The following is a 60,886-nucleotide window of genomic DNA, read 5'->3' as shown; positions in this document are numbered from 1 at the left end:
AACTTAATGATTTTGTATGGAACCACGATAGAGCTTAATGACAGCAGATGATCTGGTTAGAAACCACGATAGGTAGTATGACGGCTGACGATTTAGTTCGGAACTACGATACTGTAATAACAGCTGACAATTTTGTAAGGAACGATACTTGTCAGCGCAGTAAATAGCAACCAATCAACATCGAATTAAATTTGGAATGCCGTTTGACGCCATCTAAGAAACATTTCTACCTTGAAATATGTTGAGGGCACGTATAACATTTGCAGATGACATTTGGTACATGTTGTTGTATGCATATATAGACTAAAATTAGATTTCCATGTTTTCTTTGTGTAATAACAAAGAGTAACATCTACCTGTGGGCAGAGAGTGTAAAATTTGTTTTTGTGTAATGATAGGAACGCATTATTTAACTTTCTGTAGTATTCATACACCGTCACCAGTAAGCGTCGCTATGACTGGCACCCAAACTATCCAACGGTCTACAAAAAGACGTTATGTAGTCTACTTCCGGTCACTTTGTTGTCCCTTAGCTGGTAATAAATTTCTATGATCTCTAACTTCTGAACGTCCGTGCAGCCTTTTAACGTATTTTTGAGCACACGTCTGCAAAATATTTCCGGAATTGTCAAAGTGTTTTGACATTTGTGACGTATACGTTAGTAGGTCATAAGCAATTATGAGTCATTAGAGTCGGTAAAACAAGGACAAGATACGATTGCCTTTCACAAGACGTTAAACTGTCTCGGCATGCAGGGCATTCTGGAGTTGACAACATACAATTTAGGAACTTGACAAAAAGAAAGTAAATTATTATTATTATTAGTTGAGCAGACATCTCATTAGCTTTTCGTTCGGTATGAGCAACCAGTCTGGAATGCGCATATAGAAATAACGAGAGCAAGGTAAAACTACCTTAAAACTTCTAATTAAAAATTGCAAAATGCACCTGTTCTAGAACGTACTAAAATTCAACTCATGTAAGCTTTATTTATCTATCTATCAATTTGTCTGTATATATATATATATATATATATATATATATATATATATATATATATATATATATATATATATATATATATCTGTCTGTGTATCTATCTATCTATCTATCTATCTATCTATCTATCTATCTATATATATATATATATATATATATATATATATATATATATATATATATATATATATATATATATATATATATATATATTATATTTATTTATGTATTTATTTACTTACATTTGACCTATACTTTCACATATATTCAATGTCATGTAGTCAAAGTGCTGCAAAAGTACTATACAGGTACACACCCCAGCTAGGTAGAAAACCAATCGCGGCTATAAAGATGGAAGGATTTGGCAGAACTTTTGGTATAGGTCTCACGTGAACACAAATAAGTGGAACGCTTTTATTTAGAATTCTCTTACACATTACTTGTTCGTTGTTTCTCTGTTTATATGGTGTCTCATTGACTCCGGTTCATAGATGTTGCGCTGTTTAATTGTCACGGGTCTTTAGATTCTGGTCACTGAACGTTACTAAATACCGATATGCGCGCAAGCTCCCATTAATATTACTCGTCGCTTGACTTCCTCCATATATGATTCTTAAGATGAAAACGTACGTAAACATTTTTTAACAAAATCAAAAACAAAAACAAAAATCCCTGGAAAAACAAAATTGAAGACTTAGAGTGAACTAGTTTTTATTTTTTCAAACCTCCAAAGGCTCTAAAGATTTTTAACGAACGCAATATCTAGCAATTATTCTGGCGCCTTTTATGTAAAACGCCGTTTAATAACAGTTGTTTAAGTTAGTATATAGTTAGTATACATTGTAATTTAAACTACGAACAATTCCTTTTGCAAAGCGTTAGTATTGCCCATGTGTTTTAGAGCACAACCGTTGTCAAATAAGCAGCTTCAGGGGTGCTTTAGTTTTGCACATAGTTAAGCTCTTCACTTTCGCAGGTAGGTTAATTTTGCATGTAAGATGCAATCCTGTAATGCATAAATATGCCGGAATCGGTTTTAAAAACACCGGAACTTTTGAAGTTTGACACGAATTCATAAAAAAGCTACAGTTTGAACTCAGACCCAGTCTTCGTATCAATCAGAATGCCCTCGTCTTATTCTGATGTGAACCGAGTAACTTCGATTCAGTGAGATTTGGAGTTAATGGTCATAACACTACTACCCAGATTAGAAGTTAGTTCAAGCAGAACATTTTGCTAGAAGGCGGAAGAATGAATATCATAAAAAAAATTGTGCTGAAAATATCATTCGGCGACGTTTCAGCCATAACAGAAATATCTTCAATTTGAATTTTGATGCTATTCATGCAACTTTTTAACTGAAATAATAAATAAAAAAGGAAAAATAAAAATAAATCGTTTTATTACATACTTAAGTGTTGAGTATAGAATCTTATTGGCGAAACAGTTTTCACGTTATTTTCATTCATATTTTTCACATGTGCAAATATCTTGATCTTTTCATATGTGAAAATATAACGATTTCCCATCAGGCTATGCGAGAGCAAGATTTTGTTTGCCTGCAGAAACAACACTTGCAGCAACAAAAATGAGCTCTTTGTGAGCTACAATATCCATACATTTGTGAGCTTGAACATATAACTTTAAAACGAAACTATTACATTTCAAACACGAAAATTATATTTTGCTGAAGAGATTTGCCTCAACGCGGTTCACGTCCCTGCAGTTATTTCTCTGTACTTCCTTGATAACAGTGATAAACCCCTTGTGATGCATTGCTGAATCGGACTCGCACTGTGGTCAGATATGGCAAAAATGTAATTAAGTTCGCTACATTAGGTCATCCAAATTATACTTCTCTATTAATTCGCCGATGTTTGTATGACCAGCACACATGTGTATGACGCGAGCGTAATGCCGATATAAAAATAACCTGTGGAGTAAAAAAAAACAAACATTCAGAGCAATATAATTAGTTCTGTTTACTTCTATGGCCCGGTATGATAACGGATCTTGTCTACTAACCTATATAAGAGACAAGGCAAGTAACTTCCAGACTCTTCGCTTCATAATTGACCCTCTGTCTAAGGCTGATATTCACACACAGGAAGTCAGTTTGCTATGAACTACTTACTGTTCGTTTGACTCCTGATATATTTTGCTTTTCATCAAGCCGTCTTTGACGTTTCTGCGCTGCACCAAACCATAACGCAATAATTTTGAATGATGAGATAAAAAAATTGAAATCTTATTAAAATCTAAATCTCCCGCCTAACGTAGATCTTACAGCACCGATAGAAGTTCGTGTTCCGCTGACTTTGGGAGTTATTGGTCCAATTATTTTAGTAGGTTATCATTTTTTTGGGCATGAAACTCGAAACTAAGCTGAAGCCTCTACAATTACAAATGACGCAGACATATAGGCCAGCGAAAGTTAGGAGATCAAAAAGGGATTATTTTAAAAAATTCCCAAAGTTATATAACTGTAACAATTTCTTATTCAAATTACAGACATTACGTACTGAAAGCTTGAGCTTAAACTTGCTTTTTGCACTTAAAAGGTTTTGAGAATACGCAGAGTTCAAGAATACACATTTATTTCTGATAGCAACCGCTCCGGTGGTCTAAGTGGTTAGAGTGTCCGCCTCGGATGCGGACGGTTGCGGGTTCGAACCTCTGCCGAAACATACCAAATACTTTTTTTTTAAATGGTACTAGCAACTGGTTCGCTTGACGCTCAGCATTAAGAGATTAGTGTTAGGACTAGTCGGCCAGGTGTCAGGATAAAGTGATTGATGGTACGTAATGCTACATGTCTGTGGCATGAGGTCCCAATTTGAGACATCACTATAAACTGCCACACTGCAGACATCGTAGCGATATGACTGGAATATTGTTAAAATACGTTAAAAATCCAAATCACACACACACAGACAAGAGCAGGCACGCACATACACACACCACACGCGCACGCACAAACACACACACACACGCACACACAAAGAGAGAGAGTTCTGATTGCATGGCTTGCTGCAATTATAGGAAGATTTGACGTACTACCCAGTCGTCACATGACACTATTGCAAATCGAGCTTTTGTATCATGTTATATATATATATATATGGTCATTGCATGGATTCCTGAATCCGCTGTTACTTAATAAGATGGGTCTAAATCAGACACGTGTTGTGCTACAAAAGTACACAATCTATGCTTATTACATTAACGTAATAGGCGTATCGGGTAATCATTTTGTAATTATGTTTTAGGAGTCATTCCATCAGCCAATAAATTAAAGGATAATGGACACACCAGGGTCAGAAAATATTTAAAGTTCAGGAAGACAGAGTTTTGAGTATTACACACTAATTCGGTTTCGATAACATATCAGCGCAATATCTCAGGTACGTGATATGACAGAAATTTCCAAACATAACACCGGGGACCAACTGTCATGTATCCTCATAGTGAAATGGCAAACGTTCAAGGCCCGGTCACTGAATTCTCAAGGTTCCGAAAGTCTCTTTGCGTGCTCACTTCATTTCTTCTTTAAAACGGCAAACGATTCGACTTAATCTGAATAAGCGAATTACATTTCGCGTGTTATTTATATCTTTATTTTTTCTCTATATAGACACGCATTTCCCAGCTTCAATTAAAACAGATTTAACTTTTCATAGTCTTAGAACAAAACAGAATTTAAAAATATACATTACGTGTAGATAGGAATTAGTTTCATTCTTATTTTTAAACGAGTCGTTTTGCTTATATCAAACTTAGGCATATAATATAATGGGAGGCTGAGAATATTGTCACAGCTGCAAAAGGAAGACGTGAAATTATCGCACCATATCAGAAATTGGTCTTCGTTAACGAACAGTTTTGATCGTTTGCTTTCCCGGTATAACTAGCTGGGTATTACAGTCTGCGCCAGTTAATTAAAACAAATATGTTTTTGATCGAAAATGTTTCTTTGTAATGTAAGAGTTCCTGTGAAAAGAAACAACAAATAAACAAACTGGAAATTACATTAACATTTGTGAATACTACGCATAAACCACATTTCAAAAGTATTGACTTTTATTTGCTATATTTCACTTTCTTAATGAGAAAATGTCCTTAAGTTGGAGATCAGTTCGATTCTTCGAATACTTAATAGCTTCTAGTTCCATCGGATGAAAATCTGTAAGTACTGTGTTATTGGTCTAAACATGACTACATTTCAATTGATGAGCATAAAAAAGGGCAAAAGTTTCAAGCATTAATTTGAAAGCAGTTTATTTGCAAACTCTACAAACTGTGACAGCTATTTAAGACGGAAACTACGATGACGAATTACTATTTTGAAATCACGGTACCAATGTATGATAATAAGTGTACAAGCATTTGGGTCGGTTTCCTAACATATACAATTTATTGTCTAACTTTATTTATGAACAGGTAGGAGAAATGCAAATGCTGTTTTCCACGTGTGTGTGTGTGTGTGTGTGTGTGTGATTTGGTCTTTTATGTAGCTTTTACATTTTTTACGAGATATCGTTACGATGTCTGTAGTGTGGCAGTTTAAAATGATGTCTCCATGCACTGGGGCATCTTGCTGTACATTTGTGGAATGATGTCCTACCCAGTCACATTATCCTGACGCCAGGCCGACCAGTCCTAACACTAACCTCTTAATGCTGAGCGCCTAGCGAGTTAGTACCATTTTTACAAGTCTTATTTTTCCACGTGAGCGATGATTATCTCCATTGATTTAATTGTTGCTTTGTATCAAACAATTACAAGTGACGTTTTGAAAATATTAAATAAAAATTTGTCTATGTCAACACATGGCCGGGGTTTCGTTCGTTCTAGAGTTTTTTGATAACGGAAGAGTGTAAATGTCAGACAGTTTTATATTCGTTCATAGCTATCTCTCTATCTATACGTTTGTTTGAATGTTCGTCAAAATAGTACGTAGATAGCTTTCGCGTAATATTAAGTCTGACGTTTTCTTTGAAAGATTAAAGGAGTTAGTCAACCAGTCATTGAAGGGGATGTAATGGTTATATCGTTATTATCAGTAAAGAATAGAAACAGTACTAGAATATAGTCATGACAGCCATTGGACCTGTAAAGCACCAGGTCACATATCAGTTCTGAACATGCCTTAGATACAATGCATAACACAAGTTACAAGCCAGATGAGAGCTGATCACATGCCACTCAACCTTCAAGTGAAATGTCAGAAGTTCAAGGCCGGCTACGTTAGGCTCAACCCTCTCTCTGTATACGAATTATTATCTCCAAATTTCAGAAAGCGACGGGTCCAGCTGGAAAGAATCATATTAAACTTGTTATTTAATGGTAGAAATCTATGATTATTTCAGACAGCTAAAATTCATTTTTGTTTTATTGACATTGTGCATAATTAGCTCAAGGTTTATATAGAACAAAAGAACAAGAGGCTTAAGTGAGACGAAGGGCGATCAGCAGATTGACATCTACTCCACCCCAACTTTATGGCCAACAACTCTCGGCAAGACATTTTGCCATTGGAAATATTTTTATTCTTTGGAAATAAAACAGTTATAATGGATGGCAGATTGGAATCATTTGTGCATGTAACAAGATAACCGGGTGGGATTTCGGATTTACAACAGAACACTTGATGGTGATACAAATACAATGTTTAAAAACGAACGACTTGAAGGAGCAATTAATTATGATTAATATGTGCGTGAATATGATCCACATATTGGATCAGTTAACATAAAACGCACGGACTTAAGAACGAAAATATAAATAAATGACTTTACACAGTACAAGCACAGGGGTGAATGATTCACAGTGATTTCACAATGAAAGAACAATATGTTTCACTCAAATAGAAAAACAAATGTAGTATTTTACTCATATAGTAAAATGCATTCACTCAGATAGTGAAATTATGTAAACAAAAGAGACAGATATACAAATTATCTGTAGAGTCCCAAAAACACACTGGGTCTTACAACACACCACCCAAAAGAAATTAAAAAAATTAGCCCACGGCTAAAAGATTTCATGCATGGAGTTACACACTCCGTCACTAGCACACTCGACTACCAGTCACACTGGCCAATCAAGCCGTCAGTATTCCAGGTCGGTCAATCAAGCAATCAGCGCCAACCAATCTCGGTCAGCAACGCCCGATCACCTCCTACTCGACCAGCTCTACGGCTGCTATAGTTCAGCTTCATAGCCGCTATGGTCGACTTCTATGGTTAGCTCTGCAGCTGGCATCACGTTGACTCCGATCACTCCGATAACTCGGATCGCTACGGTCACTCGGGTCAGTCCGACCACTCCGATCGCTCTGGTCATTCTGTGATCACTCGGGTCAGCTGAAAACATATCTAACACCGTGTACTATGCATGACACAGGCATATACCATAAAACGTTATAACGTTATTTACGGTGTTCTACAGATTACATTATCGGCACAACAATTACAAAACAAAAAACCGGTTCAGGAAGAAACCTAACCCTGCCCGACAAGAATCCTACGGTACTAAACTTTTCTTAAAAATGCAGCTTTTATATTGCTAATATAAATCTCTTGCTAAGTCATAAACCAGAATATAAAATATTTGCATTACACTACATAAACCGAAGCTACATACCAAACATACAAAAATAAACGTGGTAGTACAATAAGTATAACTTATACACAATAAATTAATAATTCACATACCTCTACAGCTGAAGATGCGCGAGTCCATAAAGTGTATATGTGTGGTCCCTCTCAGACCCCCTAGTGTCTTAAATTACAGAGTTTTCATGTGGTTTTGTACTTATTCCCCATATGTCTTTTATTGTATAATTAGTTTTATAAATTTCGTTTTTATTTAATTTGGTTCTAGGGTTTATACACCTCCCCAACTAGTGTAAAGCTACTCCTTGACCTTGGCTGGTCTTAAGAGTTATTTACATAAGTGCTCCGTGCCAGAGATCAATATTGTCCGGTGATTGCTATGTGATTTGTGCTATATTGTTCTATATGGTATCCGTTGTATTTCTGTTCGAACTGGGTGTAAAGATCAAATTTCTTTTGAGTTATTTAGTTATACTAAATTTAATATTTTGGAAGCAGTTTAGTGTAAGTACAGAGTATTAAGCACATGTATTTGAGCAGCAGCGAAGTTGAACAGACCAGTGCGTCCAGCCAAAATAAACCTTCCTACGAGAACTTTCTCCGTAGAAACCTCGGATTTCATTTTTACGGCCTTCTACGGAAGCTAATTTTCATGCATTTCAGACCGGATGCATCGGGTGGTCGCGCCGTGTGTGTTAGTAAATATAGCGTCCAGGACAGGAAAAATAAATGTCAGGGAATAATTTTTTGTTTTTTGTTGCATGGTGGGGCTGCTTTGGTCCATTTTACGTCGCATTAAAATAATATACTTGAAAATAATATGAGTCGGAAAACTAGCACAGTTGGAGAGCCTCATTCTGCTAGATTAGCGCGAGAACAATTAGCGGCAGTAAGGAAACTTATTCCAGCAAAAGAATTATTCAAGAAAAAGGTCCGAGCACACGAAGACACAGAATTTGGAATTACCGAGATATCGTCGAAATGGTTAAAGCCAGTTACCGAAACAACCGAAAAAGTCTTACTTGGTGACATAAAAGATCCAGATATCAAGAAACGTGGAATTCTTCCTGTGTTGAGAGATATTGAGGAACATACTCGAATATTACCGGATTTGCCAGCACAAATACAACCGCGTGCACAAAGTCCAGTAGCTACCATAAAAAGAATTGTTCTCGAGGAAATTAAAAATTTTTTTACCGATGATGGCTGGAATACAATAACAAAAATGCCAATTAAAAATACCGATGACCTTGTTAAATTTGGCGCGTTTGCCGAAGATTCTTTCCGTGAGAAAAAATCTTTTTTATCATCGGAAGGATTAAAAAAAATTAAATCGCGTGATACCTGGTATAATACGATATACAGAATTAAATTTGAAAAATCACGGGTAAGTAAGGATGACCCGATTTATAATACATTTTTAGCAGGTGCGGTTGAAACATCGCGGTTTAATAAAGAACAAGCGAAAGAACTAAGAACAACACCTAAATCCTTACAAAAAAGAAAAGCGAAACCAAAAGAAAAAGTTCAACCACAGGAGTTTGAAGAAGAAATTCAACCACAGGAAGAAGATTATCAACCACAGGTATTGAAAGAATATTATCAACCACAGGAGTTTGGATTTCGACCACGGGAATTGAAAGAAGATATTCAACCACAGGAATATATTCAACCACAGGAATTAGGAGCCAGACCAAAAGAAAGAAGTCAACCTCAGGAAAAAAAGAAAAAACCAACAAAGAAAAAAGATAAGAGCGACCAGGAACCAATATTTCAACCAAGCGATTACAAACGACCTGCGGACGAGAGAGTTCGAGCATTAACTGAGGAGGAAATTGAATCTCGTTCAAGAGAGAAAGTTGATTATAGTAAACCTGCTGATATTTATTTGAGAAAAGACAAAATCGATATGCTCGATGATAAATTTGCAAGATTAGTTGTCGCTGCGGATTATTCTCCAGAAAATAAAAGATTATTCTTGAAAGAAAAGTACTTTGATTTATTCGGACCAGGAACATGGCCGCAGTTAATTTATTTTGGTAGTTTAAGAAAACCGATGGATTTACGCGATCTCGGATATTCAGATTTTAAAAAGGAGGTCGATGAACATAAAGAAAGGCAAATGAAACGATTATCATTATCACCACCACAATATCCTAGAAAAAGCGCGACACCATTTGGAGATCCTAGACCAGGTACGCCACCACCACAAGATCCTAAAATAGGAAGCGGATATACCATTTGTCCTGACAGCGTTGTCAACGATGTATCTCGCCTTGAAATATTAATAGGAGGAAAACGAGCCAGAAATAACTCTTCTGAAATAATCAACGAGGCCTCAGATATTTGTCGGCGATTATTTCGCGGTGGCGTCATTGATTCTCACATTTACAAAGAGCTCGTTGACGAACTCATCGACTAAAACAATCACATTTAGATAACATGATAGTTCACAAACATCAACGCAGACCTAGACAGGTCCGCATAGCTAACTCTCGATTGCCTGTATATAAATATATTCACGGCAATGGATTAGGCGACATTTTCAAAAGCCTCGTCACGCGAGTAGTCCCTAAAATCGGACCAGCAGCTAAGCAAATTGCATCAAAGGCAATAGGAAAGATCGGCGAGACTGTCATTTCTGGTATTGGTAATTTGGCCAGTAAAGGCTTCGATGTTGTCAAAGGTAAAATATCAAATTTAATGCGTAAAAAAAGCAGCCCGTCAAATTACCTAGCACCAGTGAAATGCCCGCCGAGGTCAGTAAAGCTATAAACGACGCAGCAAATAAAAAAATAAATGACCTAGCACAGGAAGTTGCTAACACAAATTTCGCAAATAACCTAGCAAAGGAAGTAGCGAACACAAGCTTCATATCAGGCAGCGGTCTTCGTTTTAGATGAAATTCATAATAATAAATGTTCGCACAAGTGTCAAACGAAGTGTTCGACATGGACGAGCCTGTAGGTAGAGACACATCCGTGCGTGATTTCCAGTATTTCTCGTACGACACAGTGACACCAAATGCAACTAATCGCGTTGAAATTCAAGTTCACGATACAACGAGATATTTTCTTCCATCTGAGGCGTATATCGAATTTGTTGGTACACTTACAAGAGATAATAATACCAACTACGGAGCAGATTTTAAGGTCGGATTTGTCAACAATGGCATCATGGCATTATTCAAGAGCGCCACTTATATGATCGACGGAAGAGAAATCGAATCAATCACGGGCAACGTTGATTTAGCAACGACGATAATAGGCCTAGCTAGATACTCGGATGATTTTACCAGATCAGCCGGTCCTAGTATGATGTTCGCCAAGGATAATTCTGATCACGCTGATCATACCCAGTATGACGTCAGAAGACCGAGAAATCACGCTAATAATGCTGACGCTGACGTCGAAGATATGATTATTGATACCAATGACAATTACAACCTCGGATTTGCCACGCGAAGAGCTATGTTAACAGGAGGTGAACGAAATTTCTCCTGTGCAATTCCGTTATCTCACATTTTTGGATTTTGCAGGCATTTCAGGAAAGTCATTTACGGAGCAAAACACACGATTTCTTTTGTTCGAGACGACATAGGCAATAACAGAGCCATCTGGAGAGAAGCAGGTGCGGGTGTAGGTGATCAAGGTAAGGTGGTCCTAACCAAATTTACCTTGTGGATGCCAGCGATAGTTCCATCGATGCTTGAGGAAGAAAAATTATTGTCATTCATGAATCAGGGTGGTAAGCCTGTCATGTCCTGGCTAACAACCACGACCGACTCTATCGACGTTAATATCAACGGAATATTTACCTGGCGAATTGCGTCACAGCAAGGTGTCTCGGCGCCCAGACACATCTTTGTTGCTCTTCATGCCGCAGATAGATATGATCAAACTCACAATCATATGATATTCGATAATTTCGCAGCAACAAACGTGTCGTTAAGGATAAACGGGCAACAGGAGCCATCCGAGGAAATATCGATTGATTTTGAACATTATTCGACGGCCCGCGCATATCATCGCTTGTTAAGTTTCATGGGTCGCGATCAAAATATCGATACCGGATTGCAAATATCACAGTTGGATTTTAATACTCGCTATCCTATCTATTACTTTTCTCTGGAACATCTCGATTTGGTAAAACAATCTGTCGTTGATATCCATTTCAAGGCCAGAATTGACACAGGTGGACCAGCTAGGGCAATTGCGGTGATCCTCAGCGATAGAACAATGATCCTGGAAGGCATCAGTGGTAGAATGAGAATCATCGACGCTCCTGTCGAGAAAATGTAACAAAAATCTAGATTTTAAGATTTCTAAATTTAGATTAAACGATTATTAATATGCCATACGAACACGTCAGCGTAACTCTGACCCCGGGTCAGATGAAAAAACTCCAAACAGCAACAGCAAAGCGATGCGGTGTGAAATTAACCCTGAAAAATGATCAAATTCAAGGCGGGCCTAACAATCTGTCGCTAACTAAAAATCAACGTGAACGTTTCACCAAAGCCAAATCAGCGAATTCCGGCGTTCATGTGAATCTTAGTATAGGTGCCATCAGAGACATGCTCAAAACGGGCGGAATTTTCCCTTTCCTAGCTGCTATTCCTGGATTATTATCCGGGGCTCTTCCGGCAATTGCAAAAGCGATAGGATTAGGTGCGGCCGGAGCTGTAGGCGACAAACTAGTACACAAAGTAATGGGAGGGCGATACGGTAAAAAAAAGGGAAGCGGCCTTTATCTAAGACGCCCTTCGTACGGATCCGGCCTAAGATTAGCACGCCCTATTCAAATTTAGATTTATTCAACGAAGCAAAGAAAAAAAAAAAAAATTTTTCAGAGGCGTATTTATGCGGGATCAACTACCAGAAAAACCAAACCCCACCGAGACAGGAATAATAAATCTCGATTCAAATACTGGCCCTGGCACACACTGGGTCGCCTACGCGATTAATCCTCGCGAAGTTGTTTATTTTGACTCGTACGGACTAGCGCCACCAAAAGAATTTATCAATTACGTATCAAAGTTAAATATTCCGATTTGGTATTCGACACTTCCAACGCAGACGTTAATGGATCCACCGATATGCGGCCCAGAATCAATTAACGTCCTCGACGCAATTTCAAAATAATCCGACCCGTATCATAGGATCGTATTTAAATACGCCGTAGATAAATATCATGGTTGATATTTACGGAAGATTCCTCTACAGGAAGAAGGAAGTAGCCGACGTCGATCTATCAAAGTTCGCCACGAGGGAGGATATTAATAATCTTCTGTCGTTGTCAGAAGTAGATCCTGGCGAAGTTGCTATTTTTCAGAACAGCGAAGGAAGATTACAAACAAGCAACGTGAAAATAACTGATATAATCAAGCGGGACGAATATAACGATCGCATTGATCAATTTACTCGCCTATCAGAATCGGTATCAAAATCCATCGCTGATATCGCCGATATTGTAGCGAAGTTGCCACTGAAGGCCAATATCGCGGATGTGGAAAAAAAAAGACAACGAGCTATCAGCAACGTTGCTTCTGAAGGCCGATAAAGCATTACACGACGATCTTCAGGACAGATTGACAAAGAGACTTAACAGGCTAAATAACGATCTTAAAAAACTTGACGATACCTTAGGTAAACTTAGTAAAAAAATTGACGAGGATATAAAAACATCCGTCGATAATATCTCCACCACCGCAAACGAGCTAGCAAAGAAAAAAGTCGATCAAGCATCGCACGATGTTCTCAGCGATAAAGTGAGAAAAATCAACGAGGATATTACTAATATTCTCGCCGATATTACCGAAATAAATATCGTAATGAGTCAGAAAAGCGATAAAACATTACACGACGATCTTAGCGAGAAAACAAAAAAAATCAACGAGGATATTACTAAAATCAACGAGGAAATTTCCATAATACGTGATTTGGCGCGTCAAAAGGTCGATAAAACATCACACGACGATCGCAGCGAGAATGTGAGAAAAATCAACGAGGATATTGCTAAAATTAACGAGGAAATTTCCACGACGCCTGATTTGGCGCGTCAAAAGGTCGATATGTTATTGTACGACGGAGAGATTCGAGATTTGAACACGAAACTTCTCGACGCAACTACAAAAATTAACGATATTAGCGCAAAAATATCGTCAGCTAATCTTGAAAAATTAGCGCGTATTAATATACCATCCGAGGTAGAAACAAAAAATCTTCCCTGCCATGTACCATTTGTGTTAAAAACACACAAAGGTACATGGACACCCGAGAATAACACATTTAGCTTTACCATGCCAATTACTGGCATATATCGAATATATTTTATCTCCGTGATAAAATTCAAAATAATAACCAGATATTTTAATATCTACGACGAATTTTTAAATATTTTGATGCTTGCAAATGACACGGAAACATTTACGCTAGAACCACCAGATAGAACCACGACAGAACCAACCCCTTATTTTGCAGTTTTCGAATATTTATCCGGAACATACCACACAATTGGTTAGATAACCTAACTAATAAATGACTGCATCGGATTACCGATACAATCAGGCGCGTTCATGGCAGGATTCGTTAAAAAAGCTCCTCGACAAATATCAGATAAAAATAAAAAAATATCAACGCAGATTAATTGCCATCGATGTCGCCGTGTACGCGGTAAGTGCAATAATCGCCGGCGCGGGAATAATCTTATCCGCGGTGACAACAATCGCACCAATCGTAGCAACGATAATAATCTCATCGACAACAACAATCGCTGGTGTTCTCAATATCATCGCAAAAAAAATATCCTCATGCACGAGTGAAAAATTATCTCTGTACACGAGTAAACTATCCCAGGTCAACGAGGCGTATTCGAAATTATCATCGCTGCTTTCTGAGAGTCTCAACGACGGTGTTATATCCGATCTAGAATTTTCCATGATGGTAAATATCTACTCTGAGATTGAACAAATGAATATTAATAATGTCGGAACTAGCTCAAATCGTGACAAACACGACACCACCGATAACAACGCTGATATCGGCAAGCTCAACCAGGCCAGAATTTAGTATCGATTTTCCAATACCAATTAGCGTCAAGGAAATTGCGCTGTCACAGTTACGCGTCCATAACAGCTGGCCCAATGTTAGATCGAAATCATTCGGTAGATTATCATCGAATAATTCGCTTGTTTTTGCCAATAAAAACCGTCCCGATGGAACTCCCGATTGGATCGTCGTTGGCATACCAACAGGCAGTTACGAAATTGAGCAAATCGACAAGGAACTTACCAGTAGAATATCGAATATAACCGGCGATGCTAAGCCAGGAATAAAAATATTAGCACACGAACCAACGCTGTCATCGATAATCGAGGTAAAATCGCCATATGTCGTCGATATTTACCAGTCATCGATTAGGACAGTTCTAGGTTGGCCCGAAATCGCACCTCTGGCAAAACCAGAAAAATCTGATTTTATTATTCCAGGTTGGCACGAAGAAGCTCCTCCAGAACTACCGGAGCCAAAAAAATCAGATTTTACCACCGACGAAGGATGGTACGGACATGTTGGACACAGGATTACGATCCACAATGCCATCAACCTCATGAATAACCACAAATTTAACCTGGTAACGTTCGCTTTTACTTTCAGGGACAACAAAATTCTCTCATGGTTGCCTCTTCCTAAAATTCCCCCTGGTGTGGAAATCTTCGACGCTACCAACATTAACAGGATAATAGCCCCCATAGACGGTATCTTGATAAGAAGAACCATCGACGATTTTAATCAAGAACATAAAATACATTTAAATTTATTGCGGGGATTCTTTCATGAATGTATCTTAAATAAATCAGGCTCATGCAGCGAAATTATCGAACGCGTGAAGTTTTTAAATCAACTCGCGAATGATGTTGAATATTATCATGGTATGTTCATTCGGGCGATAATTGATGATATATCAAGTGCCGATTATGTTCTTCCTATTAGCAGCTTCACGTTGATCAGAAATTCAGGAGAAAAACAAAAATTCATGAGAGTATTTGGATTAACCGAGGAAACGCTACCAAATTTCAAATTTCCTGATTATGACGTTGATAAAATGAGAAAATCCGTCACTGATACCATCGATGATTTATTTCCGAAATTACATGCCGCGTGGACTAAAAAAATACAATCAGAATCGATTCTCAAACATAATAATGATCCTGCCGGGCAAGGGCGGCATATCTCGCCAGGTATCGTTAACATAACGGAGGTTATCGCGATTTATCTTCACGCGGATGTCGTCGAAGGTAGCTACAACGCAGATGCGTCTGTGTCAGAGCAGGCACAGCAGGGATTTATCTTATATTCGTTTTCACCTAGCGCCTCTCCTGGTTTTTTGATAATAAAAGAGCCAGTAAATCCGTTTTACCTGCGATGTCACAATCGATTATTATCAAGGATAAATTTCAAACTGACGGATCAAAACGGAAATTTACTTGATATACGCGGAGAAACGTTGAGTATCAATTTACTTGTGAGATCGTGAAAATCTGTCCGCCAGAAAAAAATGGCCAAAAAAAAAAATAAATAAAAACCAGGAAATTTTTCAAAATTAGTAGATTTTTCAATTTTTGTTTTTTTTTGTGATAGAATCTTCGATTTTAATTTTGAGATTCTTCGATTTTAATTCAAGAATCTTAAGAATCTTCGATTCTAATTCTACTTTCATCGACCAGCTTTTTTAGTTGTCTGACGCGCGAGCTGGTAATTTTTCTTGACTCATATTCGTCGGACAAACTCGACCTAACTTTTTCTACCAGTGTCGATAATTTAACAAAATTCTCGATTTGATCATCGCTGACAGTCGCGAGCGATTGGTACATCGCAATCTGGATTTTCTTTATAAACTTGTATTCAGATGGTAGCGTGTACCTGTATTCGAGCTTTCCTTGGACGATCGTCTCAAATTCGGACCGGATTTTACCTGCGTCCAAATCAGAAGATAAATTTACATTTTTATTTTTTAAATCCTCGATGGCTTCGATGATGTTATTTATATTCTCCTCGTTCATTTATATTTATATTTGTAATCTTCAATTTAATTTTAGAAAATCCTGAGATTTTTAATCGGATATTATCGGAATATAGTAAAATTCGAACCATTCGCCGAATTTGTAGGAAAACGTCGCGTTGATTATTTTTTCTGTCGCACGTTGCACCGATGCTGGATTAATACTAAAATATCTTGCAGCGGCACTCATCGACGTGAATACAATTTCCTCGCTTGTTTCTCGATTTACTGATTTAACCGCCTTAGATGGTCGCCGTACGCCACCGGTATTACCAAATTTGGAATTTTCACTCGGAGTTACCGCGCGAAGATTGAATATCTTTTTGTTAAGCTTATCTCCGTCGATGTGGTCGATAACAAGACCGACTTTTATTGGTCCGTGAAAACATTCAAATACAAACTTATGACAAAAATAACTTGCGCATCTTCGTTTTTTGTTTTTGTTAATGGTAAAAATAAGATAACCTGAATTACAAACCTTACCGACCCGATTCTTTGTTCTAATATTTCTAACGATACCATCGGACGACGCCTCGTATCCAGTGATCGTTGGGTGAGATTTAAACTCGTGTGTCATTGTTGATTCAGGAATCTCTGATTTCAGGCTCATATATGATAATCTATATGTCTAAATCGTTATTAGCTTGAAATCGATTAATATAATCTTCTTCGCATGTTATCACGGACGAGGATTTTTTTTCGTAATACCGACGCAATTCCCGATAATTTTTTCCTCCACAAGCCAGACACAATCGAGTTTTTCCTCGCCTGCCAACTTGGCAAACTAAACATCGCTGTGGTCCTTTACTGCCACGCCGAATCGCATGTATGTGAGCGCCGCAATAATCGCCTCTGCAAGATTTGTCACAATTATTTGTTGAGCCGATTAGTATCCATTTGCAATGCATATAATTTAAACATATGTCTAAAATATAATCATGGACGCATTTGATCTTGATGAGGCAGAATATATTATTCCTGAGGTTGATCGAGCCAAGAAAGAGTTCTTCGATGATGGAGCTGTTCACACTTGGTCGACTTGGAAAACAAATTCTATCGATGCTACGATGAACCTGGAGCGAGCTAAGAAAATAATCGAGCACATAAAAACCGAACACAAAGAAGAGCGATTTATCTTTGGGATAAAATGTGTCGCACAAATGCCCGACGATACCTGGATTATTCGCGATAGGCGAGATCCTGTGCGTGGTGGTAAGAAAAACGTTGTTTTTGATAAAAACTCTAAACCTGGATTGTTATTGGGAATCGATGGCCCTTATTATGCTAGATCCTATCCAGCCAGCGCTGTTGTTTATGGAATTTATCGGCTGAATAACAATCCGGACGTAAAAAACCTACCTGCGATGAAAGAATCACCGATGATAAACTGCGTGGCCGAGCGTGTTATCGAACACATGAAAAACGCTCGACGTGGATCTGGTTTGACACAATTAAAGTTGGATAAAATTAACGCGTGGGCGAAGACTGTCGCTGATGGTGCATCGGTGGACGATGTAGCTGTGTTGAGTAAATAACTTAAATTTCCAATCACGGTGAAAACGTTATCGGGAGAAATATTATACTCGTCGCCGTACAGATCCCGAGGAGCGCCAATCGAGATTATCGATCACAATTCCCACGCGTGGTCGCAGTCGGTAATGATATTTCCGCGGGATCGTGTGGTTAAATTTTATCCTGTAGATGTTGAGAATTTCGCGGAGAATAATTCCTATGATATGTTCAGATTTATCAAAAAATTAAGCGCATCTGATCCAATATCGATATGGTTATTCTCGAGCGAGGAAAGATACGATCAATTTATCCTACCATGCGGTGATATTTACAGAGACGAAATATTACACGAGTCAATGAAAAAACTTGCGGTAAAATATTCGTCGAACCCCGACCAGTTGCTAACGAATTGCTTTACAGTTCCGTCTGTGGCCGCTCATGCCGCTAGAGAGAAAAACTCGTGGAAGCCTACAAGGAACGAATTTCTCGCTGATATTCAACTTAGTTGTATCGAATACGGCCATGGTGGTTTGTGGAATACCAAGTACGATTTCGAAGATATGATCTCCGTTGACATGAGCGCGTGTTATCCTGGAAGTTTCCTTGGATATGGCGATTGTGCAGATTATTTTGCTAAATTCGGTCATCCTACCAGCGAGATGACAAGAGTAGCAATTAACGGACCATTGCCTGATTTTGTCATGACCGGATTTGCTTGCGTCACGTCGTTCGAATTTGCTGAAAATTTACATAAAATTTGTTATATTTGGTTCGGCAGGCATTTATCGCAGCGCCGTTGGGTTTCTACAGTGTTATTGAGATATATGCTAGATTCGTCGATGTTAGTGTCGTTGACGGTGAGTGAGGCGATTATATCCTACAGAAAACAAACCAACGTATGGTTGCCGACGGACTGTGACAACGCGAAAGATATCGGAAGAAAAATAATTGGCAAATTTACTCAGGGCGGATCTGTTGATCACAAACATCGACACGCTAGGTTGTTTATCAACGATGCGGAGATGGATTTTATAATCGCCGATACGGTATCAAGAGGAATATTTTGTAACAGAGAGAATATTATCATTGATGGAACAAAGTTAGGTACCGTGATTAGCTACCTTGACGGAGAATCAGCGCAATATACGCATTTACGATCGTCGATGCTAGCTTATGTTAGTATAAATTTGCTCTCGATGATAAACAAATTTTCTGATATCGCAGTAAGAGTTGCGACGGATTCGTTCTATATCGATAAAAAATATCAATACAGGCTAGAAAATTTAATCACCGATGGTAGCTCCTGGGGAACTTGGAGGATAAAAAACGAGGATATCCTAGATTATTGTCAGGACGCCGATGATGAAGATCGCGATGAATTTCATCAAGGTAAATTTGGAGAATCTTCGACAGCCGCATCTGCGTTTGACCCAATTTCACGCAGCAAATTCGTTTACCTAAATGGGCCTGGCGGTAGCGGTAAAACAACGCGAGTAATAAATTTATTTGCGAACTCCGATATGATCGTGTTGACTCCGACTCACAGATTAGCGCGAGAAATAAAGCAGCGTGGCGTTAATTCTTGCACGTATCACAGTTATTTCAAATATAGCGGTGGATCATGGGACTCGGCTCGTATGGGCGATAAATATATCAACAAGATCATAATATTTGATGAGATTTGCACGGTGAATTTAGATATATTAAAATCGATATTAGCTTGGCTGGAAGGGAAAAATACCGCTGTGATAATGTGCGGTGATCACGGCCAACCTAATCCTATTGATGGCGAATCACCTCACGAATGGCTCAGAAGCTTCGTTGATTATTATGAGGAAATCGACGCTGATTATAGATCGACGGATATTTTGTTGACCGAATTTAAAAAATTGATTCGATTACAACCGAATAAGATTCAGTGTGACGTCATGAGGAAAATAATCGACGAGACTCCGATGAGCGATTTTCTAAATTTGTGGCGTCCCGATCATCTGATCGTTGCTAGCAGAAAAATTGTTCGTGATATTATTCAGGAAATGTTATTCAAGCTGCATTGTGAGAAATTTCCAACATTGCAGGTACCATTGTGCTACAGGCCCGCTAATACTAGGCGACAAAATATTAATATTATTTTGCCATGCGGGGGGGGGGGAAAGATTTTGGTCCTAAATGATATTATCTTCGTTGATATTAATCTTGTTAATGACGCGATAAATGCAGAAAAATCACCGTGGAAATTAGGCTACGCAACAACGATACACTCGTCTCAGGGATTGACCGTAGATGGACAAGTTTGGATCGTCGATGACAGAATTTCTTGGTCAAATTTGGTATATTTGGCCGTGTCGAGAGTAAGAAAATTATCCCAGTTAGGACGAATTCGAGTAAACTACATTAGTGACGCTGGCGGTAGTTGAGTATCTTCGGGTACTATTTGTAATTCTTCTTTGGTAAATCCGCGTTGTGGCGCTAACGAATCTAGGATATAAATCGCTGGTCTTCCTGACGATCTTGTTACGGTGGATATTTTGTGAGTTGTGACGCTCCAGGTTGGGTCGGTCGCTCTTTTTCTGCCTCCTTCAGCCTCGCCTTCTTTATATAAATATCTGACTGTGACGCTACCTAGTACAGGTTGAATTGTGGAATTTCGCTTTAGGGGTATATTCGATTTTGTGATTGCAATTGCGGGTTTCATTGCTATTGTTCGAGTCGTCTCGTTATTCAGCGCGTTGATTACATGAGGCAATCTTGATACCCAATCGTGAGATCGATTATCTTGAATAAATTCACGCGCGTATTGGTGTCCAAATAATCGTTCTGCGAGCGTTTTGTTGAATCTTTCGACGATAGCTTGATTGTGATGAACACCTACAATACCGCGACGGATTTTAACATTATTCTTCTTCATCACTGAAGTAACCGCGCCAAGAAATTCTCGACCTGGATCAACCTGGAGAAGATTCGGCCATGTTAACGGCGATCGGGAATAAATTTCGCTAAACGCCTTAGCGATCTCCGTTGCTGTTTTATTCGATAATGGCTCTGCTTCTTTATATCTGCTAGCGATATCAACGATTGTCAAAACGTATTTATATGTGACTCCGTCGACGGTATCGTGAGGAAGAAACATAAGATCCGCTTGATGGACCTCATTAGGGACACTGACGGTGAAACTCGCGTATGGTATTTTTTTAGGTGGAGGAAGATATATTTGCCAAATTGCCTGTTTTGATAGCCACGATTCAGCGACGGATTGTTTTACTTTAGCGGCTTTAGCGAGTTTGGCAATTGCTGATTTTCCTCGCCAGAATCCTCGCGGAGAATAATATATCTGTTCCATATTATTTACCAGCACAGAATACTAATTTGCCTTTCATCGCGCCTTTTATCAACCAGGATGCCAATTTCTCTTTGAAACTTTTATCGGGAATCGCGTCTAGTGCGTGAATTAGCTTGATATCAGCGAGATGCCTCTGTTGTAAATCTCCGCTGCGATATGCAAGATCGTGGTAGTAACAAGCTTTATCGATAGCGTTTACCGGATTTTCACCCTGAAATGGTTGGTTATTATCGTCGAGTCTGATATCGAGTCTCGTTCCGGGTCCACAATAATTATATCCTGGTAGATGCTTCTCTCCAGGATATTTCGCCCAGGGCAGCCCAGGTAGATTTTTCATGGAGGCGGCAATGTCTCCTCCGGTTCTAGTTTTTTTTTTACGAATCTAAACTTGCGCGTCTTACAAACTTCACATTCCCCTGAGATCGCATTCCTGTTGTTGCGTGTAATGATTTCGGTTGGATTTATCGTAGCTGTGTGCGTGCGGCACTTAACACAATATAGATCCATGTATTCTAGTAACATGAATGTAATTGATTTTTCAGCCACGAAACGACGCGAGCAGGTGAAACATCACGCGGTATTACCGAATTCGATCAGAATGATAATCATCGGTCCATCTGGATCTGGTAAGACGCAATTGTTATTGAATTTGATCATGCGATGGCTAAAATGGGACAAATTGTACTTGGTTGCACCATCCGTTGACGATCAACGTTGTTATCAAGTGTTAAAAGAATTTAGCGACAATACCGATGAAGGCACAATCGAATTCATCACAGACATCAATGAAGCTCCAACCGTGGAGAATTTGGACGGCGATATTAATAATCTTGTTGTTTTCGATGACGTTATGCTGGACAAGCAGACCAACCCGGCTAGGATATTCTCGCGTGGCAGACACAAGAACACCGATGTTATTTACGTAACACAGAGATATACGCAGATTCCAAAGGTAATTAGGGACAATTGCAATATTTTATCGGTGTTCAATGGCGTAGACACGCACACACTGAGAAATATCCATCAGACCTGGTGTAACGGTGACATGGATATAAACAAATTTAAAAATTTGTTCAGCCGCGCTCAGGCAACGCCGCATAGTTTCATCACGATAAATCTTCATGATCCACGAAGTCGGTATCGAATTGGTCTTGATCAAATTTATTCATGAAAAAGCAGCCCAACCATGCAACAAAAAAAATAACACAAAAAATTATTCCCTAACTTTTATTTTTCCTGTCTCGAACGCTATATTTACTAACACACACGGCGCGACCACCCGATGCATCCGGTCTGAAATGCATGAAAATTAGCTTCCGTAGAAGGCCGTAAAAATGAAATCCGAGGCTTCTACGGAGAAAGTTCTCGTAGGAAGGTTTATTTTGGCTGGACGCACTGGTCTGTTCAACTTCCCTGCTGCTTGTATTTGTTTTGTATAGAGAGAAGTAAGGAAATACTTAACTGAGTTCATATTATGGGCACCTGGGATTGCATAGCGCACGCGTTCAGCTTAGAGTTGATTAGTTCATGCACGTGCAGCACTTGCGTCCAGCATGAGCTAATAGCTGCTTATGCTAGCACGTGTTGCAAGTTTGATGTCCATTAATAATTCAAGTTTCAAATTATAACATTGGCAATTATATATAAATATCAATTCAAGAAGTTCAAATTATAACATTGATAATAAATGGTTAAATATATTCAAGAAGTTCAAATTATAGCATTCCGCGACAGTGTTTCATTTTGAAAGCATTTCTTAAGTACAAATAAGTAAATAAGTAAAGAATGTTTGTAGTGTATAAGTTTGTTTGTTGTTTGTATGTTTGTGGTTAGTATAAAATTAGTGAAAATTCGAGCAAATTGCCTCGTTGTGGTGTAGTCCATTTGTTAAATTCAAGTTACAAGCTATGGCAATTTCGTAGCAGATCTTTTCTGTTGAGTACATTTAAGAAACTTTGAAATAATTATAATGCTAACGTACGATATCTTGAAGTAGTTATTCTATATGGTGTTTGCATGTTTGCAAATATACAAGAAAAGTTGTGAGTGGTTCAGTAATTAGTATAGAAGTAGAGAAGCTTGTAAGTCTGTCTGTTCGTCCATCAAGAATTTTTGCGGTCCGTTATCTGAATATTGTTATATACATCAGAATATATTGCTAATTGTGTTTTCGAGTTGTATCCTCAACTGGTATTCATTTCTAGTATTATAGTATACTAATTGTATACATCAGAATATATTGTTAATTTTGTTTTCGAGTTGTATCCTCAACTGGTATTCATTTCTAGTATTATAGTATACTTATTGTACACATCAGAATATATTGTTAATTGTGTTTTCGAGTTGTATCCTCAACTCGTATTCATTTCTAGTATAATAGTATACTTATTGCATACATCCTTTTATATTGTTAGTTTTTATATCGAATTGTATCCCTCGATTTGTTATTCAGTTCTACATCTTGTAACCCGTTATTGAATCACATTCAGTCATTTCCATAGTAGTATACCTTTACATATCTTTCCTTAGAAATATGAAACGTTCTTTATCCTTTATCCTGAATTCTAGTCCATGTTCGTTCCAAGTAGTTTCATGTTTCGATATTTATATCGAGTTTTATTCATACATACATTGTAATATACTGTTTAATTAGTATGATTCATTCTATGTGTCAAGGTTAAGTAGTGCATATCGCAAAAGTAATTGCGAGAGTTTAATCTATCGCGAGAATAGTCGTAAGACTCCACCCCAGTGTAGTGTTAATTATATTTCCATCGTCTTATATCCTAGTCCATGTCCGTTCAGAGTCGTTTCCTTTGTAGTACACTTGTTTCATATGCTACCACGTGCTTGCTTAGGTGGCAGTGTACTGCGCTGTACTAAAAAAAATGTACAAGTCCTTAAAATAATTGTTGACACATATTAGTCCCATCTCAGCCTATATAGCTGGTTAGGACTTAGAAGTGACACCCTGGTTTTCCAAAAGAGTTATGTTGTGAGTGTCTCCCTGTCCACCCTTTCGATGTTATAAGTGTAAGTGTCATAAAAAGAAAATTAATAATAAAATAAGTGTAATTTAGTCAGAATTGTTCTCTGTTTTGTTCGTCAAATAATAGAGTTTTACGTTGTCCCAGTAATGCGTAGGGAGTTATTCTTTCTTCCCTGGACCGCTCCGGTGGCCTTGTGGGTAGAGCGTCCGCCTCGGATGCGGGAGGTAGTGAGTTTTATCCCCAGCCGAGTCATACCAAAGACTTGTAAAAATGGTAATAACAGCTGCCTCGCTTGGCGCTCAGCATTAAGAGGTTAGTGTTAGGACTGGTCGGCCTGGTGTCAGGCACCCGATACGTCCTTCTATCATAAGTTTGGGAATGAAGCCATACTCATGATATACATGCCATGAACAAAGAGAAATTCAATGGCACATACAACCCGGATGTTTTAGTTTTAAAAAGTGCGCACATGCGCAACAGAGAAAATATTCCAACAACATTGTTAAGGCTTGGTAGCGACATAACGTATACTGCATCGTACGAAAATATACGTTGTTGATGGTTGAAGGCCTTAACAATATCAACAGTTCCAGGCTTGTAGGCTGAAACAATAGACGTATCGGGTGTGTCAGGATAAAGTGGCTGGGTGGGACGTCACGTTACATGTCTGCGGCATGATGCCCCAGTGCTAGACATCAGTATAAACTGCCATACTGCAGACATCGTAGCGATATGACTGAAAAATTGTTAAAAGCTACGTTTCAAATCCAAATCACACACACACACACACACACACATGCGCGCGCGCGCGCGCACGCACACACTTTCTTCCTTGTGGATATACTATGGTAATGGAATATAAACATGGATATACTATGGTAATGAAATATAAACATGGATATACTATGGTAATGAAATATAAACATGGATATACTATGGTAATGAAATATAAACATGGATATACTATGGTAATGGAGTATACACATGTATACACTATGGTAATGAAGTATAAATATGGATATAATATGGTAATGGAGCTAAAAGCTACGTTACAAATCCAAATCACACACACACACGCACACGCACACTTTCTTTCTTGTGGATATACTATGGTAATGGAATATAAACATGGATATACTATGGTAATGAAGTATAAACATGGATATACTATTTTAATGAAGTATAAACATGGATATACTATGGTAATGGAGTATACACATGTATACATTATGGTAATAAAGTATAAACATGGATATAATATGGCAATGGAGTATACAAATGTATACACTATGGTAATGAAGTATAAACATGGATATACTATGGTAATAGATTATAATAATAATAATGATAATAATAATAATAATAATAATAATAATAATAATAATAATGAGGGCTTAGTATAGCGCCTAATCTTTAGAAGCTCTAAGCGCTTTACAACATTAGAAAAACCTATAAGATAAAAAAAAAATCATATAATTATATTATTACAAAACAAACACCATGAAATTAGGGAAAACATTAAAAAATAAAATACATGCTGAGAATATTTCAGGTAGGAAACATTATTAGATCTTTAAATTTGTTCTTGCAATCGAAATAAGTGAGTTTTGAGAGCACTCTTGAATGTGATCACCGTGTCCTTGTGTCTGATTTCAGTGGGCAATTCATTCCACGTTGCTGGGCCTTGGTATGCAAAAGAACGCTGTCCACATGACTTTGTTTTCATAGTGGGTATAATGAGTATACGATTGTCAGAAGAGGAGCGTAAGTATTCTTGCTGGTGTGTACACTTGGGAGATATCAGATAGATATGTTGGACTAGAGTCCGACAGTGAAACGTAGCACAGAGAACAAATTTTGCGTTTGATTCTGGATCGAATGGATAGCCAGTGTAGGGTACAGAGCAGCGGGGAGGTGTACTCTGATCGTGGTACTCTAAGTATGATCCGAGCAGCGGTGTTTTGAACTTTTTGAAGTTTCTGGAGTAGATATTGAGATAAACCAGACAGAACTGAGTTACAATAGTCCAGTCTTGCAAGTACTAATGAACACACAAGTGTTTTAGTGGAATCAACTGAAAGATATTTGCGAATTGATCTGATGCGTCTCAGCTCAAGATATGCAGCCTTGCATATGTTCATGACATGTTGGTACAATGTGAGAGTACTGTCCAGAGTAACACCTAGGTTTCGTACTGATTGTGTGAATTTAATGTTGGCGTTGCTGATATTTATTGTTTAAGGTAAAGGATGTGAATGAGAAAGTCTTTGTGTTGTGATCAGAATGGCCTCAGTTTTATCATCATTTATCTGCAGCTTGTCACATGTCATTCATGATTTCACATCAGAAATGCACCTCTCTACACCTTGGATGGTAGCATCAACTTCAGTTGGGTGGCTCGATTTGTATATTTGGGTGTCATCAGCGTACAATTGGTGAGACACTGGATGATGATCTATGACACTTGAGAGCGGCTGAGTGTACAGAATGAAGAGAACAGGTCTAAGAACAGATCCCTGTGGAACATCACAACATAGATCAACTGGGCTGGAGTGTATTCCATTTGCAGATACAATTTGTGTCCTGTTGACCAAATAGGACTTGAACCACATTAAGGCTGTATCGTGAATGCGAAATACATGCTGGAGACAGTAAAGTAATATATCATGGTCTATTGTGTCAAATGCTGCAGATAGATGCTAGAGGGTGAGAACTGTAATCTTTCCGCTATCCAACGCAGAGAGAATGTCATTAACTACTTTTAGAAGTGCAGTTTTAGTACTGTGGTAAAGGCGATATGCAGATTGTACATTGCTAAAAAGACTGTTTGAATTCAGGTGAGATACAAGCTGGGATAGAACAACCTTTTTTATATGAATGGTAGATTAGAAACTGGGCGGTAGTTCTTTAAATCGTTATGGTCTAGTGTTGGTTTGTTTAGCAGAGGCTTTACAATGGCAGTTTTGAAAAATGATGGGAATTCCCCAGATGAGAGAGAGGTATTAATAACATCAGTTAGTGAAGGCAATATTGGATCTAAGCACTCATGCAGCAGTGATGTTGGAATTGGATCAAGTTCACGTGACTTTTGTGCACTCTTCATCAGGATTGTAAGTACAAAATCCATAGAAACAGGTTCAAATGCTGCTAATAGTTGCCCCTGAAATTCTGTATCCCAACTGTATGGTGACGATGAGTCAATTGCCATTGTATGTACACATGGATATACTATGGTAATGGAGTATACACATGGACATACTATGGTAATGGAGTACACACACACACACACACACACACACACACACACACACACACTTTCTTCCTTGTGGATACACTATGGTAATGTAACATACACATGGATATACTATGGTAATGAAGTATAAACATGGATATAATATGGTAATGAAGTATAAACATGGATATACTATGGTAATGGAATATAAACATGGATATACTATGGTAATGGAATATAAACATGGATATACTATGGTAATGAAGTAAACATGGATATACTATGGTAATGGAATATAAACATGGATATACTATGGTAATGGAATATAAACATGGATATACTATGGCAATGGAGTATACACATGGATATACTATGGCAATGGAGTATAAACATGGATATACTATGGTAATGGAATATAAACATGGATATACTATGGCAATGGAGTATACACATGGATATACTATGGCAATGGAGTATAAACATGGATATACTATGGTAATGGAATATAAACATGGATATACTATGGTAATGGAATATAAACATGGATATACTATGGTAATGAAGTAAACATGGATATACTATGGTAATGGAATATAGACATGGATATACTATGGTAATGGAGTATAAACATGGATATACTATGGTAATGAAGTAAACATGGATATACTATGGTAATGGAATATAAACATGGATATACTATGGTAATGGAATATAAACATGGATATACTATGGCAATGGAGTATACACATGGATATACTATGGCAATGGAGTATAAACATGGATATACTATGGCAATGGAATATAAACATGGATATACTATGGTAATGGAATATAAACATGGATATACTATGGCAATGGAGTATACACATGGATATACTATGGGAATGGAGTATAAACATGGATATACTATGGCAATGGAGTATACACATGGATATACTATGGCAATGGAGTATAAACATGGATATACTATGGTAATGAAGTAAACATGGATATACTATGGTAATGGAATATAAACATGGATATACTATGGTAATGAAGTGTACGCATGGACATACTAAGGTAATGGAGTATAAACATGGATATACTATGGTAATGAAGTATAAACATGGATATAATATGGTAATGAAGTATAAACATGGATATAGTATGGTACTGAAGTATAAACATGGATATAATATAGCAATGAAGTATAAACATGGATAGAATATGGTAATGGAGCATAAACATGGCTATAATATGGAAATGGAGTATACACATGTATACACTCTGGTAAAGAAGTATAAACATGGATATACTATGGCAATGAAGTATAAACATGGCTATAATATGGAAATGGAGTATACACATGTATACACTCTGGTAAAGAAGTATAAACATGGATATATTATGGCAATGAAGTATAAACATGGATATACTATGGTAATGGAGTATAAACATGGATATAATATGGTAATGGAGTATACACTTAGATATACTATGGTCATCAAGTATAAACATGGATATACTATGGTAATGAAGTATACACATGGATATACTATGGTAATGGAGTATAAACATGGATATACTATGGTAATGGAGTATAAACATGAATATACTATTGGTATTGGAGTATAAACATGGATATACTATGGTAATGAAGTATACACATGGATATACTGTGGTAATGGAGTACAAACATGGATATACTATGGTAATGGAGTATAAAAATTGATATACTATGGTAATGGAGTACAAACATGGATATACTATGGTAATGGAATATAGACATGGATATATTATGGTAATGGAATATAAACATGGATAAACTACGGTAATGGAATATAAACACACAAAACAGTGTAAGCTAATGCGATTGTCAAATTAAACTTCGATAAAAAGTAATTACCTTTTGTTCTGACCCGTCATTGATTTTACGCCCATGCATTTTATGGGTACCATCAACTCGACCATGATTCCTAAAATGGTTAACTAGGCTTATCGTCGCTTCTTTTATTTCTTGCCCGTAATGAAGTAAATAATGGCTGAATCACGTGTGTTTTAGCTAATAAGGTTATCGATTGCTTTGTTGTTTTATATCAAAATTGGCATTGTTACCTTTTTTATTTTCTGCACGATAAACACGATTAAATAACAGACAAAGCAACTCGGCTGTAGGGCCCGTGAAGAAGTCAGACACCGACTGACATATTGTGAACACGAACTAATTTTCGAAAACGTTTGAGGTAATAAGTACGACATATGAACGTTTTAGGAGAGGGTGAAAGTATTAATATTTTAACTATTATAAAAAGAATTAGTCTTAAAACCAAAAAAAAAAATCATGATGGAAATCTGATGTTTTTTTGGGGGGTCGGGTGTGTGTATATATACATATGTGTGTGTGCGTGTGTGTGCGTGTGTGTGTGTGTGTGTGTGTGTGTGGTCGTCAAGCCGTTAAGCATCTAGTCATGAGCTAATTTTGTGATGCTGACAACAAGACGAGATCTAGTGCTAGAAACCGAATTCCTTTAATAATTATAATTTTGTTATATACCAGTAAATGTTTAGATAAATTAATAAAAATCCCAATCCGTTAATAAAAATCAAAAGACATTGCTTAACATTTCAACCCTTTAATTAATAACTTCATAAGTGTTTTAGTTCGTAATATTTGCATTTTCGATGGTGCATAATTATCATATATCTATAAGATAATATACAGTCTACAGAAACTACTATATCTTAGAGAATATAGCTATAATTCCCACCACCACCACCCAAAACTATTAAAATAAATTACAAAAATGTAATTATAGTCAACATGACATAGATGATATACATACATATTTTTTTCAAAAGAAAAATAAACTTTAAATTTTTTGTGTGATGTTGTGCAGCCATTTAATGATGCATATTACACTGTTACTATTGCATTACGCGAGGATCGATATCAATGAATTGAATTATATTGGATTAATATAAATTGACCCATATTATTGAACTAATGGACGACGATTTCTTTGCTGATAATAAATTGCATTAAAAATTCTTAGACATGCGTTATTTCAATAAATATCTATTACATTCTTGTTAATGAAATCTAAAGTATTTCTAGTTGTAATTGCCTTAGCATAGATCAATACTGGTGGAGATGTGTAGCTAACAACGCTATACTTCTGGCCTGTTTATACTCTCCTGAAGGGAGGGTACAGGGCATATTCTAACCAGTCATTGCCTATTCTGCACGCCGAACAGATACTCTGCCAGCAGCTACACGAAATTTTGGTGTTGGTGGGTGTATAATGGAATTTAATCAGTATTACTTGTCTTTTGACACACAAGCCGTAAGAAATAAAGAAACATTTTTCATTATCTATTTTCCTCTTACCATAAGAACCTTTTGTGGTGTACGTTGTGAAATAGCAAGATATTTTTCCCAAAGAAAACTGGTAATAATACCACCCCTTGCCGTACGCTATTATCAGAATCAAAATATTCTGTCAATTAATATATATGTAAAACATAAGAATTGACTTTAGAATAGAGAGAACTGGATGTTTGGCAAATTTTGCCTGTTACATATTTTTTAAATACATTTTTGTACTGTAATCCATTTCGACAAAAAATATAAAAAAATAAAAAAATAAAAAAGCGTAGTTAAAGTCAACAAAAACTGCATACATGTTTACATACGTATGTGTAACATTAATTAATATGAATATTACAAGAATTGTACCTACTACATACATTGAATCAAATGAAGCATCTGATCGTTTAAACATATTTTTTTGATCGCTCACAAATTGTATTATTCATTACACTTGTAAACTAGCTTTACGTACAGCTGACTCAATTGATACCTCTGTAATTATTCAGAATTGTGACAACAAATGGAAATGGAAAAAAAATATATAATTTTCGTATAAAATTATTTATTGTTCAAGACACTATCCCCTGGCTGTTCCGATTTAAATCCGAAATATCCTTTGAAGTACATTAAACGATATGTCGAAGTCTAACTCTTCGATAATGTATGTTTATTACCAAAATAATTATTGATATCATAAATACAACTTTCAACCTTCTCATTTAGAACATTTAGCTCTTTAATGATTCAAAATAGGTATCGAAACACACAACAAGAACACAAAGTGTTCAGTTACGCTGACCTTTTAAAGAAACACTGCAAGTACTGTCTTCTCATTCTGTGTTTTGACGAAACATTTGTTTAGAAATATTTATACTGTATTCAAATTTGTGGGGCTTTTTGGTGGTAAATTGAGACATTTTCTTATAATCTTTCATAGAGTGCTAGTAAAATTCAAATCATTTTCACTCAGGGATTATTGGTAGACTTTTCTTCATGTGATTTGTGTTTTTCATCATATTCTTTGGAATACCGTTGTACATTTGATAGCAGTATTTAAAATGAGTGACATATGCACTATTTTAGACAAATATGTTGTTGTTGTTGTTTCTCAAGGAACCGATTACGTATATTATTTTTAATATTTATAAAATCAGTCTTGTTTTTTTTTTAAAATCACTGTCAATGCATTTAAACGTGACTCGTCCCATCTCAGTGAAGTTTTGCTAATTGAGGTCGTTAAAGGATTATTTTTAAATAAAGTTTTGATAATTGAGGTCGTTAAAGTATTACATTTGGGTAAAGTTTTGGTAATTGGGGTCGTTACTTATTTGAATACAATTTTGATAATTGGGTTCGTTAAAGTATTATGTCTCCAGAATGAATTGGTAATTGGGGTTGCTGAAGTATTATGTCGGAATAAAGATGTGATAATTTGGGTTGATAAGTATTACATTTGAGTAAAGTTTTGATAATTGTGGTCGCTACGTGTTAGACTTGCACACAATTTGATGCTTGGGTTTGCTGCAGGGACGTCATGGGGGGGGGGGGGGCAGGGCTGTAAAATGTAAAATTGCTGTTGCCTATATACGGAAATTAACAAGCCCGTCAAGTTTTGCCCCCTCCCCCCCCAAAAAAAAATCGAAGTTGACATCCCTAGTTTGCTGAAGTATTATATTTTAATAACGTTTTGCTAATTTGGGTAACTAAAGTATTACATTTGAGTACAGTTTTTTTCATTGGGGTTGTTCAAGTATTGTATTTGAGTAAAGCTAATTATGAGCATAGGGCGAATTCTAAATTTGAAAACCCAGAAAATCCGTCATAATCACGGTAATAGAAGTTGCACAAAATTCTTCACCCCTCGAAAATAATAAAAGCCAGATAAAATTATACTCTTATCATTCACGAGCCAAACAAGAAAATTAGTTAGACCATATATACAACTGCTTATATTTTTTATATCAGCGCAACAAACCACATCCTATCCGTTTACCTGTAGGTTTGCACAAATCAAATAAATACTGCTCATACGCGTAAAGACTCTTGTTCATCGACTTGGCATCTTTATACACAGCCATCTCTTTGAAACGGCAAATGGGGATCATATATTTCTCTGTCTGAATTACAACTGTCTTCTAGAGTTAAAATCACCAATATAAATCAAATCACAACTAATATCTTTAAAAACATATGCATCCTTTCAAGTGCACTGGATCCAGCAAGGGACCACGTGTGTCAGGGATTGATTAAGATAAATGCAATAAACTGAAAACGAACAGTGCGAAACTAGTATTTAGCTGGCCTGAGCGTTTTCGACTCATAATGAGTCTTTTTCAAAGGCAAATACAAAACATGGACAAGACAAACAAATAAAACAGAAAAACGGTTATGTTTGCAAAACTTTACATGGCTGTTTCTACAGGAATTCAACCTTTTAACTATATTATGTGTCAGCTAGGTTATTTCAGCTTGTTGCTGACACTAGAAAATATTTGTATTGACCATGAAATTGATGATCCATAACGACATCTGTTATACTGAAAGTGTGGCATAGAGAGGAGAAGTGTTCTGCGAACGGGCTTCTGTTCAGCGTCCTTGTCATCCAATCATATCTATGAAGGTTGATCCTTTTGTGTAGCTCTTCAGTTTCTCCGACATACTCCGACAAACATATATAAAACCATCTTTATACATAATGATTATGAAAACATGTTTTAAAGTATCTTTGCAATACAAAGCCACACATCCGTTATCGTGTTTTTCCTATAATTTACTGTATTTTATGTAATTATCATTGTGTTTGAATCTAAACATATATATAAAAATAAATGTTCATATGTCCATGTTTCAGAGAAGCAGACAGTGTTTGACTTTTACTCGCTTTAAGTCCATTACATTCCAATAAAGAATCTTGATTCCATCCACAAAAATGTTCCCATTATTTCCATCTGAAATAACACTCCTTTGCTGCAGTCCAATGGCTGTTAACGCCACTAATAGGGATAAAAGTGTTGATGATCATACACTGAGATTGGGCCTTGATTCTGTTGTAGTGGCGTATGCAGCTGTTCCACCAACCGCGGAGGAGTAACCTTAGTGCCATCAACATAAAGCAATTTGTACTTCTACATTTACATGTCTACCAACGCCCTTGTGCTGGCTTATACTCGGGTGAATTTCGATGGGGTGGGGGAGGGGGTGGGGTGGGGGTGGGGATGCACTATATACATAGCCGAAGAGTTCTTTTGACGCACATTTTATGAGTAGTTCTTCAGTTTGGCAATACCATTTTTATGACTTTTCTCGATCTGGATATTAATTGAATTTAGCAACAATCGCTTGCGTTTTCCAATTGTATTTCATCTACGTTTTGAGGGGCCCCGAGTGGCCGAGTGGTCTAAACCGCTCACCGGTCCGGATCACTGCCATCTCACCTCTGTCTGTGTGGGTTAGAGTCCAAGGCTCGGCTAGCGTGGGTACGTGGGAAAGCCTGCCAATAGCTCATCGTGGGTCGGTGGTTCTTCCCTGGGTTTTCCAGGGTTCTTCCTCCACCAGTTATACTGGCCGCCATGTATAGCATATCTTGTGCTGAAAAATGGCGTTAAACCCTAGAACAACAACAACAACAACATCTACGTTTGGCGCGATACTGCTTGATATCCTACTTCATGCGCTCAATTCTCAGGATAAAGAAATCCATCTTTTGTGCAGTTTAGAGGGCTGGTATGAAAGATGAAAATGGGATATAAGTGGTACAGAGCCTGAATTAGCGTTAGCCATGATTCTAATGGGGGAAGCTGTAACTTTGGGAACAGGACTATTCACAGTCTCCATCGTTTATGATCACCTTCTTTATAATTCTGTCAAACTAAAACTTCAACTTTCTTTTCAAATTTTTAAGTTGCCGGTAAAGTTATTAGGCGTTATTTAACTATAAGCAACTTATCATTTAATGTCATTTGACACATATTACACAGTGAATCTACGATTTTGTCAAGTCAGTGAGGAATGTTCAGCCACCTTGACTAAAGGGTGCAACTCTAAATAATTCAAGTGATACTGAATTCCTGTTGCTTTTGCTTTTTTAAAATATTCTTTTGTTTGTTGCTGTTGTTTATTTATGCAGCTAAAAAATTGCACGCTTCTGTTGTTATAGTATATGCTCTCCGCCTGGCCGTTTCAGCCAATGGCAGTTAAACATCTATATTCAGCCATTCTTTGTTTGCGTATAGCGAACTAATACGGGTATTTGAAGGACACACGGTACTATTTATATGGAAAAATGGGAAGCAGCCTGGAAATGTGTGAACATAAAGTAGAGCATATATGGATTAGGCTGGTTATAATTGGTTAATGATGTAAGTTATGTTTCAGGAAAAATAATCTTTTGAGAGCTTATCCTAGTTGTAAGTGAAAAAACGGAGACATTGTTTTATTGCTGAAATTGCAGTCCTTTAACAGTCGTGAGTTTGGAACACTCGCTACTAAAATTAGCACTTGACTCTTTGGTGCGGAATTGAAAGCACAATGTTTCAAACACATGCAGGTCCAGAAAAATGTCACGGCTCATATCGTTTCATCACCACAAAAGCTGACATACAGGTTTCCTGTAGGCTGATAAATATAGGTTCGATCATGAGCACTCAGAACTTTTAAGTTATTGAATTTTTAATATCATGGTGTTTGCATAGGTTTACTATGGGAAATGAATTAGTACCGTGAGTCCTGAAGTGGATAATAATAATAATAATAATAATAATAACATTTTGCAGTTCAACTTTTTGTAGGAAATTTTAGAAAAATAATTTTAAAAATCACGCTTCGTGCTTCTGTCTTAAACGCGTAAAAGAGAACAAAAAAAAAAGAAGAAAAAGAAAAAAACCCACATTTCACAGATAATCTTATTTAACAAATGGAATTCATACAGACATAACCGCGGTGTTCGTGTCTCTGGGGTGTACTCCTTATAGTATGTAAGCATAGCCCATATATGACGACGTCGCATGATGGGAAGGAACTCTGGCACCTTTTACACAAAACTCATTAGCTTGAGTGTTTGCTCAAATGTTGATAGCATTAAAAATAAACAAAAAAAAAAAAAAAAAACCAACACAATCCTTGTTCATTTCTTCTACAATAGTCTCTAGATTGAATTATGTTCTTTAACTAAGAAATTTGCAGCTATCATATCCCTTGTAGGTACATTTGATATAAATGACTGAATATTTCACACAACCGGATTGTAAATTAGCTATAAGGATACGGGCCTTTCTATCGAGGTAGGATTTGAAGAGAGGAGTTCCAACCTTGATTTAGCGGCGCGTTATGCGATGACAGACTTGTCTCCAAGCTGTTTGTCACCGCACTGTAGACAGGTAGATAAGGTACTATATACAGGCCGATAAGGTACTATAGACAGGCCGATAAGGTACTATAGACAGGCTGATAAGGTACTAGGATCAATACTTAGCATATTTTACCATAATGAGTAAAGTATTATCTGCCTTATTACAAGCCAAGTAGAACATAATCACATCAGCCGAATGTCTGATAATGAGACGGATGATTCTATTGCCTGATGCTGAGACTATTTATTTCACCTTATGATACAGCAGAGTTGGTAAGGACCACTATAGCGCCAAATGTTATTCCCTTCTTTTTCTTGTTTTTTTAAATCTGCAAATGTGGCTTCTAAAGAAACAAGATGGACACATTTCGCCTTTTAGACCTCAGGCAACATTAATGAACGAAGAACATACAATGCAGATACCCATAATCCAAGTATCAAACAAAACAGGTAACGTATACTGAAATTTAGCCAAATTTATAATCAAAACACAACAAGACAAACACACAATACCGACTGATTATGAGAGAGAGAGAGAGAGAGAGAGAGAGAGAGAGAGAGACAGAGAGAGAGAGAGAGAGAGAGAGACAGAGACAGACAGAGAGAGGATACATTCACATAACTATAATCCACTTGATAAAGAGATAGACCCAACTTTAGCATTGTCACACTATAACTTTATTGTTTGCTGCAATTTCAGTACTGATGTATGAAGAGTTGAAAGTTATAATATTAAATAAATGTAAGGATTATAGTTAATTTGTCATGTTGAATTCGGAGCGTTGCAATAAACAATAGTTGTGTAGTACCTCTGTCTGTCTGTCTCTCTCTCTCTCTCTCTCTCTCTCTCTCTCTCTATATATATATATATATATATATATATATATATATATATATATATATATATATATATATATATATATATATATATATTTTTGTGTGTGTGTGTTTGTGTGTCAAGCAACTTTTCATGTAACTTGTCTTATTTTCCATTTGAAATAGCTATATCATCTATAATCTGCATACAATTATTACAACAAAGTAGTAATTGACCAAATGTGCATTTCAAAATCATGTTCTACAAAAATGAATTTCAGCCATAAGGATTAAATGATCGATACATGTATCATCATCATTGATACCCAATATAATATTTTCAGATAAGTCAATAAAAATAAACCCGAACCTGCGTATTCAAGTAGAACAAAAAACAACATCTTTTTAAACTCACGTGACTATGCTTTCATAGAAGCAAATGTAATATAGACTCGTGTTCGCCCTTAATGAAAAGTAAAATACCATACAAACAGCATGCTTATTAACTAATTCATCTATATGCAGGTATTCTTGTTGCCATGATGGTGTAACGTTCTGTATAAATTCGAATTCTCATAATGTGGCCTCTGTGTTGCACAGGATATTGGCAATGTAAATACCAGACCAAAACCTTACATTCATCTTCGCTTTTGAGCCCTATCGTCCATTTCGTTTCATTCTATAAAACTCGATTTAACCCCCCCCCCCCCTCTCTCTCTCTCTCTCTCTCTCTCTCTCTCTCTCTCTCTCTCTCTCTCTCTATATATATATATATATATATATATATATATATATATATATATATATATATATATATATATATATATATATATATATATATGTTGTGAGTTTGTGTGTGTGTGTGTGTATGTATGTGTGTGTGTGTGTGTGTTTGTGTGTGTGTATGTCATCTTAGTTTTTTATTGATTTTTTAAGAGCAAGTATTATTACTCTACTTGTTTAGTAACCTTCTAATGCTAGTGTCCAATGTGTCGGAACTGCTTGTATTTTGTACTAGTCTATTATCATCCTTATACGTTCCTTTACGTTTTATATATTTCTAACGAATTTTTGCTTCATACATTTCCATTTTTTAAAGTAATCACGCTATACAAGTATACTCCTTTCTTATCCCAATCTTCCATAATTTTGTTTCGTGATTTAATTGTACGATGTATACTGCTTTTATGTCATTTTCCAAGTGAAGATTGCCAGTCATCATTAGACTGAAACTGATCTATAATTCTCAGACCTTCCTTAGTGGTTCTTTGAGTAGTCCGTCTTTTATAAGTGTACGTATCCGTTTCTTTGTCTATTACTAACTTCTTATGTCCTATCATTTTTAAAGAGTCTATATCTCACTTAAAATATATATTTTAATAAATATATAATATAGTTACCGCGATGTTCCTAACATAGTAACGGGTGTTAGTGGCATATAAGCGCCATGCGTGGATTACAGCAAAGCTGATTTCAACAGATTCAGCAATCTCATGAGCAGAATCTAACAGGATTGACTTCATGGTGACTTCTAGTGATATTGACGGAACAAACGATAAAATTATAACCAAATTATTAGAATTCTCATGTTTTGCATCCCTTCTAGAACTGTAACACTTTCACCAACTGATGAATCGTAGTTCATCCTCAGTTAAGAATACGGAGTCAGAAAAGGACGAGAAGAAACATACTTGCCGTCAATCATGGTAGGCCAAAACTTTTGGAATAAATACCGACAAAAAAGGAATAAACTACATGACATGAAAATGTATACAATGAGCAATATACAAATAACCTTCATGCGTATCATTAAAATTCTGAGAAAGACTTTCCAACACATTTTGGAAAATTACGCTTCGAAAAACACAAATTATTTAAAGTATATCACAAACTCAAAGTTTGAAGCAATAATGTTTCTTTTTGCATTTACAATACAAAAGAAAGAAATGACTTATTAAACGAGAATCTTTACTTCAATTTCATCTATTGATGATTGTAATGTTTCCTGACCTATATTCAAAACAAAAAATGCTGTAATTTCCAAATTGAAATTACAATTTCTGATTTTCATTTTACAGATATTAGTAAATAAATTTCTGTCAGCAAATTTACTGAGGCTGGTGGTATAAGTCACAGAATGTACAAAGATGCCAGACCAGCAATCGGAGCACCATTAATGTGGTTACAGGATATAAACTTTCCGGATAGGTGGAAATCGACACATATTCATCCCATTCTTAACCAAAAATGTGATTTACATGAAATTTCTAATTATGCACTTATATCTCTACCTAGCTATGCAGATACGGTATAGGAATATGCATTCTGAAACGCGTGTATACATTTTGTTTGTTTTTTGTGTTTTTTCTCCTTAAAAACGGTAGCTTGAACAAATATCAACATGGATTCATTTGAAGTCACTGCACTGTTTTTTCAACTTACTGAACCGAAGTCAATTAAACGTGTTTATTGCAGTAAAACTTGCAAACCAGTACCTAGAAGCAGCATGAATAGTGACAGAACTTCCAAACTACATGTGCAAGCACTCTATTTTGAAACAGCATGGTAATGCCCTGCAGTCTAGACGAATGAGACAAAAAATATTAACACTATATAAACTTGCAAATTGCCAAACCTGGACTATCTTTTAGAATTACTCTTCCCTCCGTGTCTGAACAAACACATTATAATCTTCGACGCTCAAATCATTTTGCCATTTGCAAATTCACGCTTTGATCTGCCAAATCGTTTTGTATACCCTCAGCAGTGGCCTTTTGATAAAGTTTTTAACACGATACCCAAATGTAGCATGTTAGATGGTGCTTTCAAAACATGGTAGCATGTTATATGGTGCTTTCAAAACATGGTAGCATGTTATATGGTGCTTTCAAAACATGGTCAGCGATATTAATATTTTACTATGGTCTACTCAATATCCTAACACTGATCCTTGTAATAAATGGCAAAATGTGAACGGTGGCAATTGTATAATCGCACTTCATTGGTCTTGTTTTTCAAGTAAAACATTGTTGATTTTCACGGAAAGACCGCTTGTCATCGCTAAGTTTAACTTTATTTATAATAGCCCAGACGTCTTTAGCGGTTCTTAAATTGGTCTGTCTTCAGTACGTAATTATTTCTCGGTTTCAAAGTAAATCATGATGTCCCACGCTATCACAGTCTGAATCTATATTATAGAATTTCTAAAGCATATAGACTTATCTGTATTTGATGGATACAAATTAACTAAAACAATTACATTACATTGCTGAATTTTAACCACAAAACCAGTTTTTGTAGCTAATACATCTACATTTAAATATTTTGTTTTCTTTTACTCATTGGCCACTCACTCGCTTATAACTGCTATGAAATTAATTACTATTAGGGATATAATTTATGGTACACCAATTTACATAAAAAGCAGATGGTGATATCGCTCATCTATTTATAGGTTGAAAAAAAAAGATACACATCATCATCACTGAAGCTGAAGCCAACACATAAAACATTTTCAAACTTTGATTACAGTAGAAATAATTATGAAATTTAAAATTTTGATAAGTAATTGCTTCTAAATCGCTTCTGAGGTTATTCAGCTCTCATCAGAAAGTGTCGAGGATTTTCCGATTGATCTTGCATGTGTTAGTAGCAGAGACTGAGTCGAGGCCAGCAGTGCGGCAATACGATGCTGCTGCTAGGTTGCTAATACAAATTACTCTCATTGTGAAAAATTCACATGTACATACACATACGCACATACAAACAAATACATCGAAGGAGGTCATAAATGTGTCCGTAATTATGTTTCCTTGTAGGTTCCTTCATTCCATTCGGTGATCAATATCGACATGACTGAAAAACGAAATGGAACACATAAGTCAATTGATCCTTCCCATTGTCCATTCACTGTTCGATACTGCCCTGCCCAATTAAGGCGTTCAGACGAAAATAAATTGTTAATGGATTGATGATTATTATATAGAGTCAGTCTTTGCATATTGAAGCTGCATCGGAAAAATATCGAGCATGGAAAATTGAGCAACTCTATTGTGGCGAGAGTGTGTTTATAATTTTTTTTCTGTTTATGTAGGAATAATTGTTTTGATAACACTGTCCAGTCTTCTAAGATGTATCTGATGAGTTCGTAAAACTTTTACGTCCGAATCTATTAATAGAAAATATGTCTTCTTCCGAAATGTTTGACACGGAATCGTTCTAAAATCATGAGTTCGTAAAACGTTTACGTCAGAATTTATTGATGGAAATTATATCCTCTTCCAAAATGTTTGATACAGAACCTTTCTAAATCACATCGACCGTATTTAATATGTCTTTAATGTTGCTAAACATGTTGCCAAGATTAAAAGTCTGTATTAAATGTTTTTAAATAAAAATAAAAAATAACGCACTCGTGCACTGTACTCGTGTACTGTATTGGTAATGCCTGGTCTGAGATTTTAAAAGAATGATTTTTTAAAAATAAATTGTTCAAATTATTTAGCATTGCACGCTAGAAACCATTTTTTAAATGCATGCCTCACTCTTTGAGTTATAGGCTTTGGGCAAATCACGTATGTATGGTATGACACATCCTGGTTGCGTTTTAAAGTTTAGTTGCTGTTGCTGCTCCCTCAAGTCTGAAAAATGAACGAAGAAAGGATGGCAGAAAACTTGCTACACTGTCCGTCTTAGGTTTCACTAACAAATATGGTATATATGTAGTAAGGCTTTGAAAAAAATATAGTGAAGTACAAATTCTCCCATCAAAACGAAGAAATCACTTTGTTTTCCGATGACCTATCTGAGCTAGGGTTATCTTTGAACCCAGATCACAAGCGTACCCCTGAAATATAGTTACCTTTAACCCTTGTTCACATGTTATGAATACCTTGCCCTTGAGATATGGTGACCTTTAAACCTCATAGCACAATATTTGTCATAAAGTATGTTAACGCTCATTAGAAACTTCTTTGAACTGTTATTTATAGCCCATCCCTGTGGCCTCATTGGCGGGAAGTTGCGAGTTCGAAACCCGGCTCCAGTCATACAAAAGACTTATAAACATGGTACTGAAGTCTGCCTCGCCTGGCGCTCAGCGTTAAGAGATTATTGTTAGGACTGAACAGCCTGGTGTCAGGGTAATGTGACTGGGTGGGACATGATGCTACATCTCTGTGGCATAATGCCCCAGTGGTAGACATCACTATAAACTGCCACTATGGAACGCCAGAGCTGTCTTAAGATGAGAATTTTTATTATATGATGTGCATTTGTACTTATATGATGTGCAAACTTCTTTATATGCTGTGCTTTTGTACTTATATGATGTGCAAACTTCATTATATGCTTTGCTTTCGTCCTTATATGATGTGCAAACATCTTTATATGCTGTGCTTTTGTGTTTATATGAAACTTCATTATAATGAGAAGCAAAACAGAACTTGCGCATGCGCATGCGCGTGAAGTTGCCATCGAACGCTTGTGAAATAGGCTAAAATGACAGACTCGATGTCTAATGTTCTTAAACAATTGAATTTAGATTCTTACATTGGGATATTTGAAGAACAGAAAATCTCGCCCGATATTGTGTGCAAGCTATCATTGTATCAACTGATTGAAATAACTACGCAAAAGTAAACACGATTGGCAGTTGAAAATTTCGGTTCGTCCTCTTACTTCGTGGTATCAGTTTTGTAAAACCAAATTTGATCGGTAGTTGAAGTAAGATTTCACGACAATGTAACCGGTAAGTACAGAAACCTTGCATACAATGAGTGCAGTTTTAATTACAGATAGCCAAATCATCTAACACACTTTATCCACATTTTGTCGGTCTCCGAGTTTTATCTGTTTGATATCGTGTCTATTCGGCAGTAAAATGTTTCTGGCGATTTCAATGTACTGGACTTTTTGAGATATCCGGAAGTAGACTGTGCAAATGTCAGATATAAACAACTGTCAGATGGTAACATTGACATAAAACGGGCCCTGTTCCGGATTCATGCTAATTAACGTTGACCAACAATCTGTTCTCAGTCATCTTTTAATTAAACCTGTAAATGTTTCTCTTTAAAACTTAACCGACACCATGAAGAAGAGAGCAATCGGGTGAGGAGGAACATTTTGGTATGTGAGAAGTGTTGGTGGGATCGTGGCCGTCTGGAAAGAATATCCCGTATCCGACTTCATTTCCTTGGTATCCCATTGTAGACATTTTGAATTAAGCCACAGAAAAAAACAAAAATGGTTTTAAAATCGTAACACCCAATTCTAAATTAAATCTGAATAAAGTGTTTGTTGTGCAGAATCACTGAATAATGTGCATCCGTGTAGCTCGGAGCAAAGCTAGTGGCTATTGGAATGAGAATATGTGCTGTTCCTTTTTTCACTCTACCATCTGCATAATAGTCGTTATGTTGCGTTCTTGTAATGATAACACACACACACACACGCCCACACGCACACGCACACACACACACACACATATATTGTTACGTGTTTAGGCTCTTATAAAATGTAACAAGAAAAAAGTGAAGACAAAAAGATTTATCAAATTTACCAAATAATTTTTTCACTTGAAAAACAAGACAAAAAGGAGAAAAAGAATATACGGTTTTACGAATTAATCCAAAAATAATCCAAGAATTAAAAATAGAAATCCTAGAAACAAAAAATCCTAATGAACTGAGTTAGAATCCCGATAAACTCCCAAATGGAATGCAATGACGTATTTTTGGTCAGCGTCGTCCTGATGTGTCAACAGTTCTTTGTTGAATCACATAAAATAATATTCCAATTTGAATTCTAAATACATTTCGATAAATGTCATTGTCCAAGAATTAATACAGAACACTAGTATTTCCAGGAAAAAGAATCACTTTACTTTTAAAATTAAATAATTAGCCCAAAAACTTGTCACAACATAAAACACTTGGACGCCTCCAATGTTAAGATAAGTATGACTAGTATTTCTCAAAACATCAACAAAAAATCTAGCTAAAACACAAAACAGATGCCTGGATGTGGATCAATCCTCTGGAAAACCTAACTGATACAAGTTATTTAACATGTAGTCCAAGTATGGCTTTGATTCTAATTTATAAATCTTACTCTGAGAAAGAATAAAACAAAATTTGAAAAGTTGTTTACTACAAACTATCACTGGTTCTGAATCAAGGTCAGGAACTAGGTCAGCATTAGATACAATGTTTCTATAAAGTTATTTACGTCAAAATTATTTTCAAAAATCAGTCAGAACTGAAGTTTATTCAAGTAAATAAAGGTACACTACAATATCAAAATAAAAAATGTAAAACTTAACAAATAACAAAATGAAATTAAATAAATATATATATATACATATGTCTGTGTGTGTGTGTCTTTAGATTTGAGGTCATTTCTTAAATTATTAAAATGTGATGCAAATAACCTAAGATTCGTTATCCAATGTGATCATCAACAACGTCGTCATCGTCATCATCATCGTCTGAGTGGTCTTCGTTACATATCTAATATACAAGTGGACATATCACCATATTCAATATGTGTTCAGTACAATCGCTATAAAACAAGATGATAGTGTGGGTAGTTCATTTCTGTTCTTCATTTTAATGTCTTACCCTGCTTTCAAGTGTATACGGTCTCTTTGCCTATAATGATTATATTTTTCACTGCAGTGCGCTGCTTTCTTCGGTATAGCTGTAATATAGTTTTCACTCTGGTACATTACATCGGTAACGTTAGGGTCATACATTGCCAACCACAGTGTACAACAATGTTCATTGTAGTGCACCGCCTTGTTCATTATTTGAGCACTGTATTGTTCACCACTCTGTACAACATTGTTCATTGTAATGCACCACCTTGTTCAATTTCATGCCCTTTACGCTATAGTGCTATGATATTGCAATATTTAGCACGAATAGGGCAACTAATCTTTTGCCAGAGAGAGAGAGAGAGAGAGAGAGAGAGAGAGAGATTTCTAACGTTAGCTGTCTTTTTTGTCAACTATACTTGAAATTTAATAATAAAAAAGAAATAACTATTTCATTTGCAATTTATTAACATGAAAATATCATGTACAAAAATAAAAATAATAGAAAAAGAAAGTGTATAAATTATTTTTTAAATGGTGAAGGGTACATCATGTGCGGCATTAGCACGTTATTGATAACGTGAATTACACCGTTGGTACAGGCAACGTCAGCAATCATGACCTCAGCGTTGTTTATCATAACTTTCACTATAAAACAAAAATCATTCCTGATTTAGATATTTATGAAAAATTAGGTCAGGATAGATGTCAAGACTTAATATTACAAACATGTTTATATACTTAAACCTACATTGAATATATAATGAACTAATTTAATTCAGACTTAAATTCTGCCGACTAAATTGATTGATTCGAAGTTCAGGATTAAATTGAAACATGGTTCTGTTTCCAGATTTATATTTAAGAGATAATGTTCATATATAACCGGGACTTAAAATATGCCAACTCAAATTGTTTAAATGTGTTTAAATATAAAACTTGGATTTGTTGAATTAATACAAGCAAGGCGGGGGTTACACCAATGAAACTGAAATTTAGATTTAAACTTTATTGTGCAACCTCTTGTTTGATTGGTTGACATATGATGTAAAATTTTCCAATCAAATGTTTTAAGTCCATAATTAGCTTTAGGTTGGAAAAACTTGAACCAAAAATTGTACCGCCTCTAGGTGCTGAATTCTATATCTAGAATTCAGTTTAGACTTAAGGTCTCTAGTGGAAACCAGATAAATGTTTTCAAGGTGCCTTCGCATTCTTCAAAATTTAGAGGGTAGTGATAGACTTGTAACTAACACTTTATAATTTTGTGACGTATGTATGTATGTATGTATGTATGTATGTATGTATGTATGTATGTATGAATGAATGAGTGAATGAATGAATGTATCTACAAAGGGTGGAAATAAGCAGGAAAGTAGGTAATCGCTTTTTTTTAACTTAAGTGCAGTCACAAGAGTTTCTTACTTCCATCGGTAGTGATCATCAGATTTTGCCCCTCAAAGGTAGGAATCGACATTCCATTGTGGAAGGATGCGCTCCAGAATGTTCCCTCGACCACGTGATAAGTGAGAACATCTAAATCAAGAACAGCATTAGTAACAAATAACATTTAAGACTGACATTTCCCTCACATATAGTTTATAGTCATCGTATTCATTTGGCAGGGCATTTCTTTCCAAGATTTGTTTTGTTCCGTATCATTACTAGTACGAAGGAAGCATAATTAAAAAAATTCTAAACATTTATATCGCAAATATACTTTCCGACATAAAATAAAATGTAGTGCAGTATTAGTAACATTATCAGCTGTAACATCAGTAGCTATAGTATTTATGGTAGAGTTATTGCCAGTAGTAATACAGTAGTAGGGTTTAATGTCACCTCAACCTAAGTTTGGTTTTAAAACGCAGAAGAGAATTAACATTCTGAAAATATGGCAAATAAGTGTAAATGCGAAATAAATTCATAAATCATCCTGTACAATACACTTTCAGTAAAAGTAGATATTGTATTTCCTAGTACAAGATAAAAGGCAAAATAAAAAAGTGTTTTCATTTTATTTAAAATAAACCTAAAAGGTTAATAGCGTAAAGTCAATAAAATATAGGATCAAAAGTTGTTTTAAATACCGGATTCTTATTTTAAATCAAACAGGTGGGTGATGAATTTAATATACAGAAGAAGAATTTTGGTGACTTAGAATCATTACGTCGATGTGCATAGTTATTATTCATACACTACCTGTTAAAGCGGTCTTATTTGCCATGAGTTTTTGAAGTTCGCCTGGAGGAAGTTTCATGAAAGCTTCGTTTGGTGGAGCAAAGATGGTGAATGGTCCACCTAAATTTAATAAACACGTTGGATTGAAATTACCACAAGACAATGAAATGTAAGTCAAGACATAACTAAACCAGATTTTATAATCGCATTACATTGTTTGATCCCTTCAAAGATGAATTAATCTCCCTCGCTCGTCTTCGGTAGCTATCAACGATGTTTTTTGTTTTTTAAAAAACCGTTTTAAAGGCCCAATTAAATTCAGGCTACAAAGCATAATTACGGAAGATAGGAATAGCGCTATGGCACTGCATAATATAAAAAAAGTCGGAATGTATCAAAATATACAATTGAGGCAGCGAGGATTAAAATATGGGGCAAGATCAAATAGAATACAGACTTTCTCAAAGTGTCCATTGTAAAAAGATATCTTTCAGTTCTTGCTTTGCACATTTGGATGAAGTCGATGCAAATGCTGAATTGTTTTTGTTGCTGTAAGGCCTCTCTAGACAATAAATTAAAAATTATTGCGATCAGTAAATTACGTAACAATAACAGCTTTTGTTTGCTCGCTGTGTGGCCGTTATTCCATTGCTTTTATGTTTAATATCTTCTGCATTTATGACGAGTTATCGGTTGTGTCCAAGTCAAACTCTTCGACAAAGTGTCTGCATATCATATCATTTCTTCCAAAATTGCTTTGCCAAGATTCCAAGCAAGTCAAACTAAATCAAGTACCTCGAGGTTTTAAAATTATATCTGAGTAAAAAGCTAGTTATGTTTCTTATAATTAAAAGGTATTCTTACACAAAACATTTTTCACAACGCATACTTGGACGGTGAAGCGGTTTGAGAAAAGGCTACAGAAAGTACAAAACTTAATAGATTATATTAAATATCGAAATATTAATATTAATTTGAAATAGTACAATAATGAATAATAATTTCATCCTCTTCCCGTTAACAGTCCCTAGATTGTAAATTTCTCTAATTGTAAATAGAAAATATGCCAGAACTGATGTGGAAAGCATTTTAATGGACTGAAGTACGATTTATTCCTGTACATCGGGCACCTTTATATAACATATTCTGCTCAAATGCGAATGTAGGTTTCTCATGTCCCCTTCTGTTAGACTTGCCTTATTTTGTTCCTAAAATGATAAAGAACTGGTTAATTCATTGAACGACTACTGAACAATACATTGATTAACTGATTGATCGATGTTTAAGAATTTCGACCAATGATTGATTAATTGGTTAAATGATCAACCTTGTCTGATTTATTGTAAGATATAATATGATGATTGATCAATATTATGATTAAATGATTGCTATTTTATTATTTTACCTGTTAGGGATGACGCAAAACCTGCTGTTTTGATTGCTGTCATTAAATAGCTGAATTCCGGTTCCATGAATTCCTCCGGAATGCTTTTCATTGGCATGGGGAAGAGAACTCGGTCCACCATGTGGATAACACCATTACTGGCCATCTGATCGGCTTTAATTATAGGACTTCCATCAGCTGTCATAAGCTGCAATAAATGGCATGATGTCTGTTTAAAGTCCAAGATAAATTTTAGGTACAAGTTTCTACCTGCCGATAGGTTACGATAAGGTAGGTACCATATGTGTGTTGATCATATGTTTTTGTTAGACAGATACGTGTGGATTTTTCACTTACCGTATGCAACAACCTATTGCAAGTAATACCTACTGCTGACCTGATCTTCCAAATGTTTATGCTCATTTGTCACCCGCCCGCCACCAGTCTATCAACATTGATAGGTGATCAAGCACATGTAAACAGCGTTAAAGATTCATCTGCTGATCACTTATCTGTATTCTATACCAAACACAGTCAAACTCCCATTAGAACTACTTTCAGACAATTATATATATATATATATATATATATATATATATATATATATATATATATATATATATATATATATATATATATATATAATTCCAATTTGTATAAATGAAACTGATTTTCCGCAATATGATTGGCTGTACATGGTCACGTGATACTGATCTGAATTTTTTTACACATCGATAAATTCTGGGACTACTTTCGGTTTTTGTACTGTTTGCAATACAAAAAAAAATGATCTGCAGATAATGTTGGTAAATAACGTTAACGCTCAGACCAAATGGTTCCTGTTACGTTCGTTTTCAGAAGTGGTTTAGGCCATCCTCACGTTTCATTTTAACGAAATAAACTTGCACAAATATATTTACAACGCTAGATTTGCTGATTCAAGCATTCCAAATTTCATTTTTTTTTGTTGTTCTTTTATCTTGTTTTGTTAATTTGTTTATTTTTGTTTTGCTTTATTACAATTCGTTTGAAGGTGAGATAAACACAAAAACAGACGGTTCTGAGATGATGTTTTCAAGTACAACGATAGACCTCGCAAGGGATAAGCTTAAACTTTACTCTTTTGAATTAGACTAAAGAACACATTTTGGTACGTGGTAGCCATTATATACCGTCTCCTTTAAACATGAATGCCTACATGGGCTCTATGAGAAAACGACATTGTCCATCATTTGTTTTATAATTTACAACAAAGAAAGGAATAATTGTATTATTTTGTTCAATCATGCATTCATATGTACGTGTTACATTTAAAGCGCACAAACACGTTGAATAAACGTAGACCAGTACGTTACATTACGAAATTGTTTTCATTCCATTTCATTCCCTTAAACTTAACTCAGTGACTGTTACAAGGATATATAATGAAATTAACATAACTTCATTAGAATGAAATATGTCCGGCTTTCTTGAAGTCTTGAACAACTGTCTTATATTTGCTTTTTGTTAACCGCATTACGCAATGATCTGACACACAAAATTGCATATTAATGCTGTATTTTCTTTGATAAGGCGTTTTGTAGCAATATAAAATCACAGAGACAGCCAAATGAACGCTTGTATTCGTAAATCAGGGACCTAAAGTTCATGACGTCAGTAATTCTGAAGCTATAAGCCAAATAAAGAGCTACTTTGAAATTTTGTGATGCACAAACTATTGCTCGAAGAAATGCAAACAAAATGACCCAATGAAAACTCCTTACCATTCCATTCATGTACATATTGATACGGATTCCAACAGGTATGCCGTCCATCATCATCATACTGTCAGCCATCATCTCGTTTGTAAGGTGAGACGACATCATCATGCCGCTGGTTAGATGGTACTTCATGATATCCATCAGCATAAGTTTGTCTGTCTTCATTCTTTCCATGACATCTCCAGGAAGATTTTCAAAAGCCTCATTGGTTGGGCAAAATATTGTGAACGGACCTATATGATAAAAAGTTCACATTATATGAGTATTATATTTTGCTGTAATTGCATAACCTAGCATAGTTTTAGCTAAATAAATGGTTAATGGTAATCTAGAATACGCTACATTTACAAATTTCTTCATTATATTGTTTGTTTTGTAACTAAGTTATCCAAGTTAATAAAATTATTAATATTGTATACTCACCAATCATGCTACAGTGCTTCAGATCAAACATCTTCGCAGTGCAAGGTTCCGATATGATAACCCTACCTACACCATGACAAATCGAACAGATATATTGGTGCTTTGTCCTAACGTCTTCTATTGAATGTCATGTGTTGGCTCCCTTAGTGTCTAATGCCAACTTGCCAACAGCGTGATGCATTGTACATTGACTGAAAATGGTGATCGCAATTAACCTAAAAAGGATACTTTGGAAGTTTAACATCGAAAGTATATATATATATATATATATATATATATATATATATATATATATACCAGAGGGAAGGCATAATAGGTGTATTTGTGCAAACACGGACGGGCACTGGAAAAGTGCTTATTTTTCAGTCCATTCAAGATGCGTGCTTCCCTTGTCTATATCACATAGGAACAGTGTTCAAATTTGAACAACTTAATTTTGACTGGATACGGTGGCTTGCCGCCGCATCCAATACAATTCACATACCCGAAGCACATAAATATCTGCTCGATACTCCAAGGTGTAGATAGGGTTATCACATCGGAACCTTGGCTAGCGAAGATGCAGCGTAAACAGAGCATCTAAACCTGGATCTGATATAATTCGGAAAGACTCTGCTGTAACTCTGGTCATCTGGGAATTACTCTCCATTCAAGAGCTCCGGTTCCGGGAAAATCAGTGCATTTATATTTAGTTACAAGTAATTGTTTAAATTCATTTCGTATTTTCCTGGGGAAAAAATTGCGTCGTTGCTAACAGTATCACAGGACTTAATTATAACATGCAAAGATTAAACGAATTCATGGCAATCTAACAAGCACGAATGAAAAATAGTCGTTGCAGTGATTTGTGCTTAGAATATAAGTATTTGTGTACGAACAAGTTTCAAAGTGTTTCGCTGAATCTGGTCGGTTTCATCATGAAGCAAATGGACACGGTGAGAAATTCTGATCAAATATTGTCGACGTTTACGTGCAGTTGCAGCGCACAAGGCGCAAAATTTATGCGACTCAAGAATGTTTCAGTTACCTTAACTCATAAATATATCCATGTATGGAACAATCACACAGCTGTCGCCCATGGTGCATCGGAACGTTTTTTGTTATTTGGCAGAAAGCTCGAAATTATATGACACAAGATTTCTTAAATTATCTTCAGATCTTGTTTCTAATTTCTAATATATCGATCAAACATGCCGCTCATCGATTCGAAGGGCATAGTAACGCCGATCTTAGTACTACATCGCGAAATGTGCAAACATTATATGAGAAATACATTTCTTAACCCTTACCTCCCGTCATTAGTATGTCAGCCATCCCTGCCTCTGTCGCCAATTCAATAAAGGTGGTTGCACCGAGACCCTGAGCCAGCTCTGCCAAGTTGTGCTGTTGCCCGAAGGTAACAGTTAAAAGGCAAAGACAAATACATACGACCTGCATAGCTAAGCACTTCTGAAGAACCGAAGGAGAATGTGTAGGGATTTAGAAAAGGCACCTTATATATAGGGTTCAAGCTGTTGTAGCCACGTGTGTGGTCGTGGGATTTGTGGCACGTGCAATGACGTGTTATGCAAGATTTTGTTATTAATTTGGTGGTTAAAGATAGCACTCGTCGACGACTTTTGACCCCTTTCTAACTCGGGACACCTCAACTGATAAAGGTCGATGAAATGTGATGGGGTCGGGTAATGAGAAAATATCTAATAACTTCAAAAACCAGCTTGATTTGCTGTTTAAAAGGGTAACATAGCGGGGTGGGTGGGGGGAGGTTCATCGTAATGATTTCATCTCTGTTTTGATACAACTCATATATTATTAATTATTTGTTTGACGCTATATATAGTCAGAACTTAGTTGTATCAATTAGTTGGGTCGTCATTATATAGACCGTTATCGAAAGATATTTTTGAGGGTTTTATGTTCATCAATCTTATTTCATTTAAGAACATATTATGACTACATAGAAACGCCGCAATTAAATTAAGAAAAATATTTAAACACCAGAGTTATACTATCAATTAGTGATATTAATCGAACCTCATGCTCTTCAGTACAACTAACCGTTTAAGCAGAGATTCTCAGCAATTCTTCGCTGACGATGCGATTGATATCCAATACAATAAGAGAAAGCTTACCAACAATTGAACATCATTGAATTGAATCTTTGGATGAATTAAAATATGCACAGATTGCAAGAAACGTACAAAGATTTCATATCAGTAATTTAAAAAATTCCTCAAATTTGGAAATATCAAACTGGATATAAAAAAGTTACAACTCAGGTAGATGTATATAAAAAGCAATTTGTAGCAATGTACAGTGTGTATGTATTGTATATATTGAAGTAGTGTGCGGAATTGCATTTTTGATATTATTGCTGAAGGAACACATAAATGGAATCGAAAGTTTCAAAGTATAGATTCAGATAAAGTGTTGCATTATGTTTCATTACCTGGTAACATTACTAATACGAAATTTTGTTAGTAAAAGACCACAAATATTGGAAGTGAGTTATTTTTACAAAAAGTCATAATAATTTATAATGACGGGCCCATTTTTTTGTAATTTGGAGATGGGATCGATTAAACATTTACTATTTGAGAAAAATAATGTAAATCTTTAATAGATTAAGTCCGGCTCTTGATTGAAAGACAACTTTAAATTAATTTTGTTTTCACTAAATCAGATGATTCTCTAAATTTCTATTAATTTCTAAATGTCACAACAAAACATTTGATCTATAAATCAAACCTTTCGAAATCATCTTTGAATTTTGAAATTCTGGTCCAGGCTTTGCGAAGTACTTTAAAGATGAGAAACATATTTCACATGTATAATAGCTGATCACCCAAAAAAATGGTGGTTAAAATGGATATAGATATCTACGGCTTTAGAGGCTTTTATTACAGAACTCTTGTAATAAAATGGCATGACTTGATTATAACATTTCTGTTTGCAAATTACAAATGCACTTTATAATTAGTTGTAATCACATTATACGTGTCATTTACTGACTATATATATATATATATATATATATATATATATATATATATATATATATATACATAGATACATGCATACATACATACATACGAGAAATACATATGCATATACACATAAAGAAAAAAAAAACGATGGATTTTCTAATAACTACGTTGAATCATCCATATCAAATTGGACCAAAAATGCATCAAAATATCATATTTTCGAGACTTTTTGAAACCCTTGAAGTTTGTTTTATTGGCATTTTTTATTCTGAAGTATCTGTACAAATACAAACTGCACGTTTTTACATTCTTGATGTTTGTTTTTAATCGGCAGATGGTTCTGGGCGACGTTAGTCATGAAATAATGGTTTTTCCTAATTTTGTCCGCAATGATTTTAGTTCCATTTCTTGCCATCTTTAATTAATTCATAACCTATCAGAGAGGCTGGCTAATTGCTCGACCACTGTCCTGCAAGATATTATATTTTTTAAGTCAGTTGTTTTCGTTTTCTCGGGAATGAAATCAAATTTGTATCCCAATACTATGAATAGAAATGCAAACAATTTCTGCCCATATCAAAATTGATCTCCTTTTTATCCCAGCAGAAATATGAAATACAAGTCCTGACGTGAACTCGTCGTGCCGCGTGTATCGAACGTCTTTATACGGTAGTTCAGTTATTTTTCCCCGTCTGTCCGTTTGTCTGTATTCCACTATTCTAACTGCCAGTAGCAGTACTTGTACTATTAGTATTACTACTAATTGCTATACCAGTAGAAACCTTTCTACATCTATCAATGCAACAATTTATGCCATAACTAAAAACGCACGAATAGCATTTAATTGGGAAAAATACAGAGAGAGAGAGAGAGAGAGAGAGGGAGAGATTGGTAAGAGGATCAATTATTGATACAGTCAAGCAATTAAATGCAGAAAACTATATCATTTTCATACAACTAGATAAACAATCAACATAGTTTCAAAGAAACATATACGCAAGAAGCCACAACATAGCGTCCAAAAACTGATAAATGCAGAACGAAACCGGATTGACGGACGGACGGAAGGACGAGCAAAGGAATGGGCAAATATATTCCAATTCTTCTATAAACATGTGTCAGATTGGCTTATACTTGGAACCACGAACAAGCAAGCTCACAAACTTCCGGAGGGTCCTAATTTGACACCTTGACCTATACCCTACAGAGACCCTTCGGTACACATGAGATAATCACGTTCCTGTTGATTTACCTTTCATGGCCATCCTGTAATCAGACACATGCTTACGGTGGATATTTAGAAGAGTAACTTTGCTCTTCACTTTGAGCATTTAACTATCAATGTAAGACATGTCTTTGCGCAGTAAACGTCCTAATTATATTAAAATGTATGAATTATTAATTAATTATATATTTCATACAGTAATAATGATTTAGATAAGAGGAAATAAATATATCGCCAGTGGGGTTACAACTTTATTATCGCAGTGGCGATATCACTTTTGAAAATACGTTTTCCATTTAGGAATTAAATATGCCCTTATTTGTGTAATTCAGACGAATATTTCCATATTTGGGCCTAATTCATTTTCTTCTGCTGCTGCTCATTCTCTCTCTCTCTCTCTCTCTCTCTCTCTCTCTCTCAGAATGTGCATATATCAAAACGTGTAAACTGTAGACACTCTAGTAACATGGCCGGCCTTAGGCCCATTGAGAGAGAGAGAGAGAGAGTAATTTTAAAGCGATGGAACAAACTGTTAAGTTCAAGATGATACAAAAACTTGTTTGAACGTTTATTTCCAAATTCCGTGTTCACTTGGGGCCCCCGCCAATATGATCCCAATCGGGCCCCACGTTTGCTAAGGCCATTTCTACCCTCCAGTGATTACAGTCAATGAGGTGCAGTCAAGAAATTCATATAAACGAACCCCTAACAGTAAAAATTCGACTTAGTTATCACATTGTTTTTATAATTACATTTATGCATGAGTAAAAAAAAAACCGTTTTGACTGAACTTACATGACCTGCTACTACTATATGTCGCCATACAGTACTGTACACCTGCAATACTCTACGACAAAGCTACACATTTTTCAGACTAAAATCTAAAACCTCGTGAAGAAATATAGTAGTACAATATTTGAGTAGCAACTGTAGCTTGCATCTCATTCTGTTTGAAAACAAAGGATAAATCAGTGTCGATTGCAAACCGAAATTAAGTGACAAACGAAAATTGAATACAGCGCATGCTACCGAACTTAATTTAACTACAAGCTTGCCATGGTCACACACACACACACACGCACACACACACACACACACACACACACACATGTTAAATTATTTGTCATTCTAAGTAGGCAAGCTGCCTGGGCAAGCGACGTACAGAAAGCCACATAGATACATACATAAGTAGATTTAAAATATCCTCAAAACGAAAACTGTTGGTGTAGCCGACTGTCCTGCTAAGGGTAAATTAGGTACCTTAGGCCAGTTGGTTTTGTTTTCCCTATCCTTGAATCTAAACAGTAGCAATGCCGATATTTTGTTCAGGACTCTGTATACCACTTTTTACCCTGTATATTATCTTCATTTGATTTTTGGTACTTTTCAATGTGATCAAATCTGAATAAATCATGTATTAGTTTAAAAGTATCCTCCTGGACAAATTTAGCTAATCTAAGCACAGACAAATACATCATAATGTTCATATTCTAAAGAATACATAATCCCTTAAAATAAATGCAACGAGTCCTACATCCTGGTCACCGTTCCCCAAGGAAAATAAGTCAAAAATACTATCAAAATAGACACGGACTGCATTTGTGGATACAGACTCTGAAGTCATAATTGTGATCTGATTTCGTTTCATACAATCTGCATAATTATCGTTTATTTGTCCGATGTATGGGGACTATTTTAAGGCGGCTAAATTTGATTTACATCTATAAATATATCAAAAAGATACCAAACTTTTAGTGGGTGGGATCGTATGTATGTATGTATGTATGTATGTATGTATGTGTGTGTGTGTGAGTGTGTGTGCATGTGTATGTGTATGTATGCATGTATGTATGTATGTATGTGTGTAGGTAGGTATGTATGTATGTATGTATGCATGTATGTATGTATGTATGTATGTATGTATGTATGTATGTATGTATGTATGATGTATGTATGTATGTATGTGTGTGTGAGTGTGTGTGTATGTGTATGTATGTATGTATGTAGGTAGGTAGGTAGGTAGGTAGGTAAGTATGTATGTATGTATGTATGTATGATGTATGTATGTATCATGTATGTATGTATGTAGGTAGGTAGGTATGATGTATGTATGTATGTATGTATGTATGTATGTATCTGAGCCAACAATTACGACCTGCTCATGGTAGTCAAAGTAACAGAACTATTCAATTGACATTTAGTATTTACAGTGAAGCATACAAGTAGGAATGTTCTTTCATCTACAAGTATGAATGTTCTTTAATCTACAAGAATGAATGTTCTTTCATCTACAAGTACGAATGTTCCTTCATCTACAAGTATTAGTGTTCTTTCATCCACACGTATGAATGTTCCTTCATCTACAAGTATGAATGTTCCTTCATCTACAAGCACGAATCTTCTTTCATCTACAAGTATGAATGTTCCTTCAGCTACAATAATGAATATTCTTTCATCTAAAAGAATTAATGTTCTTTCATATGTTGAAGTATTCATGAAATATACGCTAACAAATCTGATGCTAACAGAATACACTTGTCGTGCCACAGTGATTTTAAACTGACGCAAAGAGTAACCAGGTTGAAGGAGAAATGGAAAGACAATGGGTAAAGCCATATGCCACACTTCACGCAGTAGGTTCAACTAACAATGGAAACCAAAAACTTGACCGCGACCTTAACTTGATACTTTGACTCAGACCATACAAAAGGGGACTGACCCTTCAGCAACTAGAAGATAAGCGAGACCCATCGAATCACTTGACCATTTCTCAGCGACCATGACGCAGTCACAGATCCATTTGCACAGGATTTGGAAAATTGAAGTACGTTGCGCTATACTTGATTATCATTTGTGGGTGATAATAAATACAATATATATATATATATATATATATATATATATATATATATATATATATATATATATATATATATATATATATATATATATGCCCACAAAATGTTTATCATTGGGCTGGAGATTTATTCGATTTGTTGAGACCTGGATATTATGTAATTGTCCCTTCATTTAAAGAAAATGAAATAAAATTTTCCATCAAAATTCACATACAAATGTCAGGTTCACTGCTTCTTATAATATACATTAAGTGTTTTTATTGTATCTAAAACTAACAATGGAATGTTATACAACTCATTGATTAGTGAGAATAAGATGTTTCAATAAAGACCTCAAGACAGCCTGTGATGAACGCTTTGTACAATATGTGTACGTTATCAGATTTCACCTGGCCAACCACGGGTAGATTACCTTGCGAGTTCATTAGGACAGCTTACAATCTGAACCCAAATAGCAATTACGAGAAAGCTTGTAACTAAATGTATTTGAGAAACAATTTATTTGAGAACCAGTGTGTAATTGTATTGGGGTTTAACAGTAGAATATAAGTGTGAGATGAAGAACAAGGGAAACCCCTACAACCCAAGGGAAGCTACTCTCAGGTTCCGCACATATCCACATTGGCCAACTATAAGACTCAAACCCATGTGGACAGAGATGAGATGGCAGTGATCGGTACAGGCGTGAGCTTTAGACCATTCAGCCACCAGGGTCCCCGACGTCGCAAGACCAATAGACGTTTGTAATGTACAAACAAGGTGTAATCCATTGTATCGCTAAGGATATTATTACGAACACCTGAGTACTTTCCAAAGCATCACCATGCAAGCAAATCTTTTAATGTGCAATTGATTGACTGTCAAGTTTAGCATACATTGAAATAAGAATGTCCATAATATCAAGGCACACTTCGCAATCATAGCTTAATGAACCTACACGCACATGTTTAATAAAACAAAGGATGGAAAAATTTCACTTAACTTTCTTTTTGTGTCTGTGTGCATGCGTGCATGTATTTGTGTATTTATGTTTGCTACGCTATCGTTTTTGTAAGACTCATAACAAAATGTTTTTAATTACAAAAGAATGAAGGTCAGTACATATATTTGGTAATCAGCACATTTGAAATGTGTTTGTATTCTTTATTATCATTAAATGACATGTAGATATGAATTTACAAATGTAAAAGTTGGCGGATGTCACTTTTTCATTTTTTTTTTCTACGCATCGAATAATACTTGTCCATGGCCGGTTTATATTACGGTTCGTTTTGCAGCATGAAAGGGAAATAAGGGCATAAGATAAACAACAAATTAAATAAATGTAGCCTAAACGTTTAATCTGGCGCTTCCTAACTTATATTTAATGTTAGAAAAGATTCTTTTAGATTTGTTCATATGAGCGAAATACTTTCAGATAGATATATTCATCTTTTGATACGATAGAATCGTTGTGTGTCTTAGTACGTAATGTCATCTAAGAGATGAATTTTCATGCATTAGAAAAACGTGGATGCTGTTTTCGAATTTCTCTGGACGACAGAAGTCTTAGTGATGAATTTCTAACGCATGTTTTCTGTATTCTCCTATTACGATCCTAATATTGTTCCACGTGTTAGATAACGTCCGGTGTCTGCGTCACCAGGTATTGTAAGCATGTTGTCTCTGTGTGGCCCGAGAGTGCTCAATGCTGTTCGGTCGATCGTCTTTCGCGAAGGGTCAATGATTACGGTTACTACCTTACTGATATTTGCATTACATATTGTTGGTGAGATTCTATAAGATGTTTGCATGGAGATTTACAACGTGATAAGTATGCATTGACAAATTATATTTACCACCACCATCTGCAAAAGAAGTTGTAATATTTTATCATCATAATCATCAGTATCATCGTCGTCATCTCGAGTTTTCTTACTTATTACCCGAATGTGAATGTGTTCTAAGCGTTTTAATTAAGAGCTTTGATGAACAAAGAATAAAGAAAAAAGGAATTTCAACTAGATTCTTTTTGCTTTTGAAACGAAATATTTAACGGAAGGAATGAAACGAACAAACCAAGGAAGAAAGAAAGGAAATATACTGTGAAACTTAAGTAAAACTGGTTTATTGTACATGATAGACTAGACTGACTAACGTATTTCCTTCTCTCATTCTTCTTTCTTCAGAGACAGGCCCTGATCTTTTCTGATAGTAGGTGAGTTAGAAAAGGTAAATATTCGATAATTGGAAAGGATGATGCTTTAATTAATTCTTGCTAAAGTAAATTTTCTCCCTTTAAAATTATAATACAACAACTAAATGTTTCTATCGTTACTGTCACCTCCGTTTTGAAATTTAAAGTATGATTGATAAAAATATATTCAGATGAAGGAAATTACAAGAGAAATTTTGTTGTTCTTGATAATATGCATACCTATTTACTTTCATACCTACCTTTATACATTCAATGCACGTGTATACAACATTTGCAGCTTTGAAAATAACTGTGAATGCATTTTGATCGCATGTATTTCGAACAATTAACCATCAATTTAACAATTGTTTATTGAGCATTTTTTCTAGTTTCATTTTTGAAAACGAGAGCAGAGATTTCCATAATTTATGCAACCGAACGTATCTTCTCATTATGGGTTTTTGAAAGAAATTTAAAATAGGATATCAATTAGCAAGTTTCTCTTAAAAAACGTTATTCTTGCTTAATATATTACAATATAAGAATTTGTCATCATCGTCATCAGCGTAATCGCTGCTTATCTGCTATTCAAAATGATACACGTAACAGGATTATTGCGTTTAGTATTTGCTGAATATTTATGACAATATTGTACCGTCTAATTCATTACAGTGAACTACAATAGGCCACTGTTAGACATGTCTTGCATATTGTAGTGCACAACTTGAATGTATCTGCCTTGTTCGTTGTTCTGCACTGTATTTACCACTACAATGCACTGCATGGTACACCGGAGTACAACGCCTTGTCTACAACCACGAACTGTACACCTGAGACCAGCATGCATGAATTTTATAACTCTCTTTTATTTGAATGACAATGAAATTCACAGATGAAACGAACCTGAGGTTATAATCCACGATTTCGACAAGACGTATTAAAGGAACTAATTTAGAATAAAAATAGTGTAGAGACGTTATATAACCCTTCAAGATTCTATTGGCCATTATATTGTTGAAGACAATTTCCACA

At 35.8% G+C, this 60,886-nt stretch overlaps 1 protein-coding gene across 1 annotated transcript; it reads right to left on the bottom strand.

Moving 5' to 3' along the window:
• Positions 1 to 45,304: 45,304 nt before the first annotated feature.
• Positions 45,305 to 52,083, bottom strand: LOC149799461 (uncharacterized). Its single transcript, XM_089957081.1, has 6 exons — positions 51,898 to 52,083; positions 50,189 to 50,418; positions 48,447 to 48,633; positions 47,063 to 47,161; positions 46,286 to 46,396; positions 45,305 to 45,508 (listed from the first exon to the last, which is right to left on the bottom strand). Exons 1-6 carry the CDS (start codon positions 52,043 to 52,045, stop codon positions 45,384 to 45,386), a joined length of 900 nt encoding a protein of 299 aa, XP_089813207.1. The 5' UTR covers positions 52,046 to 52,083; the 3' UTR covers positions 45,305 to 45,383.
• Between the last annotated feature and the right edge of the window lie 8,803 nt (positions 52,084 to 60,886).

The sequence above is a fragment of the Sinohyriopsis cumingii genome, chromosome 5 (genome assembly GCF_028554795.1).
Source record: "Sinohyriopsis cumingii isolate HCF-2022 chromosome 5, ASM2855479v2, whole genome shotgun sequence".
NCBI lineage: Eukaryota > Metazoa > Mollusca > Bivalvia > Unionida > Unionidae > Sinohyriopsis > Sinohyriopsis cumingii.
Note: the sequence above shows the minus strand (reverse complement) of the source record. Positions and strands in the feature narration are given on the sequence as shown.

Coding starts and splice junctions, on each gene's coding strand:
- LOC149799461 (XM_089957081.1), bottom strand. CDS start 52,045: ATGCAGGTCGTATGTATTTGTCTTTGCCTTTTAACTGTTACCTTCGGG. Junction 50,419..51,897: donor TGACATACTAATGACGGGAG/GTAAGGGTTAAG, acceptor TTTATCATATAG/GTCCGTTCACAATATTTTGC. Junction 45,509..46,285: donor GATGATCACTACCGATGGAA/GTAAGAAACTCT, acceptor TTTGTTTTATAG/TGAAAGTTATGATAAACAAC.